This window comes from Cajanus cajan, chromosome 8 (assembly GCF_000230855.2).
Source record: "Cajanus cajan strain Asha chromosome 8, NIPB_CcT2T_4, whole genome shotgun sequence".
Taxonomy (NCBI): Eukaryota; Viridiplantae; Streptophyta; class Magnoliopsida; order Fabales; family Fabaceae; genus Cajanus; species Cajanus cajan.
The window spans coordinates 3,472,446-3,543,387 of record NC_138524.1 but is presented as its reverse complement, the minus strand read 5'-3'; the positions used below and the strand labels follow the sequence as shown (position 1 = coordinate 3,543,387).

Genomic DNA, 70,942 nt, shown 5'->3' with positions numbered 1-70,942 from the left:
TTACCAGTCAGTCAGTAAAGCATACAAAAGCTGGAAGCGGATATATATGGATGCATGATTCAGTCTGAACCAATATTTATTCCACCGTTAATTCTTTTCCTACCTTTTTTGTCGCACATATAGCTTTTCTTTAAAGAAAATCTGCAGAGTTCACGTCTTTGTTTAATTAATATGTTGTTGTTTCTCTTTTTTTTTTTATCCTCTCAGATTCAAAGTGGAACAGGAACATAAAAAGGACTTGGCAGCTAACATATTATGATCAGATCTGAGATGGGAAGGGATCCAGATTCTCAGATGTTGGGGAAAGAAAGTTATGATAACTTAATACATCTCAACCCTTAAATATATAAAAATAAATCAGATTGTGACACGTGTATAACATATATTTTAACTTAAATGTACACGTGTCACAATCTGATCATTTATTACAAATCTAACAGTTGAAATGTATTAAGTTATCCTAATTTTTCTTCCACAAAGTCAGGGGATCCATTTCCGATAGGAAGTTGATATATGAAAATGAGTTAATGATTAATAATTGTTATTGTCTGTCTCAGAAGTCATGGGAAGGAGGAGACATAGGAACTGCCGACCTTCACCAACTAAGTTTAATTTGCCAATGACTTCTACCAACTTCTCTTATTTCTAATTAGTATACATTAACTCCCAATCTAGTACCAAAGCTTTAAGAGGGCCATATATGCTGCACCAAATTAACTAATACTTACCGTGTCTACCCAACCAAGATAATCTAATTAAGAGGTCGGGAAATGGGAGAAGGTGCCTGGATTAAAGTGAGAGGACATATGGATATTAAATTAATTTATCTAAACATAAACCAATATTTCTTTTAAAAATACTGATTTGAATCTTTTTATATATTAAATTTCAAGTTTCAATTGCAAATTCAAAAGAATATAAAATAATTTAACTAAATAAACAGGTTTAAAAGAATATTAACAAGTAGCTGGTCCAAATGTAATTCAACTTAATTAGTTTCCTTAAATAATTAATATTACTGAAAAACATGAAACCTAATGTAGCTAGCAATCATTTCTAAATATAAAAAAATATTTTTTTTTTAATAAAAAAAGAATACTGATCCGAGAGTTTTTCATATATTAAATTTAAAATCGTAATGCGAATTCAAAAGAATATAAATAGTTTAAGTAAATAACGGGTCTAAATAACTGTTGTGAATCGATGAATAACTAAATGGAGTAAACAATGCTAGATTTTTTTAGTGTAGAAAAATAGTATTCTAGTTTATATAGACATGAAACGGAATGTAACTAGGAATTATTTCTAAACAAAAACTAATACTAATTAAAAAATACTTATTTAAGTGTTTTCACATGTTAATTTTAAAATTATAATGCAAACCCAAAATAATATAAACAGTTTAAATAAATAAGTGGGTATAAATAAATGTTGTGAATCGACACATAACTATAAATAAGCAGGTCTAAGAATAAATGATGATATATTTTTTAGTGGACAAAATTTGTATTCTCTTGGCAATAACGGGATGTAGCTAGCAATGTTTTCTAAATGTTTATATAGGCAGAATGTGACTAGGAATCATTAGTAAGCATAAATCATTTTTTTTAAGTACTGAGTGTATAAGTGTTTTCATATATTAAATGTAAAATTTTAATGCAAATTCAAAAACATATAAACAGTTTGACTAAATAAGTGTTGTGAATTGATGCATATAACTAAATAAGCGAGTCTAATAATAAATGACTATAAATTTTTTAGTAATAAATTGTGTTCTTCTCATGTTTATATGGGTAGAATGTACTTATGAATCATTACTAAACATAAATTAATATATTTTTCTTTTATAGAAAAAGTACTTATTCGAGTGTTTTCACATATTAAATTTAAAATTCCAATGCAAAAGAATGTAAACAGATTAACTAAGGGGGTGTATTGGATTAGGATTTTAAAGAACTTTTTTAGTTAAAAAAAATCTTGCGGATTTTAAAAGACTTTGCAGGATTTTCATGACTTTTAAGATTTTGTAGGATTCTATAAGATTTAAAATCAGGATTTTAATAGATTCTGCAAGACTTTTAAATCAGGATTTTAATGGATTCTATGGGATTTTGTGGAGTTTTGACATTTGATAAGATTTAAAAAAAAATGCATACATTCAAATTTCAAAAGAGTCAAAGACAAAAATAATAAAAAATAAATAATGTCTAGATAAATAATAATGATAATTCTCCATAATATCCTATCCTCTTTTTATAGCATCCACTATCAATTGTAACAATTCATCGGAATCCTCCTTGGTCCAAGCTTCATAATTTTCTTTCTCTTTTCCTTTTTCTTTATTATTTCCTCGTGAATCTCCCATTTGAATTACTAAAATAATATATGTTGAAAACTAGTTATATAAATAATTATGGATAAGAGACAAAATCAATAAAATTATATTATATTATTATTTTTAGAAGCATACCAATCATACAAGATCGAATATATCTTGGCTATCTAAATGGATCAAATACCTCGGTCATTATAAAAAAAAAAATATGTAAAAATGGAAATATAGAAACATAAGATAATTTTTTATATAAAAAAGAAATTAGTATATTCGATACTGAGAAAATATTTAGATATATAATTTTTTTTATATAAACGAAAGTATTTAGATATAGAGAATATATATATATATATATATATATATATATATTATTTTAGTTATATATTATATAATAATTTTTAACGATATTTATAAATGTAAATTATTCTAACAAATATTTTAACAATATTTTCTTTTTTAAAAAATAAGCTAATGAAGACATAAATCCTAAACCTTAAAAAATTAGATACTGCAATGTCTTATGTTAATTTTCTTTTTTTAAAATATAAAAAAATCTTAATTTCACAATATAAAAATAAAAAAGAAAAATTCATAGTAAAAAAATAAAATAATTGTTGAGTTATAAAGGATGAGGGATAAAAGTAACAAATTCAAGGGAAGGAGAGAGTTTGCAGTTTTTATGTTGAGAGAGTTCTTTCCCCAACTAAAATCCATTTTCATCTCATTCTACTCACAGAAACCCTAACAAATTCATCTTATATATATATATATATATTGTAGAGAATATGATATCAATTTCATTTTTCACCTTTTTCTTTTCTTGACGTGTGTTATAAAAAAAATTGTCACATAAAATTTGAAATTTCAAGCATATTTTTGTGTTATATAAAAGAACAAATTCAACTGCATAGAATAAATAAAGCAAGTCAATTAAAGAGAATGAACAGAAAAATAGAGCAAGTCAATAATAATATCATTTACATATCAGAGTTTTACAAAATAGGGGAATGGGATGAGAACAGTACTACAATATTATATATGAGCAATGAACAATAATGTAGTATTATTAGTAGAGAAAAAATGGAGAAGACAGGAGCATAGAAAAAAAAATGAAAAACTCACTTAAAAATTCTTGAAACACTTGAAAAATCACTTCAAACAATCCTTCAAAATCCGATGGGTTTGGATAGGATTGTTTTATGAATCTGATATTTATAGATAACACTATAAAGTCCTTCAAAATCCCTCTCACACAAAAATCCTTTAAAATCCTTATATTTTTGAATACCAATGGATTGTTTTTAAGTTGTAAAAAATCTCAAATGAATACCAGTGGATTTTAATGGACTCTTTAAAAAATCTTGAAAATCCAGATTGAATACCACTAGATTGTTTTTAAGTGACATAAAATCTTGATTGAATACCAATTGACTTTTTTACTCAAAAAAAATCTTTTAAAATCTTACGAAATCCTAAACCAATACACCCCCCTAAATATGCGAGTCTAATAAAGTGTCAATCACTAAGTAAGTGGGTCTAAGAATAAATGATGATAAATTTTTTAGTGAAAAAAATGTGTATTTTCAAGTTTATATGGGAATGAAAAGGGATGTAACTAAATAAGTGGTATAAATAAATGTTATGAGTCGACAAATAACTAAATAAGCGGATTTAAGAATAAATGAAGATAAATTTTTTAGCATACAAAATTTGTATTCTCGTGTTTATATGGACATGAAACAAAATGTAACTAGGAATCTTTTATTAAAAAAATAAAATAAAATAATACTAATTTGAGTTTTTTATTTATTAAATTTAAAATTCTAATGCAAATTAAAAAAAAAGTTAAATAAGCAGGTCTAAGTGAATGTTGTGAACCAATGCATAACTAAATAAATAGGTCTATAAAAATAAACGATGACATTTTTTTGAGCGATTTTTTTTTATTCTCGTGTTTATATATATGGATATGAAGCGAATGTAGCCAGGAATCATTTCTGAACACAAACCAGTATTTTTTTAAAAAAGAATATACTGATTTGAGTATCTTCGTATATTAATTAAATTTAAAATTGTAATACAAATGTATAAAAATATAAACAGGTTAACTAAATAAGCAGGTGTAAATAGATTTTGTGAATCAACATAACTAAATAAGCGGATCTAAGAATAAACGAAGATAAATATTTGAGTGGAAAAAACTTGTATTCCCGTGTTTATATGGACATGAAACGCAATGTAGCTTGGAATAAAATTTTACTACATATTAATATATTCAAGATTTATATATATTTTTTGTCTATCAAATTTGAAGTTTTCTTTTTCTCCAAATTTAAATTAAATTATGTTAGTTTTGTAATTTAAAAAAATTTATTTCAATCTATTAGGACTACTTGCAACATCAGTAATAAGTCAGACAAATTGAGTTAATTAAACAATATTAGATTAGTTTGATAGTAATCTTTTTACAAACAAAGATAATAGTTAGTAACAAGGACTTAATAGTAGAAGAGTTTTGTGTTGCATATTCATTCACAAAATTTGGACAAAAGTAGTAGAATAATATATATATATATATATATATATATATATATATATATATATATATCAATAACTAAAAAATTAATTTTAAACTTAAGAAATCAAAATTGAATTTATGATATATTTAAAGACTTAAAAATATATTTAAATTTATATTCAACAATAATTTTTAATTATGGTTAATGTATCCCGTTATCCACACACTCAACCAATGATAGATGCATGTAGAAGAGAGTGGGGGCATCTAGGCCTGAGCATCGGTCGGCCACGGTCGGTCTCGGACCAAAATTCTTAAAATCATCCGAAACCGATTAAGAAAAATCAGGAGCCATTTTCGACCGACGAAGAACTCGGATTTTAGCGGGTTCAATCCGTGCGGGTTACGGGTTCATCGGATGGATTCATCGGTTTGAGAAGCTTCCTCTAGCATCTCGTGCCGCCATCCTTCGTCACTCTTTGCCGGTCTCTATTACTGCTTCATTTGGGGGAAATCATGGAGTTTCAGATCTCCACATCACCACTTTCATCAACCAGAACAGAGAGCTTCTTAGTGGCGGTAGCCATGGCAGGAATAAGTTGAAGAAAAGAGGATGTTTACGGAGTGAAAAAGAAGAAGAAAGAAGACATTGTGAAGAAGAAGAAAGAAGCAGAAGAAAGAAGACGGAGTGAAGAAGAAGAAGAAAGAAGACGAAGTAAAAGAGACGGAGAAAATAAACGGTGTTGAGGAACGGTCGGATTCGGGTGCATCGGATGAGAAAATTCTAACACCGAATCCGACCGTTAAAACCCGTTTGAACCCGAAATTTGCTTCAGAAAAAATCCGAAATACCTGAGAATTAATCCGCTTCACCCGATCTGATCGTCGGTTTGGCCGGTTTCGGATCGGCCGGAAGTTTTTGCCCAGGCCTAGGGGCATCTACTATTTTACACACATATTTTTTTATTCAAAAAATAATATATTTAAAAAATAAAAGTTATAGTATAATAAAATAAATATATATTTAAATTATCACATGTATAAAATATAAATTTTAAAAATTTGTTCATTGATATTTATTAAACTTGTAAAAGAGATTAATTTTCATATGTGATAAAAAAAATACTCATTAATAACAAATTAATTTTTTCAAAAAGTTTAATTTTTGATAAAATAAAATTTGCAACATATATATTTACCTTTTGTGCTTTTTATTTATGTATACATTGATTAAAAAAATCAAAATAGTAAAGGTTATAAGATTATATATGTTGATTAAAAAAAATCAAAATGAGAAAGATTGAAAGATTTATATTTTATTTAGAATTTTTATTATAAAATATGTTTTTGAAATAAATTATCATCTAAAATATTATATTAGATATTAAAAACATGTTTATATTATAAATAAATTAAACTTGATTTTTATACAATTTAACATATTTATTTTTATGTTTTTATTAGTATTAAATTATTATAAAGTATATTTTTAGGATTGTAGTTCTAATCAAACATTTAAAAAATATCTATGATAGATAAATAAGTCATATTTAGGACATGTATTTAAAAAAAAAAAGTTAAGTTCAAAGCTATTAAATTATTATATAACATAGTTTGACCTAACTATTATTTTCATCCTTAATCGTAATCATAGATATAAAAGCTTGTAAAAAATAATTATGATATATATTTATACTTTTAAAAGTTATATGTAAAAATTTTAATACAATAAATATATAAGTAATTATTATCCCCACTATCTAAATTCAACCCCAAATTATTATGTAATACATTAATTCCTTTTTTTTTTTTGGGGTCAGATGAACACCAATTCATCCATGTAGTGATGTAGAACTTCCAATTCAAAATTCAAATGTTGTGGTGGCACCTTGGTACTGTACACTGGGTTTGAGTTTACGTGATTGCAAAAGCCTTCTAATCTCAGACTTATAAGATTGAGGCCCACTAACATGAGCTTAAAGCAAAAAAGTAAGGTTCATGATATATACACCTCCTTTTTTCTATAAGTACACCTAAAAAAAATTAAAATTTTAAAATATTTTTAATTTTTAATTTTTAATTTTTAATTTTTTAATTTTACATTCATAATATTTAATTTAGTATTTTTTTTCACACATCTTTTCTCCTTTTTTCAATTTTTATATGTACTCCCTTATCTTTCCTTCACCCTACCTATTTTGGTAGCATGTAAAAACTAAAAGTGCAAATGTGTGAAAAAGAAGAAGAAAGTAGCAAATTGAAAATTAAAGGTGTAAAAATAGAAAATTAAAAAAAAAACTAAAATATTTTATAATTTTTAAAAAAATATAAAGGAGGTATACTTAAAAAAAAAAAAAAAAAAAAAAAAAGTGTATGTATCCTGAGCCAAAAAGTAATGTTAGTTACATATCGTGTACCCAAACAATTGCTCTTTGGGCCTTGAGTTTCTTATTCAATATCATACTGTTAGATCCAACATAAAAGTGAAAGGCTATCAAGCAGCAAAACGAAAAGACTCTTCTAACCGTACTTCTACAATAATCAATTCTGACGCATTATTTGCATCCTTGTGACTATATTTTTGTTAAACAAAAACTTCATGTATTTGTCAAAGATTAAAACTTTAAGACGACTCTATAATTGTAACATATATGGTCTCTAATAATGACAAGTCAAGGGATAATGTGTTTTTTCTTTTTATAAAAGTAAATGCATGTGTGATGTGTCTACATTATGCCCCACTCAGTCCTCACCTCATGTCCATCACGTCATAGACAAAATTTTGATACCATTATTTAATAAACAACTGTCCTGAACTTATTGCACTTTTACATATCACATAATCTAGTCATATGTTCACACTTTGTGATTTCTTTTTTAAGATACGCTATGGAATATTTTAAATCTATAGTAATATATAATATACATTGAGCAAAATAAATTAATAAATTGTTTAGTGGTTTACTTAAGTGGTCTCAGCGAATCTATTTTTTGACGTTTAGTTTGCTAGTTTGTTTTTGTTTCTGATCAAAAGATTCCAATAAAGCAATGTATTGGTATTTTTATTTTTTTATAATTACGTTATTCAATAAATTATATATATATATATATATAAAGGTCGGTGAGGAACAAATATTAAAATACTGCTACGCATATGAAGCATTTATTAAGTTTCCCAGAGTTAAGTGTGAATAAAATAAAATATATCAAACAAATGGGGACAGTGACTAACTGCAAATGTGAGATGCACAGGAAAGAAAAAGAAAATTTTAAAATAAGGAGCATTTTTAAATAGACTAACCTGTACAGAATGAAACATTAAGAAAATAATTTTATGTATATGCCTAATGCCTTCAATTAACTCCGTTAATCACGTAGATTACCTTTTCTTTTCTTTTCTTTTCCCTTGACATGTGTTTTTGTTCTATTGTTTTTTTCCTCTCACATCATTTATCTTCTGCCACCAAACAAAGCAAATATTTTAAACAGAACTTCCTTTATTTCTCTCGCTTTTTGTAGCAAATTCATCTTATCGACAAGAAAAATATTAATAATAAATATTCAACATTTTTAACACACTTTTCTGTAATTAATAAAAAATTTACGAGTTAGGAAGTTATTTAACTACTATATGTATGTATTTGTCAATTTGGTCAATCTTAATTCTAATTAATAATAAAGATTGTATTAAAATCCTTAAAATTAATGCATTTTTAACATTTATTATTTGTCTAGAATAGCAAAAAAACAGAAAGTGCGTGTTAGGATGCATTGAGAATTATCCTATTAATCTACTTAGAAACGTAATTTAAAAATATATCTAAAGACACTCTTATGTGTTTTTTCCTAGTTGAACACAGCATACTTATAGTTATAAGTATAAGGATGTAGTGTAAAATAAAAGTGGATAAGATTTTGTCTTGTTTAATTTTGTGGAAACATATATATTTTGTTAATTAGTAATTGTGACAAGTGTTACATGAAAAGGATGGAATGGTTAGCCATACTTGTGATTGTGAGCCAGTGCATTGCCACCCCATACAGTGTTAGCTGTCTGTCGAATTAAGTGGTGGACACGTGGCAAGAAGACAAAAGCAACCGACGTGATTTAGTTTTTTATTTGGATCATGTGTTTGTAGCGACAAGAGTTGGTGTTGGCTATAAATAATAGATAATAGATAATAGATATGAAGGGAGGTAACGTAGTAGAATATCCAAGGTTGAAAGAGAAAGAGAAAGAGAAATGGGTGCCCTAGATCACATCTCAGAGCTGTTTGACTGCTCCAACACGAGCTCCAAGCTGAAGAAGAAGAGAAAGCAGTTCCAGACGGTGGAGGTGAAAGTGAAGATGGACTGCGAAGGGTGCGAGAGAAAGGTGAAGAAAGCGGTGGAGGGGATGAAGGGGGTCAGCCAAGTGGAGGTGGATCGCAAAGCCAGCAAGGTAACTGTCTCCGGCTACGTTGAACCCTCCAAGGTCGTCTCACGCATCGCTCACCGCACCGCCAAGAGGGCCGAGCTATGGCCTTACGTCCCCTACGACGTCGTCGCCCACCCCTACGCCCCCGGCGTCTACGACAAGAAAGCTCCCTCTGGTTACGTTCGAAACGCTGAGGTCGACCCTCGCGTCTCCAACCTCGCACGTGCCAGCTCCGCTGAGGTCAGATACACCACCGCCTTCAGCGACGAAAACCCCGCCGCATGTGTCCTTATGTGATCCTCATCTCCTCATCACCTCATCATCATCCTCCATCTTATGTATATTAAAGTCCTGTTTAGATTCTCAATGCTTCTACTTTTATCAATCAATATAATTTCATAATTACTAGTACTGTGTTTTTCTCCACTGCTAGCAACTTTTATGAGAGAGAAAAAAAAAAAAAAAATCTGATAAACCAGGATGAATATTAATTGGATACTAAAAGTTAGGTGCACAAGAGTTCAAACAATGAATAATATGAAGGTGGAAAGTTCTTATCAATTAACCTCATCATGATTAAGGCTGAATGATTACATGGCCGATAGTGTGTTTGAAAAAGACATTTAACCTCTCTTATCTTATATGCCAGTTACGAGTGGGTTAATTTCTACGTCTGTTAAAAACAATATTGCGTTATTAAAACTGGATTAAAATAAGAGTTAATCACTTTTATTTTTATATAAATAATTAATTATATATTTTAATTATGTTATATTATTTATAAAAATAAATATATTTACATTGACATGACATAATTATTAAAAATTGAATAATTGATTGTCAGTACAGTATATATTAATATAGGTAATTAACTCTTAAAAAGGTAATTAACTCTTAAAATAAACCATTTCCATATAGTAAGTGAACGGTTGACTTAATATGAACTAAATTGCTTAATCTACATTTTATTTAAGAATTTGAACTTGAGAATTCTTCATTTATATTTGGTTTACAATTGACTGATATTTAAGTTTTATCTAGATTAACTGATATTTATGTGAACGGTTGACTTAACTCTTATAGTGAACTTTTAAGTTTTATCTAGATTAACTGATATTTAGTTTACAATTGAAAAACTACTTTTTAACTGAACACCATTATTAAACTAGTTTGCAAAATTAGTAGCATTATTAAACTATAGTTTGCAAAATTAGTAGCGTTGAGTAAAATCAATTATAAAATTAGTTTATTAATGTCAAATTACATATAAAAAAATGTTTATATGCCATATATATTTTTATGATCTTTTATCAAATATTTATCAAACACACTTTCATTAAATATGTATATCTAAACTAGTACGTAAAATAATTACTAAAATATTTATTGAAATGATATATATGTATTAAACAGACTCTCAATTTAATAATTATCTTTAAGAATCGCAATATTTAGGGTAAGATAAGCTTTTTCCTGATGAAAAAAATTATATTATATATGTTTCTCCAAAGTCATCCTGAAATCATTATTGTAAGAGTAAGGAATAGTCCAGAATCCATCAATCTAGAGTGTAGTAGTCGTTTTTCTATACTGTTGTTTGCTTTTGCTTTTTATTCCCTTCGTGAAAAGACCCTCTCCCCCACTCTCATGATTCAAGAACGAGAAAAGTAAATTACATTCCAGATCCAACTTCAGCAAATTTTAACAACTGTAAGTAATAATCATCTTCCAATAATCCTCCCTCGGAATTTATTATTTGCTATTCTAAGTATAATTTTGTTAGGAAAACATTCGATGTGCTCTCGATCGTTATCTTAACACGTGTCTGTTCTGAATCAATTTACTTAACATAATTGATTACTTTCCATGATAATCATGTTGTGTTGGCAAAAAATTCAATGAAATCAATAATGAAAATGATTTGAAGATAAAATATAAAAACTAAAAAGATACGGTGCAAATATGTCGTTATGTCTTTTCTTGTTAATTGAATTATATGTTAATCAAATAAATATTCCGTTAAAATAAAATTAGTTTCGTTTATACTTTTCTCGAAGTTTTAATTATTCACCTAAAAATAAAAATAATAAAATAATTTATCCAAAAATTCTAACGAAGCTCTACATTTATGTATTAGCTAGATATGGTTTGTATATTGAAAAAATGAATTTAAGAACTTAATAGGTTCATTAGGTGACGGCCCAACGCAGCCCAGCCCAGTCAGAGGCGAAGCCCAGCCCGGGAGTACAGTTGCAGTATTAAAAGCGCGTTTCCCTCGGACAGAACAGAGGGATTGGCGCGCGAGGGTTTGAAGTTTTGGCGCAGAAAAAATGGCGGAAGAGTACGAAGAGGGTGAAGTTGAGGTGGAGGAAGAGTTCTCCGTTTGGAAGAAGAACACTCCTCTGTTGTACGATCTCTTCATTTCTCACCCTCTTCAATGGCCTTCTCTCACCGTACAATGGGTTCCTTCCTCTACCCAACCCCACTCTCACCCTTCCTTCAATCTCCACAAACTCCTCCTCGCCACTCACACTGCCCAAGGCGAACCCAACTTCCTCATGCTCGTCCACGCTTCACTCCCCGCGGACACGTCCAAACCCATCGTATTCGACGACCCTGACAACCCCGTTCTTCCCAAGGTTTGCGTTTCTCTAACCCCCATTTTTGCTTCTCTTTCCTTGTGCATGCCAACTGTTCGATGAAAGTCCTCAGTGTTTTCACTTGTTGGTGGTCTAATATTGTCTGGTGTTAAGGTTGACTTAAATTCCAAGATGCTATCATAGTTTATCCCAGCTATTATTGAATGTTGTTGGGTTTGTCATGTCACTTCCTGTTATGCCATCATAAGACCATTCATGAGGAGGAATTATTAGGTAGTTTTAGATTAGATGATCCCTAACTAGTCTCTACATAACATGTAATCAAAGTGTTATTAAGATTTTTCTTATAACTTGAAAAACTTAAATACATATTATATATTGATTTGTTAGGATTATGGACACTTATTAGTTTTAGACTATTTAATAATTTATCTCTCTTAAGGGAGTGTGTTGAATATCTCATATCCACTAATAATAAATTCAATATAGTGTATATAAGTGAGAGACAATCATAGTTTTATAAATCAATTTTATAAGGTTAAATTAAATTTATAATTTATTTCTTGGTATTGTTTGTTATTTTTTGTAGGTGGAGATTTCCCAAAGGGTTCCTGTTGACGGGGAGGTAAATCGAGCACGTTGCATGCCGCAGAACCCTAGCACTGTTGCTGCTAAGACGTGTAATTCTGAGGTTTATGTGTTTGATTTTACGAAGCAATATGGGAGCGAGTGTGACCCTGATTTGAGGTTGAGGGGCCACGATAAAGAGGGTTATGGTTTGTCTTGGAGCCCTTTTAAGAACGGGTATCTTTTAAGTGGATCGCATGATCATAAGGTTTGCTTGTGGGACGTGCATGCTGCATCTAAAGAGAATGTGCTTGACGCGCTTCATGTTTATGAGGTAATGTTGGGAATTTGGGAAATAGTGCCGGTTGATAATTTTTAATACTTGGTGTGTTGTGTTGGTCTTTTTGCTTGCTTGGTTGCTTCTTTGATGATTGAATTGGGCTTTGGGTTGTCTTGTCAGGGTCATGAGAGTGTGGTTGAAGATGTGTCCTGGAATTTGAAGGATGAAAATATGTTTGGGTCTGTTGGAGATGACTGTAAACTGGTCATTTGGGATCTGCGGACATGCAAACCCCAGCACTCGGTTAAATCACATGAAAAAGAGGTAACGTTGTTGCTTCGTAATCCTTGCAGGGTCTCTTGTATATCAAGTATGCAAAACAGATCTACTACATATCTTATTATGAAATGGCTGAAGGATCAACATTGAGTGATCTTTGTATTCGTCTGTGAGAAGTTGCTTTACTGTATATGCACACTCTGTTTTTGCACTGACAATTCTATATTGTCTCTGCTTTCTTATTGAATCAGGTAAACTTTATTTCGTTCAATCCATATAATGAATGGATTTTGGCTACAGCATCTTCAGATACAATCGTTGGTCTCTTTGATACACGGAAGCTGGCAGAGCCACTACATGTTTTAAGTAGTCATACGTACGTCATTTTTTTGTCATACTGTGTGTTTTCCTTAATACTACTACTGTTACCACAAATTAACAATGGCTTGGTCCATTGGTCAAATAATTATTCCTGTTGATACTTTTCCAATTTTTCAATGTGATGACTGATTAGTCATTAGCTTTGAAATTTTCATTATTTTTTTGGTACTCACTGAATTGGTTTGTTTGTAATGTGTATAGAGATGAAGTATTCCAGGTAGAGTGGGATCCTAATCATGAAACTGTGTTGGCATCTTCTGGGGCTGACAGACGGCTGATGGTTTGGGATCTTAACAGGTATGTGCAGACTGCAGACTCCTCCGGAATACTTTGTTTATTTTCCTTCCCCGACATTTGTTGCGATTAGTTGATCTAGTACTGTAGGTAGCGTTATGCTCAAGGTTATTACATCGATCATAATATAAAATATATATAGACAAATTGTTGAATGTATGATTTATAACAATATCAATGATATGATATTGTTTGTATTGAAACAGCCTAATGAGTGAATAACAAATAAAACAATAGAATAATCAATAAATAAATGTTTAGAAACATTCCTTTAATTTTTCCTTATTTAACAATATAGGTTTATATTACCTTTTTGTTTTCCTTTATGAAAATTGGTGTAAAGTAAAAAATTAAAAATTAAAAAAATAACAAATGTGTGGTTCATATTAATGAGTATGAAATCGCAGCAATTAATCATGTATTGTATTAAGATTTAAAGTCATTTAAAATTATGATTGTGCCTGTTTATTTGCACAATGAATAAATAATAATTATCGACATAATGAGTTGAAGTGTGGCCTTAACGCGTTACGTTGATGTCTCAGGATTGGTGATGAGCAGATAGAGGGAGATGGTGACGGTGGGCCTCCCGAACTACTCTTCTCTCACGGGGGTCACAAAGGAAAAATATCAGATTTTTCATGGAACAAAAACCTGCCATGGGTTATCACAAGTGTAGCTGAGGACAATTCTTTCCATATATGGCAAATGGCAGAGAGCATTTACAATGATGGAGATGACGATGACATATGGACAGCCAATGATTAACTAACCAGACACAGCCTCAAAGGCGACCATTGCTCTCTTGTTTTAATGGAATCTTTCACCACTTCGTTTTTATTACCATCGCCTTTTGGTTTCATGTTATTGTATTGCTGGAACAGTAATGGCAGCGTAGTATCCTTTGTCATTCATGAATTCTCTTTTATATGCATATCTATCTCTGAAGAGTGTAAAAAAATGCGAGTAAATTGCAATATAAGATGTAATAGTAATAATCATTAATTAAAAGTTAATAGTTTAAATTTTAGTGTAATAACATACATTAATTGAAAATTAACAGTTAAGAATTTAATGAGTTTTAGATTTATTATGCATTTGATTTTGTACAATTCTAAACTGATGATTTTCTAATCATAACTGCAACATACAAGTATACATATCATGTGGGTGTAGTGAGTTTTTTTATATTATTTTTTTATATTTTAATTTTCTATAAACAACGTACAATTTAGTTTTGCAGAACTAAAACAATGAAGCTTTTTTGATTAGTCTAGAACAATGAAGTTTAAGGGGCAGCGGGGGGGACAAATAATTTTTTAGTCTTATTATATTATTTTTTATATTTTATTTAACTTTTTAAGGTATGAATATCTGCTTGGTTTATATACTACACGAAAGTTGGACGAAAAGTTGTTTTCCAAATGGTTTTTATCTCACACTGTAATGTTGAGGGAGCAAGTCTGGTATGATTGATAGATTTTAAATCTAGCTTCTACATGCGAAATTTCTTATACATTTTCTTCATTTAGTTTTTTATACATGATATTATATTCTTTTCTGTCTTTATATGAAAAACATTTTAATTTAGTTCCAATACATGGCTAAATATAATTTGAACGGAGAAAAAAGGTACAATGTAACGATGAGAAATAAGCAATCTATAGTAATTCTGTAAGTCTAAGGTTTTGACTCATAAAAAGTAGAATTAAAGATGGGGTTTCACTATCTTCAAAAAATAAAAAAAGATAAATCAATGGCTGTATCACAAAAAAAATCAGTCCATCGCCTCTCCTTTTGATGCTTCAAAATGAGTAAAACTAAAACAACTTTAAGTAACTCTTAAACACTGTTATAAAAACCTCCGTTCACTTCAAGTCATTGCCACTTTGTTCCACGTCAATAGGTTATTCTTTGTAGCCTATCGAATCATCATAATCAAGTCAAATTACATTTTTTTTTTCTCCGTCAGTACATCAATCAACTATCTTTAAGGAACATGTAAAACTTCTTCAAACTTTATTGACCGTGATCTCTACCAAGATTGCATCTTTATTTTTGAGTCACCTGCATTATGAAACTCAGCGTTACGCCTTTATTCTTTCGCAACCACCACATTAGAACTAACAACTACAACTACATTCTGTCACAAAGTTGTTATACTTGAGCACCCCCAACAATTTCCTATTACCAAACTTTCAAGCTACGCAAAACCTGTGAAACTCATCATCTCTGTTTTTCTCCCATCGTAAGAGGACGAATCAATATTGGGAGTGTGTTATATGGTTAGGGTGACAGCATTTGAATAGCAATTTTTCAATGGATTTAGTTTTTGTTTGCTACTGCGTCCTTGATCCACGTGTAGTGCATTTTCAACTCAACAATAAGAAATGGATGCATAAACAAGCCTGTACTGCTACTGATTAGCGCCCAAGGTGAACCAGACGGAATACCAAACATGCGCTTCTCAAGTGTTATGCTTGATTGCAACTTATAATCCTAGCAATAAATAAAGGACATTTTGCAATAATTTGATTTGAAGTATTTGAAAGTGGTTGTTTAATTGTAGACCAGTGTCTCTCTTATGAATAAACATTTCCTTCTAATAAAAAAATGAAGAAATGCCTTGTGACATAAAAAGTTTAGGCATTTTCAAATTTATTCCTTAATTAAATAGGTCATATTTTATACTTGAAAAAAAAATTATGTCTACCTTTATGTGCATGATTTTTTTAGTTCAGACCATATACACTGGGTAGCCAACTAATGGAAAATTTTCAATTGCACCTTAGCGAAGCGAGGTAAGTGATTACAAATTTTGTTTTCACAGTGGCAGTCGAAGTATAAGATACAATCACGTAAAGTTTTATTAATCATTCCATGTCCGAAAAACCTTCTTATTACCGAAATCTATCGAAGACTTGTTCTCTAAGTGCAGACAGGCTGATATGCTTCCCATCATCGTATCACTCTAAAGGTAGCAGGGTTCCATTGGTAATTGAAACAGCTACTTGTGTTCTCAAATACAAAACAAGCCACTTGTCTGTCAAATACAAAACAAGCCACTTGTCTGTCTTAACACGTAGAAGACATGCCCATATGCAAAAATCTTCCGTTAGAGGACAACTGTTCCTTCTGGATATAAATTAGTCAACCCTTGCCCAGCAAAAATGCTAAAGACAGAAGTAAACCTCTCATATTATTCAGATAAACAAAAAAAATAAAAACAAAAACAAAGCCAGCAACCATACAGACCAATTTTATCGTCTCACTCACACAAGATTTTATATTACACAAAATGACATTGGTGTCTCACCTGTCCACATCACTAAGTACTGAAAGATGAAACACACCCCATCATCCCTATGTTCTGTAATCCATCAATGAAAACCTTGTGAATTTAGAAAACATGAATCACCACTTAAAATCCTCTTATTAAACTTAGCAGAGTTAAGATTGACTGAGCATAGAAACATTTATGATGTCATTTTAACAAGTCCCATGCATAATTAAAAAAACCAGGAAACTTAATTGCATAGAGAAGCACCAAATCTGTCTCAGCCATTAGCTATGCTGGCTACAGATCAACTACTTGATCTCGTTTAAATAAAACATTTATCTACGACTAATCTTCCATAGTAGAATAGCCATTTGAACCACCATAATGCAGCAGAGGGTCAAAATGAGAAAATTATTTTTCAAAAATGACTTGGTAGGTAGCTGATGCTGCATCTGGTACGAGATATTGGAAGGAGAAATTACCATAGCAATGATGAAAGCCATCATTTCATTAATTCTTCAACCAGCAGTTGCTGCACGAGATCCCCCTAAAAAAGGTACATCCATTAGAACATTTTAAAGGATAGGGACTAGGGAGCAAGAATATTCAACTTCCATGCCTTAAAGTCATCACACTGGACTCAATCCTAATAGCTTTGAAAACAGGGATAAAATAGACTATATAATAAAAAATTGAAAAAGAAAATAGTTTTCAACCTTCTTGGTAAAAGAGTTCGAAATAATGTTCAGCACAATAATTTGTATGTTGAATCTTTAAAATTCGGTTGCTTCAATCTTCTGCGAGGAAATCTAGTCATTACATGGCACCATTTGTTAACTCATACAGACACAAACTACCTCGGATCATTTCTATAAGAGACAAATGTAGCATAAAATACACTATAATTTGTTTCTAATAGAAAAGACCAGAATAAGTGTTTAACATCTAGCCATCTTACAAGAACTCTGCAACGCTAGTAATAGTAACAAACACAATCTGTCATTCTCACTGAAGCTAAATATAATCCTGCATAAAATCTAGCAATCAGATTTCATCCCTAGAATATAAGGAAAATTATGAATTATAGCAAACGAACACAATACCAAATAAAATTTATTATTAAAAAAAAAAAAAAACGTGTTTCTGGGTGGCCATCTGAGTTCAGAACTCCCAACAATTCATGATCCAAACAGTTATAAATGCCAGAGCCCAGAGCTCAAATTGCAATGCAAATTCTTCTCCCTCTATCAAATCTCAATGCTTCCTATACTGAACATTCACAAAGCTAAACTAGATAACAAGACGAGCAAATAGCACAGCTCCCAAAAAGTGACCAAAGATGATACCATTACTAGCATGAGCCAGCAATCAAAATGTACCTAAGCCGAGTATAAACACAAAACAAGCAAAAAACAAACATGTCACCCTAGAATGAGACAGTGTATGATGTATATCGTCATTAAGTCCCACCTTTTCTTTTACTTGATCCATTAGACCCGGCCTGTTGTCCAACCCCACAAGCACGAAGGTCCTTGAGCCCCAAATTCTGGCCAGCAAGACACTGCAGGTTCTCAAACTCACAACCACCAAAACCTTCCACATTCAACGACTCACTCTCCCCAATCTTCCCATCCCCACCAGGGCGAAGGCAATACACCCTGTCATCACACTGCACGTTACAAGGGTTCATGACATAAGAACCAGGCACGTTAGCCATTGGAGGGTTAGCATTGGGCGATTTCTGATAAGGAAAAGACCCAATCTCCCCTTCAATCCTCCCCCTTATGTCGACAAGCAAACACTTCAACCTCGCAATTTCAGCCTCCAGAGCAGCCTGCCCCTGCAGCTTCTTCATCAAATGCTGGTTCAGAGCCCTCAGTTTCACAACCTCGTCCTCCAGCGACGCCGCACGTGCCTTCTTCTTCTCTCTGTACTTGCGAACCGCTTCCTTGTTCCCCAAAGGTCGCTTCTTTGACGACTTCTTCTCCGCGGACTCGGCGGTGTCGTCGGTGGCGACGAGGTCCTCCGCCGGAGCGGGCACAATCTTGGTGTGGACGTGGTAGCACGTGTGGGTGTGCGAGAAATCGGGGCCGGGAGGGTTGCACGTGTGGGTGTGCGTGCAGGCGTGCGTGTCCTTGAGAAGCTCGTCGAAGAAGCTGTCCATTGAACCGCTGCTCGGAATCTCGCCCATGTTCGGACTCGAAAACACTTCCTGGTTCGAAAAGTCAAGCTCGCCGTCGTCCATTGAGAAAACCCCCAAATCGAAAAACCTAATCCAAAATGCGCGAATTGAAATTATGGAAACCCTAATTAGAAAAGATCATTTGCGAAACGAAAAACATAAGACGCACGTACCAGGAAGAAGCGATAGGTTGAGACTTGAGAGATCCCACCGATTATTTTTTCTTTGTCGGTTCTCACTCGCTCTCTCTTTCAACTTTCAATCGCTTCAAATTTATACGTATTCTCGTCGTCTGAGTGTACCTGTGATCGTGAATTTTGAAATAATAATTCACGTAGGGCCCATACCTTCTTTTCTTTTTCTTTTTCTTTTTTTTTTTTTATGATTAGGGCCCATATCTTCTCCTTATTCTGGGTCAACACTTATGCATTATTGGCAGATTAATATCACAATAATTATTACTAGTAATATTTTCTTAAATCAGTTTCTTCCCTTAAAAGATACTTACTAATAGTAAGCTTTTTGACATTTTCATAGTTTCATAACTATTATTGTTGTTCCTGTCGTGTGTTGCAAAAAATAATTTTAAGTATCGTCGTCGCACTTAAGATTTACATAAAGAGGGCAAATCGAATCTTATTAAAGCATCATTTTGTTATGCTCCTTTTTCTGTTTAGCTTCTTCTTTCTATTAGATTAATGTCAACGGCGACCAGTTCTAAACTTGGAGGCTACAATTTTCTTCCACTAAAATATTTCATTATTTCTTTAATTTAACTGTCTTAAATTTTTTATCTACTATCTAGTGCGCGACGATATCAATTATTGAATTAAAATTTTTAATATATAAATTAAGTTTATAAATTTTTTAAAATTTTGAAAATACTTTATATTTTATCTCATTAATTTAAATTGATAGATAAATATAAAAATATTTTATACGCTAAATTGAAATAATGAGATGAAGTATCAATTAAATTTTAAAAAAAAATTCAGACTTAAATTATGTATTAAGAATTTTTAATTTAACGATTAATGGAAACCTTTGAGTTTATGACTGTTTTATTAATTATATGAAATTTTATTGTTTTGACATTAGTATTGTTGAGGACTGTGGGTTAAGGAGATATTGAAAATCAGTTAGTCTCTAAATATTTGAACCAGAGATAAGTCAAGACAACTTAGAAAAGTATTATAAAAAAAAAAGAATTCTTAGATTTTGAGCCTTATAACCCAAGTTTTCAAAATTTTAAAGAGAAGTTCTCTAAGAACCTAAAATCTCCTCTTTTTCTTATTCTTCTTAAAACTCCTTTTTTTTCTACTTCTTGTAGCTAAGCCAAGCTGTTGTGTTGTGAATTTGAAAGCTTGTGTTGTTATGGATTGCATGTTGAATTGTGATGTTTCAAGTTCATGTAGTTGTTGAATCCTTAATTCCGAGTGAAAAGGAAATGATGAGTTGTTAGTCTTTGGTTCTTGATGGTGTTTTGTGAGGATTTAGTGATTCTTGGTAATCTATGGTTGCATGTTATTTTTGATGATGAAATCGTGTTGTATATGTTGTATAAATGTTGTTTAGTGTAATACATGTTGTTGGGATTGCTTATTTTAGGTGGATTCACGAAATTGGGTTCTACATAAGTGTGAAAATTGATATCGCGCCACGTGTGACTCCAAATAAGAGTTCTCTCTATTTTACTCACATTAGATGCAAAATTGGTGGCGTCGGATGTGAAGAGAGAGAATTGTTTTTGGTTAGAATATTGTTGGGCATGAGTTGAATGGCATCAAACTTGATGAGAAAGACTCGTTTTTGTCTGGATTCATGTGGGGTGATAGTCTATGTGGCATCGAGCATAGGTTGAATGGCGCCGAATGTGATAAGAGAGACTTGTTTCTGTTTTGATTCACGTAAGGTGATAGTATATGTGACGTCGAGCATGAGTAAGCTAAAGACCTTCTGTCTAATTAGGGTCGTCATGGGTTGTACCACATTAGACGCGAGAGAGCAAGAAATTCTCTACCTCAACCATGCTGGATGCGAGTAGCTTGACGTTAAGCGTGAGTGAAATAAGGAACCATTTGTCTGAATGGTACCGAACATCTTCTAAGTGGTACCGAGCGCAAGTTGCATGATCAAAGTTATTGTTTTAAGTGATTTAAATAGTTGAATGATGAATAAAATAGATAATTAAAATTAATTTTTAATTATAAGAGATAATTTTTTATTGATTAAATATTATTTTAATAATATAAGAATTGATTTTGAGAACATAAAATAATTTTTTTATATATTTTAGAATAGACTTTATAACTATCACATAAAAAAATTTATGTATGTCCTAAAACAACTTATTTTTATAATTATTTACTTAAAAAATTGAAACATGGTCAAATTTTAAAGCTGCAAATTTGAATGTTCTCCTTTTGAATTATTTATAACATTAATAAAGATAATACAATTTTGTTTATAATCCTTTTATCTTTGATTTATTATAACTCAGAGAAAAAAGACAATTCATATTTAAATAATAATAATTATATTTTATGCTTCTCAACTTTTATTTTCTTACGAAATTTGATAATTTTTTTCATAATTTATTTTCTCATATATTTAGATTTCAGCAATTTATATTTTGTCGGTAATTATTTTTTAAAATACTAACAAAGATATATTATAGTAATACTAATGGATTAACATGTTTATTATAAGGTTTAATTATGGAAATTGATCGTTATTAAATTATAGAACACACATATAATTGGACACATTTTTAAGTGTGATTAAATAATGATAAATTAAAAAAAAAAGAACAAAAAAAAAGTAATTAAACTTACTATAAATGAATACTTAAAAGCTTAGACATATTAGAAGTTTTGAGAATTTATGTTGATTTGGGTTGTGAAGGCCCGTTAAGCCGAAAGCCTATTGAACCCAGCTGCATCGCACCCACAAAAGTCCAATCACGAATCCTATTACTTTTTAAAATTACTATTATAGTATTATTATACCAACTTTTTTCTTTTTAAGAATATAAAACACTCAAAACAGCATCTTTTCTTTGATCTTTTTGGGAACTTATATTTTACTTTTCTTCTTTTTACTTGTACTTTTTAATTTTGGCCATAGCTTATATATTACTTCGTTTCATAAAATGCTCCGAATGGTATCCGTGTATCGAAACGGAGAAAGTTTTGCAATAGTAATCAAAATGTTTTTATATAGTTTAAATTCATAATAAGTAAATATTTTAAATATATAAATTCTATTATAACTAAAAGTAATAATAAATAAATATTTTAGACATGTAATTATATTTTAGATTTATGATAATAATTTATATAATGATATAAGATTACTTATAGTTTTAAAATTTAAATGAAGGAGGTGATGTTTGAGTCAAAGATAGAGAAACTCTTCAAATTCACTGCGGTTACTAATGTATTTTGAAATATTAACCAGATTCTATTAATAATGATATTTGAGTACTTGTCTTACCTTTATTCACTTTTTAAAAAAGTTAAATCATATGTAAATCTATAAGATTTTTTTTATTCGGCTTTTTAAAACTGAACAAAAATAAAGTAATCTCTCAACTGTTAATAAAAAAATTAACGATTAATAGTTTAATACATACATAATTTATTTTATATAAATATGCTTAATTGCACATAAATGTTATCTTATTTATATATAAAATTCTTATATTAATTTTTAACTATCTTATAAGAGTATTAAATAAAAATAAATATATTTAATATATTATAATAATACAAACAATATTTTTGTGGTCTTTCACGTTTATTTTTAGAAGAAAATTTTATTCTTGTTTATTTTTTATTTTAAAAGCTCAAGACAATTAATTATTATTTTTTTAAAATTATTTTATTCACCAAGGTACTAGATAAAAAAAAGGTACATGATAAATGCTTAAATTATTGTAAAAAAAATTTATCTATATTTTTTTTAGTGAACAATAAATAACAAATAGAACATGTTAAATTTATTATAATACCTTTTAATATTAGTTTTATAATAAATTATTATCTTAATAAAAATTGATAGTTATTAAAATTGTGACCATCACATAATATTAATAATGATAATAATAATGATATATAATAATAATGATAGTGATAGATAAAGATTAGGATTTAGTGATGATACAATAACAATAATGACATAAGTGTTTTTATATTTAAAACAAAAATTATTTCATAATTTATGTCATAATATTCATCAAATCAAACCGACTAAGATAGTAGTTTCTGCTTAAATGTGTATGCGAATTTGGAAGTTTCCGCGTCTTCATTTGGAGTATAGACCATAGAATAATCATAATCGCGGTTTAAATATAATTTTTGTGGATTATAGTCGGTTTGGGTCAACGTATATATAATAAGTAGGCAAAGTAATAGTGGCATATTTCAATAATTTCCTATGATGCATGCATAAAACCAAAATTTAGTACATTGTTGATTATTCCCAGGATAAATTCATTCTAAATCTACAAACCACCTCATCAAGGGGTGCAGCTCCTTTGTTTTTCAATGCAACTGTACACGCACAAAAAATGACAAATAGGTGTTAGAAACTTAGAATTGAAGGTAACTAATTAAAACTTGAGGACCTGCTCCATCGTCTTTTCAAGTGTTCACTATAGCTGTGGTCTGTGCTACTATGTGAGGTACTGTCATCGTCAACACCAAGCAATGCAAGACTCAGATGTAACTCAGCACTTGAATTTGGATAGACTTCGTCATCAATGTTTTCTTGATTTTCTGAATCCTCCTGATCATCCTCACTGGAGTTGAGGAAATATTCAACTTTCTCGTCTCCTTTTAGGATCATCAGTATCTGTAGATATGCAAATAATAAACTTTAATTTAGGAGCTAAAAGTTTTTAAAATAAATATGGAAATGTGAGTTGTATTGAGAATATGACAGCTTAGGTGTCATTTGTGTTGGGAAACAAAGCTCCACGTTGATAAAACAAGATGATAAACCTAAGTACTCAAAATTTCTATTGATACAAATTTTTTAAGTCTATTTAGATACAAACTTATAAGTATTTTAGAGAGTTTCTTTATAGAAAATAATTATTTATTTTCAATAAAGAAACTCTCAAAAGAATTTCTAATTTACATCTAAATAAATTCTTAAATGATAATCAAAAGCACATATATGAAAGTTTAAGTTCAAAATAGATAATGTATAAATTTTTTATACACAAAATATTACACTTCTCTTAGAAAACATATCTCTAGAGAACAAATACAAAAATAAACCATCAATTTGGTATTACCTGTTTCAGTTTAGGACGAAGCCGAGCAGATCGTGTGATGCATAAGGATGCTGCCAGAACCATTCTTTGCAATTGGGCCTCATTAGCTTTCCCTTCTAAATTTGGGTCCAATAAGCCTTTAATATCCCCTCTGTCTATTATTGGTTTTGCCTGAAAATGAAAACATTGTTTATAAATCCTAGATTTAAAAGCTATAATGTATCAAAAAAGGATTTATAGTTTGACCAATGCTATTTTCATAACATTATCTTATACTATTTGTTCAGAGTTCATATTTTTTTCTGTCTCTCCATCACTCTATTCATCTTATCTTGCACTTTTCCTTCTCTTCTAGTGTTGAAGGTGCTTGAGAATAAAATTATTCTTATGTCATTAACAGAAGCCAAAAATCATTCTAGTAAACGGGGTTAGGTCTTACCCACACAACCAAACTCTCCTGTCCTATGCAAGCGGATGAGCTGATTGGTTCCCTTCCTGATATTAGTTCAAGTAGCACTACACCGAAGGCATAGACATCTATCTTGTCACTGACCTTTCCATACATGAAGTACTCAGGAGCAAGATAGCCAAATGTTCCAACTACATCTTGTATCAAAAAGGATGAATTTGTTGGTCCCCATATTGCAAGTCCGAAATCAGACAACTTCATCAAAAGGACAATCATGATTCATGAGTGACATAAAGAATTTCACACATAATAATGCTACTTCATTTGAATTCTAACAGTATCAATTTATTAAATGTTCTTTTCAATACGAAAGTCTCAAAACTTTTGATTACTTGTGGTTCAAGCCCTTGGGAGAGAAGAATGTTGGAAGACTTGACATCTCTATGTATAACTGGCTTCAAAGCTTCCCTGTGTAGGTAATCAAGCGCTTCAGCGATCCTAACAGCTATATTAAATCTCACTTCCCATGACAAGATGGATCCATCCTTGTTCTTTCCTATGTCCATTTTCAAATTCACATCAGCACCATTTCCATCTTCCAACAATTGAAATAATGGATGAAAAGCAAAAGCAAAAATCCACTGAATACCATGCATATTTTCTTCTAAGCTGCCTCTGGGGAAATAATCATAAACAGAGATTAAAGTATTGTTCTCCATGCAAATCCCAAGTAGAGGGGCGATGCTTTTGTGCTTCAATGAGGATATTATTTCCATCTCAAGGGCAAAATCTCTCCAGGCTTCTTTTGATGACTGCAATACTTTAACTGCAATTGGCTTTTCACCAGGGAGGACTCCTTTGTACACACGATTGCTCCCTCCTTTTCCAACCAAGTTTTCTATAATGGAATACAAAGTTATATTATATTTATTTACAAACTAAAGAAAATCATAAGTCAATGTATGACCAGTGTCCAACCTGAAGAGAATTGGTTAGTGCAAGACTTTAGAACCTCAAGGCTGAACCACTTGCAATTGAGTGAATTTATGTTTAACATATCCTCTAGGTCAGTTGGTAGCTCAACGGATGAAAGTGAAGAATTTTTAGAGCTCTCATCGTCAATATATCTGATGCCCCTTTGGAATGGATTTTCCTGGATGGAAGGAGAAGGAGGACTTTTATGTGGTGAACGGTCTGGTAAGGTCATTACCCATTGTACCACTGACATGTCCCTTGGATGAAGGGTTTGTGAGACTCCTGAATTAGTTCTGCGGAGTAAAGGCCACCCAAGTTTCTGCTCTGCAGAATCACCTGCAGACATGGATATTGACCTTGACTCACACTTTTCTGATCCGTTAAACGCTTCTTCCTTCAATTCTAAGGAATTTTTGCGTGTTGGTTTCTCAATCTCCACGGTGGAGTCACCAAATGCAGACTGGATTACTCTGTTACTCAACTTTTCTTCAATGCTTGTTAAACTTGGTCTTGGATCCAGTATAAGACTACCTGCCGCCACAAAAGGAAACAAGCCTTATTCTATTTCACTTTTGTGACTCGCTGACTTATGATACAATTTTTCTAGGAGATAAAGACATAGTTTCCTCTATAAAACAAGAACATAGATATGAACCTGGTTGTTGTTTATTGGTGCACCTCCTGAAGACAATTCTTGAGTCATGGATGGCTAGAACATTGGTGGTGGGTGGTAGTCGCTTGGCGCAATATTTAGCTGTGGCACCTCGACCCCTGCAATTCAAATCTGTTTTAGTCTTTTAAAACAATCAGAAAAGGAAAATTAAGTAAAAGTACACATCAGATAAGCTAAAACCACAACAAAACCGGTGAAATACAAGCTCTACATACCCTACCACTAGAGCCAGGGCAGCATGGTTTTTTGCTTCTCTAACAAGAATGTTTCGGATGGAGCTTCCTGTGAAGATTTGACCTGTCAGACCTACCTGAAATCCAGTCAATAAAATAAAATCTGTCACATTTACCAACCCCTTGAATGAAAGTGAAAATAAATAAGAGAGAGAAATATTTATGTACCTTGTTGACACCACACAGGCCTTCATAAACTTCTAAATAACCATCTATCATGGCCTTGTTTTTTGAAACATAATCTGTATTAAAAAAAATCTTTCAACAACACGTTGAAGGAAAAAAATAGATATACTAGCATGGTTTGAAAATTTGAAGTTGATTACCTGAACTTTTAACAACATGAAATGCTATAACACAATCCCCAGGTTCCGCAACTTTGACAAGAGCCCAGTTGAGTAGCTGTCTGCTACGACCATCAATTCTAATCCCCACCAAAACAAATCTCTTGTCAACTGTCATTGCCTTTTGCCCTTTTACCAAACACCTCTCACCACCTTGTTGAGTAAACTATCTCAATCTCTTCAAAACAGAGTTACTCCTATTACTATCATGCTTGGAACTTGAACCTAATGCCCCAGCACTTGGCACACCACCATATGCATATACTATAGTGGAATATTAAATAGAACAACCTATTAAGAAGAAAAAAAATGTTTATGGCCAAGGAAGACGGGAGAGAAAAAAAAAACATTAAAAATGACATGACCAATTGCATGAAAGAAAACCCGTGGAGGCCTTGAATAAATATAATATATAATATGGTGGTAGGAAACGATCATGGCATTAAAAAAATGTTGAATAAAACAAAGGAAGGCAAAGGAATATGCACCTAAATGTTGTAAGGAGGCAGATGTGTTTTTGAGTGAAATAAAACAGCATGAGCGAGCGTACCTAGTTGAAGTAAAAATCGAAAGAAGAAAAATGGTAAAATAAAAGAACACACAGGGAATGGATATGGAGGGGTAGAATATGTTGAATTTAGAAAGGGTGTGTGTTCTTGAATGGAAAGAGAAACATAGTAAAAGATGTGAAGGCCTTGGGGTGAAGAAAAGAAGTGGCGCGAAAAGTACGGATAGAAAGTAGTGAGTGATATAATAGGCACCTGAAAATTTTTAGTCCTAAGAGGGCGTTTTCGCGGCAAGCCCTTGTTATACGGTCTTCTAACTTGTTACACGGCTCCACGAATATTGCGCCTTACTCTCACTCTTTTTCTTCTTCTAATCACTAATAATATTATAACAACAATTTTTATATTTCCTTTCTCATTTTTCCCCCTTTTCTAGATATAAATCAAATAAATAACAACTACTCATTAATTCTAATAATTATTTGTTTATAAGAATAACATTCCACTTATTTTCTGATGATCATTTCATGGGGAATTCCGATGAGTTAAGGTGATTATCAGTGCTAACACGACATACTAGCTAGTTATAAACTTGAGCACATATTTTACGAACATTTCTTAATAATTATTAATTTATAAATTTCGAAATAATTAATATCCCCCAAATGGGATAAACACAGCAAAAAAATATTCCGTAGCCATAATATTGTGCTCATAATCATAAATCTTAATATCTATTTGTCTGCTTCGCTTTCTTGAGAATCTTAAGAGAATGATTAGTTAGCCGCTTCATATAAACATGCTGATTTGCACGGCTTAATTATCATCATGCGATTTTTATTTTTAATTTTTTAATTGAATAATTTTATTTTTTTTAAATAATTTTTCTCATTTAATTTTTACTTGTGTAATTTAAATTCTTCGAGTATTTAAATTGTACGAGTTTAGTTTTCTAAATAATATAATTATATAATTTTTTTACTTATTCAAGTTATGCATATTATAATTTTTATTAATGTATGAGATGATATATATTTATTTTTATTAAAATAAATAATATATATAACTTAAATAAATTAAAATTATATAATTGTGATATTTTAGTAACCAAAATCAAAAAAGTATTGTACTTGATAAATTAAAATTATTTAATTAAAAATTTAAAAATTAAAATTGCACAATTACTATAGAATTAAAATTGCTTAAAACTTGAGAGAATGAAGTCACACAACTAAGATACTAAAGAGATAAAAACGTATTTAAAAAACTTAAAATTAAAAGCTATAAACACTTCATCATAATAATTATTATTTTACAATAATGTGAAATATATTTTTGTGTTTAACACATGTTTGCCGCCATCAAGTAGTTGATCCACCAACTAATGATAATCTCATATTCTTCTTAAACAAGTAGTCAAGAATGATAATCTCATATTTTTCCTAAACAAGTAGTCAAGAATTTGAATCTTAAATATTTTGTGCATGTAAAAAACTGGTTGAGATGGGGAATATTTCAAACGGATAAACATAAGTAAATAATATGTTATTAAAAAATGTATGATTTTAGTGTTTTAAGTATAAAATTCTATGATTTTAATTTTTTTAAGTATTATAATTATATAATTTTTAATTTATTTAAGTTTTATATAGTATAAATTTTATTGATCTATTAGATGATATATATTTATTACTACTAACATTAATAATATATGTGATACTTATGTTGTTATATATTTTGAGGTATTTTAAAATTTAATTAATTTATAAAAAAATTAAATTTAAATTTAAAATGATTATTTTATTAATTACTGTTATTCAAATCTAATTAATATCATTTTCAATGAGATATAATAATTTGTTCTAATTTTAATGATTAAATATTTTAAAATTAATTAGTTTTAATTATCATGATTAATTATAGTCATATTGGTTAGTATCCTCTATTGAGAGTTAGTAGAAGTCAAATATACATTATTTCCTTCTCTATTTTTTCTTTTTTGATTAAAAATTTGCTAGTTCTGTATCTCAGTCTAATATTAGAAAATCTTGGAGACTTGCGTGAAAGTTTTCTCAAGATTACGATTAGTTTATATTCTCAACATAACATGAGTAATTAAAATCATACAATTGCACTACTTGAGAAATTAAATTTGTTTAGTTAAAAATTAAGAGATCACAATTATACAATTACAATACTAGAGAAATTAAAATTATTCAATTAAAATTTGAGAGACTAAAACACATAATTACAATACTTAAAAGACTAAAATTTGTCAAGAAAAATGAGAATCACATTGTAATGAAATGATTTGTTATACATACTAATTAAAAATCAATTAAATAAATAGTTTAATTTTGTAACGTGGTTAAAAAAAAAAGGCTGATTTAGTAGCCCGGAACGAGCCGTTCCCAATCTGGAACGGGCCGTTCCAAGCTATTAAATTAAACTGAAATTCATGGTTGGGAACGGGCCGTTCCGGAGGGAGAACGGGCCGTTTCGGATGAGTCCCGGAACGGACCGTTCTGTTTTCAGAACGGGCCGTTCTGGGCGTGGATTTTGTGCGTGAATTGGGAGTTTGGAACGGGCCGTTCTAAACTCGGTACGGGCCGTTCTGGGGCAATCCGAAAATCTATAAATAGGGGTTAGGGGCCTTCAGGAAAATGTGAGTTTTTAGAGAGAAGTTTTAGAGAGAAGGTCTCTGGGTCAGTGAGCTCTTTTCTCTCCCAAATTTCTCTGTTTGACTCCTTTTCTCCTCTAGACCACTAATGCCTTCTGACTTTTCTTGAAATTCAGATTAGAAAGCTTGCTTTGGGATGATTGAAGTTTCAAGTTGAGCTTTGAAAGGGGATTCTATTTCGTCACAGTTGTTGGCTAGAATGTTTGTTGTGTAGGTTGCATGTGAGTTTAGAAACTCAATAGGTGCGTGAATGTTGAGAATCCATAGATGGATTGAAGAAAATCTCATCTTTTGGGGTTTTGAGAAAAAGGAGGATTTTGATGATTTTGATGTATAGGTTGGATGCATGTGAGATTTGAGTTATTTTGAGTTGTATGGAGCCTATGTATTGTGTTTTGTGTTTGCATGTGGCTGGATTTGTTGGTTTGGATGAGAGTTTCTGAACTCTCTGACTGGGATTAGGTTAGGCGCAGGTTGAGTGCGCCAGGCATGGAAGAGCTTAGGGCTCTCAGGTTGGATGTTGGGCCAGACGTGATTTGGTTGCGTCAAGCGTGGATACTCTTAAGAGTCTCTGTTTCAAGGACACCGAACGTGAGTTGAACGCGCTGGGCGTGGATGAGTTTTAGGACTCTCAAGTTGGGATTAGGCTGGGCGAGCTCAGGCTACGCCGAGCGTAAATATGTTTAAAGTTAAAATGTTAGATCATATATGTGTGATATATGATGTATGGTACGGTGTGATTCATATGTATGCTTTGTGATGATACGTATGAATGTTTGAATATGAGTATGCTTATTGATCATAATGGTGGGTAGACCATGTATGATGTATGATGCATTATTGCATGTGATGTCTTATGACATGTGTATGACTGTTGATCATGATGGTGGGCAGACCATATATGATGTATGATGCATTATTGCATGTGATGCCTTATGGCATGAGTCTAGCCTAGGACTTGAGGAGAGGAAAAATATTTTCGAACTGAAAGAGCTCACATAGAGTCTCTTGAGAGTGGTGCTTGGATAGGCCGCTAATATATGAGAGTGGTGCTCTGGGAGGCCACTGGATTTGGGAGAGTGGTGCTCAGATAGGCCACTGGGTTGGGTGAGTCTCCTCTAAGTCCTTAGCTAGTGTTGGAGCGGGGTATGAGGTCGAGGATTATTCCCTTAACCAAGTACTCGGGAAGGTGCGTGGATCCTTGCGGATAGTCGGTGGGCGAACTCCACAATTGACTTGGTTAATGCATGCCAAGGTCGTGGTAAGCCCGTACCCAGCTGTGCTATACCTGACGGTGGATCTGGACTTCCAATTGTGTAAGTGACATCATCCGAGTAAACCCGAGTGAGGATTATATATCCTGTTTAGCTGTGACCGAGCGAGCGCATTGGGCGTGAAAATGGTTGGGGTGGTTTCGGTAGGATGGAATGTCACTTATACAGCTCTATTATTGTGGAGATCTCCTAGGTGTATGCGTGACGACGCATTAGATGATTGATATGCATTGATATCTGTCATGAGATGCATTTATTGCATGATTATTAATATGATGAAGTGTGGTGTTTGACTTCGTGATTGGTGCATTGTATGTTATGCATGAGTAGTATTGGATAGAGTGTATGGTGAGACTCTATGAATATGATTAATGGTTGGATGATTGTGTAGTATAGATTATAGTTCTATACTTGTATGATTGATTTGTGAATTCTAGCTTACCCTTCTACTTCCATGTGGTGGAACTGCGATGATCATACTTGGTATGGGAGTAGGTCAGGGCTAGCTTGGAGTTGAGGTGTCCGCTGCGAGACGAGGAGTTTTGATCCTCGTGTTGGAGTTATCATTTTGGGTAACGGTTTTGTCTGTACTTGACCGACACTAGGGAATATTATTTTTGGGATAACTGTACATATATGGAGTTTTATTTTATAACCAAAAAATTTAGATAATTTATTTTTATTTGTACATGTATGTATGAGTTATTCAGCTTAATATTTCTCTTAGTTCACTAGCAGTAGTGCGATTCCACTAAGTGTAGAGACCATGGCGGGTCGTTACAAATTTCAATATACATATTATTGGTTAAAGATTTTTACGCAATCAACTAATTAAAAATTATTTTAAATATACTTTTCAAGTGATTATTATTAAAAAGATCAATATTTTTTTTAATCATATAACAATCTATAATTAAATAAAAAAGTGTAAAAAAAAAACTTGATTAAAAACATACCTCCCGTAACATAATTATAAGATTTACATAAGATGGATCTATCTGTTTGTCATTATCTTCATGATCTGATCACAAATGTATTTTAATCCAATTAAAACCATGCAAAGTTTGAAAATTTTTAGACGTCAGAATTCTAGGAGTGCACGTCTTTGATTGAAAATTTGTAGAGTGTTAACTTTTCATGTGAATTTTTGAACAGAACCAAAGTGGTGATATCATATGTTTCACCGCACTATGTTTTGTTTAGCAGAATAGCAGCCCTCGCTGAGCAACATGAACATGAATGAAACAGTGGAAGAGATGCTGACAAATGAAAATGTTACGTGGTTTAATTTAATTTAATTTATTCGTTGCTTAACTAGATGAAATTGAATTGACAATGAAATCAAAGTTGAACACGTTAAAATTCCAATTCTTGAATAGGCCCCACAAATTCAAAGTCTAAAGCGCAACCTTTGAACTTTGAAGCCCAATAGGCAATAGATGCCATGTTTCTTGTCAGGCCTTGTTGTTCTTTGGTGACAAATGGGACTCATAAATCTTCTGCCTTATCTCATATATATATTAGGTACAACAGAAATTGGTGTGGTTTGGTTTGGTTGTTGTAATTAGAGTTTCACTTTTTTTTTTCTGTCGGTTTGTGTGTGGTTTTTAAATTGTCATCTCCGTCTCATAAGAACCCAAAAGAAATATATTATTATGTATTTTTTCATTTTATTTTCCTTTTCCTTTTTATCAAGTATATAGGTACATTGTTAAGAAAATCTAACTCAAATGATTAAGTAGTGTGCGTAAACTATTGTAAACTCTTTGATACTTTTCTACATTGAACTTATCAAACAAATGGTAAAGTATAAATAAAAAATAAAAAATATTATTACAGAATATTGTATAATAATTAATTTAACAAATAAAATTATTCTATCATAAATAATGTATCATAAATTATTGTATATGATAATTTTTTTAATATTTGTATTAATTCTCTTAAAAACATACAAAAATTAATTTTAATATTTTTTTAAAATTATTAATAATATAAAAAAAATTTACACTACTAAGGAACTTAAATAAAGTTCAAATTGCTTGAAACAACTTTTTTGTTGGAGCAATTCAACAACATAGTAATGAAAGTTATTTAAAAAAATAATTCAGTTCATTCAACAAACAACTATTTATTATCATTAAAAAAAATAATATTTTAGATCTAGTGGTGATCACCAAATAATTATTATATAACCAAGTCAATATAAATAAATAAATAAATATATATATATATATAATGAGTTTTTGAAATTCCTTAAAATTTATTCTATTATAACAAAATTGAGTATAAATTGTTTAGCATAGTATAACAAAGACCACCAATTATGTTAGATGTATTAAGTTACTCATATAAATTGCTTTCATTAGAATATAGAAAAAAGAGCAACGCATATTCAGAAATTTACATTTACCTTTCAGTCCTAAAAACATGGTTAATTGTTTAATTATTTTTATTTTATAAGTGATTAAAATAAATAAATATGATTTGTATATAATTACTAATATATAGGTGGTTAATAATTTCATGGTATTATTTAAATATATAATAGTAATTAACTTTTATTCACAAGTGATTAATAGTTCACAAGGTTATTAACATGTGACTAATTACATATATAAACATGATTAACTTTGTCAAATAAATAATTAAGTATAAAGAAATATGATTATATGTAATTATTAATAGTTAGAAGATTATTGAAATATTTAATAATAATTACTTTTAGATCATAAATGCCATAATGTTATTATAATATTAAATAATAATTAATCATTCCTTTGGAATAGTTAATATTAATCACATCAATAAATATTTATAACTATATTTATTTATTTTAATAATTTATAATAAAAAAATAACTATAATTTTATATGTGATTAAGCGGTGCTGAGTGGAAGCCGGGTGAAGAATTTGCTTATGTACGAAGTGTGTGTGTGTAACTCATTATTCTATTTTTGAAAAGATGCATCACCATGACCAACCCAAGTAATTCGTGGACCAAAAATATTTCAAAGAATAAGAAATATCCTCCCTCCTCCTTTTTTTTAAAAATAAAATAAAATCCTGATTTTTTTTTATATTTCATTTTCTACATGTTTTTTCAATGTGCCTTCTCCCTGTCATTAGATTATTTTATACAGTACAGTAGTGCACTAATTCAATACTCTACACATACCTAACAATATAAATCAACATATTTTCTATTTAACGGTGTATTTGAATAAGTTTTGAAAGAAACATATTTTTATTATATATTTTTATAGTTACTTTTCTAAATACACGAAAAATAATAATAATAATTTATAATGTCTTTTTTCTAAATATTTAATTTTACATATATTAATTTAAAATACTTTTTAAATAAAAATATAAATTAACGTGAGTATATCATGTGAAACTAACATTAATTTTAAAAAGCAGGAAAAAGTATTCAACTCTTTTTTTCTTTTTTCTTTTTCCTTCTTGTTATAGACATGTACTTTGGACTTTTTTATATTATTTATCTTTATGAATTTATAGAATAGAAAAGGTATATCCTTTATGAAAAGATATTTTAAACTTTAATTTTATTTCGATTAATTTTAAATTTTATTTCATTTACAAGTAGACACCTTAAATTTAAATTCCACCCAATTGATTTTTAAACTTTATTCTACTTTAATATTTTCCCCTTAATTTGAAAGTTAGAATTATATTACTAACGGAAAAAACATCAGAATCTTTTATTTACTTTAAAATTTATTCATTAATTGTTTATTTATGTTATAATTCATTTACCCAAGTATTAAAACATAATAAATTTATGAATTAAGAAAAAAATACAATAAATGTCTTTAATTGATTTTTCAATTCTAAATTTTATCATGCTTAAATGTTTGAAAATTTTGTTACAATTCAAAATAAATAAAATTGAGATTTTTTTCTCTGTTAATAGTTTATCTTAACTTTATAAAAGGACTATTTGCAATAGAGGTAAATTTTGATAATGAATTAATATAAAATTAAAATTTAAGGGAACATTTATTTACAGAATGATATTGTATTTTTCAGAATCATATTTTCATGATATTATAATCGGAAATGCTATCAGGGGACAAATGCACTCAAAGCATTAATTTAGAGAAAATTAAAGTTCCACGTGTCTATTTATAAAATGAGTATACTTTAATGATTAGCTTAAGATGAAATTGAAGTTTAAGTGTCAATTTGCAACAAATAAAATAAAAATTAGGGAAGTTGAATAAAAATGAAAAATGAATAAATAATTAAGGAAGTTGAAGCCTCACAATCGTAGGGGTTCCCTGAAGGGTTTTGCTACTGTCACATATGAGAAAGGTGGTGTGGCCTACTCAACTGCATCTTTGGAACCAAGTAAGAGAATTATTTGCTCCAAGAATATTGATGGTGTAAGCCCTGTTGTTTATATGTAATAACGCCAACCAAATTCTGTCATTAAGACACTCCATGTCCATGTTGTTTTGCGTGCTTGACATGGCATCACTAATGTCTAATTTTGAATTTCATTTTCGTGGTAATAATGTCTGCTCGTAAAGTTGCATATTGCAATTATTAAAATGAGACATGACTACATGAGGTATAAATATCTATCAGAATATTAATCGCATTCTGCAATAAATGCAACCTTTATACTTTTATATAATGAAGAAACCTACCAATGTGATCTGGGACCGTACGTGCCTAAACAAACTACTGTACTCACTATTTGCTAAATTTGGTAGTGACAGAAAAACATACCTTGTTTCAAGTAAGACGCATCATTTTAAGAATAATAACACAAGACTGTTATAATACTAGCAGTGTCAGTGTAGTTTGACAGTTGCTGGTTACATATCCGCAAAGTAATTTACTTGTAAAGCATGGCTCTTATGATACTTGCTCACTATGCTCATTTTTTTATCGACTTGCGGATTAAAGGTTTCATTATCTCATTGTGAAATGTATAAAAACCAGTGACTATTTCACCTCCCCTTCTCTAAACAAACACCAAGCTTCAAATACGTACCAATCACAAATTCGTGATTTCTGTCCGACAGAAGTTCAAGTCTAGTCTTGAAGATATAATTCAGAACGTGTTTCTTTTTATTTTTGACCGTAGATCATATGATTCAATTTACTTTAGGGCTTAGTTTTGCCGGAACAAGCTTGAGTGGTGTAGTTTTAGATCACAAATAACATGATACTGTGCTGATTGGGTATTATTTATTGAAGCTTGAATTAAGTATAGGGGTCAATATCCAGATCAAAATCTTACCACGGAAAACAAATGGAATTTGTGAAAAACAATTGCAAGGATGTAGTGCATGAAAACCTTGTTTCTTGACCTAAGGAAGTAGACAATAATTTAGCCTTCTTGGTTACATTTTTTTTTTAATGGGAACACAAGAAAAGCTTCAAATGGGAGTAGAATTTATTCATATAGAGCACGCTCCAATCACAAGGGTAAAGCCTTTGAGAACAATTCTCATATGTATGCAAGTTGTTTAACAATGCCCAAACTTCATGGTCATATCTATATATTAATATATAATACTATAAAAGAGAAGGATTTTGAAGAGCAAAAAGACAACTCCAAAACGTATTAGCCCATGGCATACTTCTGGGTCCAGCTTCTAGCAGTGAACTCGTACTTGACTTTATCGGTCTTGCACATATGAGCAATTTCAGGCACCAAAGGGTCATCAGGATTTGGATCCGTTAGCAGAGAACAGATGGAGAGAAGCACCTGCATGAGTTTTAACAATCAGTCAATATATATAAAACAGAAACAAGCTAATGATGACATCAATGAGGAAAGGTCCATAACATGACCTTGGATATGGTGAGAGCAGGACTCCACTGTTCTTTGAGTATGTCCAGGCAAATATTGCCATTACTGTTGATGTTGGGATGGAACACCTTGGTCCTGAATGCAACCTATATAATAGTTTTTAATGCTATCGATCAATTAGATTCAGCGCTTTACTATAAATATTAAATAGCAGTTACTAAAATTCAAAATTGAAGACAAACACGATTTTGTTGGGTGGTGCTACTTTTGTAGTATGTGTGTGAGTATTGCTCTAGAAAAACAGATGTTCCACCTTGAAATATGGCAAAGGAAGAGACTCTATGCTTATCCATAGTTATTTGTAAATGAAAGATTGGCTGAAATAAAGAAAATGGGAGTCAGAATGTGGTAAAAGTTTTTGGTGTATACCTTGGGAGGTTTGAAGGGATAATCAGGAGGGAAATGGATGGTGACAAGGAAAACACCGCCAGCATAGGGACTGTCATTTGGACCAATGATGGTTGCTTGCCAATGGAACATGTCCTCACCCACAGGGCCTGAAAACAAGAATGTTACACTACACTGCAGTATGGTTACAGCTAATAACCCAATTCAACCTCCTTACCTGCACTGCATGAAGTTGGTGGATCTCTCTGTAAGTCCTTGAGCTCTTTCAGTATTCTCTTGGATGCCATTCACGTGATTTTAGACTCGTAGAAGAGAAAATCAGGATGATTAGAAAGCCAAAAATGATTAGAACACTACGAGAAACAAAGCAGGTTGCAGGCTATTTAATGGTTGGAGAAGGACATTGAACAGATTCAAGTGTTCCATTTACCAACGGAAGTGGGCACAGTATATATTCCTTATGAAAAAGAAGATAAGATTAACTTTTAGATATGGAAGGAATGAAAAAAAGGTGTTTGCCATATTACAAGTATTTAGCCGATTTCAATGGTGGTATAATTAACAATTGCCTGCTGTCCATCTAATCATCGATGAAAAAACCACAGGATTCCTCATTAGGATATTATTTCGAAGTTAAATGTTGAATCTACCAAGAATTAATTATATAGTTAAGTTTACTATTTGTAATTTAAGCAAGTCCAACACCTCTTTGACTTTTGCAGTCCTTATCTTTCTTCGTTTTGGCCTTCAGGTACCACTTCCCCAGTGAAATACATCGATGCCAAAACAAGATACCGCGTTATTGGACGCCCAACCACAGCCAACCCACGTCCAAAAAGAAGAAATTAGATCCACACTTTGATTGACGACTCTCACACTCCACACGTTGAGTATCTGATAAAGTTGTGAGGTATGAAAGATGAATTTGGTCTTGTTTTGATAATCCTTCAAAAATAGTGTATATTCCCGTGCTGACACTAAGTTGTTGACAGCTACAAAATATTCTTTTCGTTACATAACAGTTGAGATTCCATTTTAGAATTCGGTTTTACAAGCCTCAGGCTGCAATTGTCACAAGATTTTATGCAAAGTTAAACCAAGTCAACCTGACTTTGGTTTACAGTTACAGGTTAGAAACTTCTAACACCATAATCACCTGAATAAATAAACGGAAGAATTAAACCTTAATCAAACCAAACTATATCCAAGCTGTTAAGCAGCTAACATAATTAATTACATATACTTAGTTCACATCCAAAGCCACATATGCAAGCACTTCCTAGATTAGATTACAACATGAATAGAAGAACCCGTGTCCACTGCTGGATATGGCTATTCAATAATCAATACAACAGGTAAACAGCCAAGAGAAACGCAAGTGTTGTGTGCACGCCAAACATATTGAAATCATCACTTTACAGATCCTACAGCCAGAGAGAATTAGACAAATAGCTTGATGCTTATGAGCGAACCTTGATGTGGTCAGTTGGACATGGTGATTCCTTCATCTAGGTAGGAAATAGTATAAGATATAGAATGGCGCAAGACTACAGTCAAGTCATCCTCCACGAACTACTATATTAAGAACTGAAGATCACAAAATGGAACAGGCCTTTTGCCCCTTTCTCTTCTTTTTCTTCTGCTTTGGGGGCTGGAGAACTACCTTGATGGCCGCGTCAAAAACAGCCTTCACATTCTGTATTCAAAGGCCACATCAATAAGGTCATGAATTCCTTCAAGTTTCAGAACTTTTAAAGATTGAAAGAACATATATGGACCTGTTGTGTTTTTGAACTGCATTCAATGTATACTGGAGCACTGATAAGCTTTCTCAGTTCCTCACCCTTCAGAAAAGACAGTAAATCAGATCACTGACCAATCAAGTAAGCTCATGTTCATATCGTGAACAAATAAAGGCTAAACCAAAAACTAGGAAAAGAAAAAGAAAAAAAACAAAGCAAAAGCAATAATTGCATGTAAAAAGGAAGTACTGGCAAATAGCAAGAACCTGTGCTGTGGTGATAGGCACTGCACCAGGATGGTCTTGAAAGAACTGCTTATCATCCCGAAGATCTACAAGACATAGATTTGATTCTCATAAAATGCCTAAGCAAACTAATCATGGCAGCTTTATAATGGAACTGTCAAAAAGATACTATTAAGCGAACTATCTATAGGAAGAAACACATTCCAAAAGAAACCCATTGATAACTACCAACCGAAAAAATTTCAGAACATAAGCTCTACTTCAGCTATAGATAAATTGAAATTCTGATAAATCGTGAAGCCAAGGGCTTGTGTACTAACTATTTGCACTCTTCTTTCATCTTACACTCCCTAATACACTTCAAAAGTCCAGACTTCTCAAGCTTTTGTCAGTAACCACTCATACAGCACTGAGAACAACCACTACATCGCTTTTTTAGTTTTACAGGAGGTAAACATTAAACACCAAGTCTCTTCAAGAAAACTTTGTACCAATTATTGGTTAGAGTCACGGCTGAGGTTTGGAATTTAGGAAGGAACATCATTCTTGCAATTACCAAATTACAACCCATTAAGCAACTGCAATGGCGTCATATCATAGAAAATAGGTGAAGGCAAGCAATTAGAGATTGGGTTTATTAAACAAGTAACTTCCCCAACTATAAAACAATGAGGAATACACATGAGTATGATAAAAAGGCAAACATTATCATCATTGGATGAACAAACTTCACAACTTCATGGGACTACTATTATGCTGAGTGTTATTTACCACATAAGGAGCACGTTAACAGTGTAAAGAAAGTTAGAGAAGGTAATGAAGGAACAAGAATCTAACCAAGTTTTGTTCCAACAAGAATAATTGGAACACCAGGGGCATAATGCCTCAACTCAGGAATCCACTGGAAAAGTAAAGGAAAAAAAATCAGTCCAAGAAGAGGGACAAAACAAAAAAGTAAAATAAAAATACCAAGCTTACTTTTTTGGCAACATTTTCATAGCTGGCCCTGCTTATGAGAGAGAAAGCAAGCAGGAATACGTCTGCTCCACGATAGCTCAAGGGTCTTAATCTATTGTAATCTTCTTGGCCTGTCCCATAAGTTGAAAACATCAAAACAATGACAAGACACTCCCAAAACACAAGAAGGATGAAAGATAACCAGAAAACTATAGTTACCAGCAGTATCCCACAACCCAAGATTCACAGTGCTTCCATCCACAACTACATTTGCACTGAAATTGTCAAAGACAGTCGGCACATAGTCCTGTTGCCAGCGGATCACAAAGAAACACAAGAATAAGATGTCACAAATACTTCATTCCGGAATCATCCCCATTTCTGAGTCAATTTTAACCCAAATCCTAAGATAGCCATTTCAGCAGAAGACAGCATCTAAGAAACGAAACCAAGAGCGAGGATTCAAGCACAGCATTTTGTTTTCCCTCTTTTTCAGCCAAGTAATAAGAAATAAGCCCAATTCAAGGGTCTCTAAGAACCCTAGGAAGAAGAAAAGACACATAAAAAGTGAAGGTGTGTTAGAGAAGAAAGAAAAGAAGCACTAACGGTAGGGAAAGTGTTGCTAGTGTAGGAGATGAGCATGCAAGTCTTGCCGACGGCACCGTCACCGACTGTGACACACTTGATGAACCTGGAGGCACTCATAGCTGCTGGAGGATAAACCCTAATGATTCATGTGTTGATTGGGATGTGCATGTACAAGTTGAAGAAGAAATTAGAAAAGAAAGAGACTATGGAAAGGGCAAAAAAATTGAATTTCTTGTACTGTGGTTGGGCCTGCATCTTCTACTTGCCACCTATTCTTACAATTTCACCCACCAACTCCCCTTCATCATAATGTAAATGGATTTATCATTCAAACACCCCACAAATAAAAACATTATTCTAAATTTTACAAATTTATTTCTTTTTTGTTTTCTAAATGTCTAAATAAATATTATTAGAAATATAAATACAAATAGTAATAATAATTAATGATATATTAAAAATTAAAATAACACTTATCGTATCATGTTACTTATTTTTTCTTTCTACACAACGTGTATTATGAGATGGAATAAAGGATCATTTTTTGACATCCATTTATTTATTTATTTTTTATAATCATATTATCTATTTATCAAAAGTGTATCTAAGTTTGTCTTATCATAAAATAAAGATTTTGTTTTGCAAAAGGCTGCTATTGTGATACATTTAATGTCAGCCATGTTGCATTATTCTATCTTCAATCTTTACCTAGAGCTGGCTGTATAATGAAATGAGAAATAATAATAAACAATTTTTTTATGTCAGTATGACTTTAAGATTTAGCTATTTTAATCTGTGCAAGATACAAAGATTATTAGATGCGACACACTTGTTAAGAATATCTCGTTAGAAGAGGGTAAAAAAATTATTGCTACATAATAGAACTAAATACCTAGGAATAGCATGTGAAGTATTTATTAAGGAAAATGTTGTATCCTCCGAAAATTGAGGCAGAAAAATTGTTCAAATAATTAAAAATTTATTTTTTAACAAATTTATTATAAATAATTATTTTATAATAAATTTATTCAAAAATAATAATTTTTTAATATTTGGAACGTTTTTCAGAGGGTGTAAGGTGTGTTTGTTTTATCATCAGCACACTTTTCAATGCCCGTTCAACTGAATCTATGAGCTTGTAACTTTGGATTAAACGTATGTTTGAGACTTCTCAACTATAAAACAAACATGCTCTTAACAATATTCTGTGTTTAGAGTTTAGGGTTTAGTGCGAATGAAAAAAATGTTAATTTTTTTATTACCCCTCTCTCTCTCTTATCCTAAGGACTAAGACTTATTCAGCTAGCTACATGAAATTCAAAACTTAGACTATTGCTACAACAATTCATTCATGCACATGAATTTTACAAACATGAAAAATACATTAATATAAATAGGGTGGATAAATATTTCAATAAAAATCATAAACCCATTTTTTAATAACAAGTGTGCGACAAATTGTCGATAACAATATATATAGTTTAGTATTGAAAAAAAAAATAAGTCTCACATCGAATAAAAATTAGGCAATTCAAGAATATATAAGTGAAAAATAACTCTCATTTTAGAAGCCAATTTTGTAGAATTGAGTTAAGCTCAAATTTACTATTCTAAAATGGTATCAAAGTCATCTAGATCCATTATAAATTAGTTACCCACCATTGATACATGCACAAAAAACGTGAGGGGGTTATATTGAGAAAAAAAAATTAATTCTTGTTAATCCTAGATCATTAAAAAGGGTTACCCACCATTTAAAAAAAATTTCACATAATTTTGACATAGAAAATCTCTTTTTTTAATTTGAACGCATGCTATTGTTGTCCACTACACAAAATAACATAGCATGCTACCATAAAAGAAAAGTGCTAAAACAATTAATGATGCCACAAAATTATTATCATCAAATTTAAATCCAGATAGAAATTGAAGTTATCTAGCAAACAAATTGCTCTCAATTTTCTTTCTACAGCTATTTATATTGTTGACCATCATTTTCATCTCCACTTGAGTTATCCCTTCAATTTAATGCTTAATTACGTTATAAGATATGTTGATATAAGAAAGGTTGTGATTATGAGTCTCAAATGTATAGAAGATTTCATATTGAAAAGGGAGAAAGATGATAAGGATGGATAATGCATTTTCATTAAACCCACATGGGAGATGGTGACAAGTATGAGAATGATGTGAAAAAAATGTCATAACTCTCAATTATGAAACAAATCACAGTTGCAAAGAGAATGGACCACGCTTTAATTTTATTTCATTAGGAAGCGAGATTTCATAATTGGGTATAAACACCTTTTAAAATATTATTTATTATATTTATAATTAAACCGAAGCAATTTAGTGACAATGATGTATTGATATTATCACTCCAACAACTTGTTAAATTTTAATTCATTTTTCTCTATTATTCTTGATAAATATGCTTAAATTTTAACTAATGTTATATTAACAAATGATATAATCAAATTAAAATATATAAATGCTTACAAGTCAATTTGATGAAGTTAAATGAAATTTATCAATATTTTTACAATGATTTTATAATCTATTATAATTATTAAATTGCATCGCATTCGTTATTAAAGTTATGCAATAATTAGATTCTTAAGAATGAGTTCCATGTGTAAAGGTTTTTGATTCACAAGTAGGGGTGGGCAAAATGAACTGAACTGAACTGAACTTATAAAAACTATACTGAACTTAAAAATAGTTCTTATGAACTGAACTAAACTAAATATTAGTTCAGACTAACTGAACTGAACTATTTTTTTGTGTCATTGAACTGAACTGAACTATACTATAAAAACTTGAACTGAACTGCAGTTTAAACTGCACTGAACTGTTATGATATTTTGAATTGAACAATTTTGACTCATTGATCTATCAAAATAAGACACATTTGCCAATATTACTTTATTTTCCATTTTATTTAAATTTTTCAAAAAATATATATATATAATTAAGTCAAACAAACTCATTGAATTTTAAGCCTAAAAATAAGTAGTCCAACATAGCTCAATTGATCCGTTAGATTCGACAAAATTGATACAATTTTTTTTGGATCACTTTTTTTATTTTAAGTTTTGGTTATTAGACTATCGAGTTAATCCATTAAGACATAACATGTTAGACACATTTAATTTTTATCCTTTTATAAAAATAGTTCAATTTTTATAATTCAGTTCAGTTTTATAGTTCAATACAGTTAACTATCCAACAGTTCACTTCAGTTTAGTTTTTTTTTTAAACAGTTCAGTTCAATTTTTTTACAAACAGTTTAGTTTTTTATAATACAGTACAGTTCAGTTCAGTTTAGTTTTTTTTGCCCACCCCTATTCACAAGCATTAAGTATATGAATTCCGTTTCCAACAAAATTGGTTGAAATGAATGGTTGTTGAGTGTAGCTAGTGGTACCCCCCACCTAATGAGATTAGTTGGAAGATCACAAATCAACAATTACGACATCTTAAGAAACTAGTGGAACATGGGGAGAGGTAGTTTCAGGTTCATCTGCCACCAATTAAGCAAAGGGACCATCACCACTCTTCAAAGATTGAGCCCAACCAACAAGTGATTTAAAGTCAACCAATTATATATATATATGCGATTATGCGTGCATGTGTGTTAGACACGGCACCTATCTCTTGGATATTTTTTAATACTCAATTTACCTAAAAATAGTAATTTATCACTATCTAATCTACACCTAAACCTACGTGAATCAACCTTCCACGACCTGATTTTAAACAACCACCAAGATAGGTCATATTCAACTTTTGGTTCATATTTCAAAGTAGGCTACTTTTTCAAAGAATTATAAGTTTATAACAACAGAGAATTGTATTTTTTTTTTTACTTTTTCTAATAGGACATGGCCTCTCCTTTACAGATGCTCCTTAGAGATAGTTGATAGAACCTATTTTAATAAAATGCAGCTCTACAACATGTACACAGTCTACAGACAAAATAGGCACCGAATAAAATTAATAAAATAAGTGTGTGAAGTTTAATATATGATATTAAACATTATGAAAAATATTCTAAATGTAGGTAAGGAAAAATTAAAGGATCCAATAATAAAAACATATCCACTTTTGAAACAAGAATTATACTATTTTTCTCTTAATATATACAGGAGAGTCTCAACAGTTTCAGCCAATAAAGAATGGTTTACGATATATCTTGGATCTTTAACAAATATATGATAGAAGTACATTTTTCTCTCAAATTACAAAATAAAGTTGTCTCTCATAGTACTCTACCTATTATCTGAGGGTTTTTTTTTTATTTTTTTTATTTTTACTTCTTTGAGTAGATATTCATCACCCAGGGTATCTCTATTTTTTTTAACGATTACAAACATTTTTTCCCCTCAAATTTAAAAGATTTAGGAGGTCTATTGGATTAGACTTTTAATAAATTTTAAAAGATTTTTTATTATAAAAATGTCTTATGATATTTAATTGAAAAAAATTAATATAAAAAAATTATGTAATATTTAATAAAGATAATAAATTTTTTTTAAAAGTATGTCAAAATCTAGTAATATTTAATTAAGACAATTAAGATTTTTTAAGAGTCAATCAAGATTTTATGGTATTTAATTAAAGCTTTTTTTATTTAACAAAGTCCATTAATACTATTAAAAAAATTATAGAGATTTTAATAGATTATTTTAAGTACTAAATTTTGTGAGACTTTTTATATTTTACATGTAATTCAATCATTAAATAATCTTACCAAAATCTTTGAGATTTCACATAACTTTTTCCTTTTATTTATACTCTTTCTTTCTTTTTTCTCTCACTTAAATCTTTTCTCTTGCCTCTTTTTCTTCTTTCTCTTCTTTTCTTCTTTATATCATTTTCTCCTTTTCTTTTTATTCATTTATCTCATTTGTCTTTTTCTTCTTCTTCTCCTTCTTCCTTTTTTTTTATTTCTATTTATTTTTATCTTATATTCTTTTTTCTCTCTCATTTTCTCTCGTCTTTCGTGTTTCTCTTTCTTATTTATCTCTTTTTCTTTATTTTTTTATTTATCTTTCTCATTTATTTGTTATTCTTCTTCTCCTATCTCTTTTTTATCTATCGTATAATTTATCAATATTTATTTTTTAAATTATTAAATATTTAAATGATTGTTGTATTGTTAAATATTATCTAGAGTTAATTTTTTTTAATCATTAAAATTTAACTACTTATTTTTAATAAAGTTTAATATTAAAATATAAAATTTTGAAACATATATTAAAAAGACTTTACAAGTCATGGTAATGACCCTCAAAATGAAAATAAAAATTTCTATTTATGTCATATATCCTTAAAAAAATGTGATTGAAAGAATGAAAATAAAGTTTTCAATTCAATATCATAGTATTTTTTAATTATGCTTCGTAATTTTTAAGTCAAGATCTCTATTTTTATTTAAAACACAAGCTAAACTTGTATTAATATGTAGCACTACATAACTTTTTTTATAAAAAAATATTGTTCTAATGAATTCTCAATCAAATTAACTGATGAATCTTTATTTTCAGTACTACCAATTAATAAAAATCATAATTTTAAACATATTATTTATACTCAAGTGCATGAAAGAGGATATGTTAATACATTGAAGGTTAGTATAAGTTTAGATATGTGATTAAAATCAATTATTTATCAAAAGATAGAGATAATTATTTTTCAAAAATTTTTAAAAAATTTTTAAAAAAAATTATGTTGATTTTACTTTTCTTTATTATTTATATTATATTTTTTTATTAAATATTGTAGCATTACAAATTCATGTTTCATGTGAAATCCTTTAACATCTCTTTATATAAATTCATCAAAATTTATTAAAATTTAAATTATAAAATTTTGATTAAAATCTAAATTTTAATTTTTTTTAAAAGAATTCAAAAAATATGACATTCCTACATATTTTTTTTAAAATCTATTAAAATTTATAAAAAAGAATTTCATGCTAAAATTTTCTTTCGAAATCCTAATCCAATACAACTCATAATTATCCGTTAACAGAATTCCTTAAATGTTAGTAAATGCGTTACTTCATTAATTATAAAGAAATTAATTATAACAAAAATTTAGGGAGAAATAATGATCGTAGCAAAAAGTACAAGTATCTTACCGGCTTTTTTTTTTCTTTCTTTATGTCATTCTTTCGGAACCTAATAAATGTTGGAATAAATGACAAACAAAAAGAAATCCAGTTTTTAACTTTTTATATATAAAAAAAAATCTCAGGATAGAAAATATGGGACAGAATAAATTTCTGTATAAACATGTAATATCTATTCAGGCCCGGCCTTGCCCTTGATGGTGGTTTTGAGGTGCAATCCTCCTCGGTCTATGATTAAAAGGGGCTAAAAATTAATAATATATATAATTATGAAAAAATATTTTTTATATTATTTTAAAAAATGAGTCTATCTATTATATTTTTTTTACATTTAAATATAAAATTGTGAGATAATTATAAATTCCTGTCATTTTAATTTTTTTTATGTATTATATTTATAAAAGAAAAAATATTCTTTTGACCTATTTAGAAATTTCAAGTTTAATTTTTGTTCTTTAAAAGTTATTCTATTCTAATATTTCTAATTTGGAGATTCATCACTTTGATTTTTAAAACTATTTATATAACACTTATAATAAACCATACTCCTTTCCATCATTTTCAAAATAATTAAATTAGTAATGTAAAATACACTATAACTTATTTTTTATGATAAGGACTAGAGGTATAGTAGCATAGAAGTAAATTTTTAAAATTATTAACATTATATTATATTTTTAATATAATAAAATATGTTATTTTTAATTAAATAATATATCTATTAATATTATAAATATTTATATATAAGAGATCTTATCAATAAGTCATTAATTTAAGTAATACTAGACTCATTTTCTTTAAATAAATGAACCAAATAATCAATCAAATTGTTCGGAAAAAAAATAATCATTTATAATATTGATTAATTATAAAAAAATATAAGAGTATATTTATGGATTTACCTATAGAATTCATAATATTTGAAGACTGGCCTAAGTAACCATATTAGGCAAAAGGAAAAGTACATAAAAAGAATGGAAAGAGAGATCGGAAACCGTTAGTATTTGTCTTAATTTAAACCATCCGAAATGAATTGACTCCGCATTCAATTCATACAAGAATCTTTCAATTAATTACTCCTTCCGGGCTGAATTATAAATTATAAGAAAATATTATTCATAATTTTTTATAATAATTATATTATTTATATGAAGAATTGACTAAATTTGATGATGATTAATTTTTTGTTAAAGAATATGATTATAAAGTTTTTTTTTTCAGCTATATTCTTTTTCTAAAAAGGTCGGTGTACTCTTTTGGCAATTGTTATTACAAACTTTGTCAGTACATAAGGTACTTGTGAAGCGTGGTATGTTATTCTTCAATGAATCTTATGTCTTATGTAATTATGAAGATGAAGAGGTGAAACACTTATTCTTGCATTGTTCTATTTCGAGCAGTATATGGTATTCGATTTGGTATTGGTTGAGTTTCTCTTCATGTATGTCAAACTGTTTAGAGGATCTCTTATTGAATATGTGTGGTTTTGTCGGTGACAAAAAGAAGTGGAGGTATTTAGTAACTATTTGGGTAGCTGTGGTATGGAATATTTGGTTACATAAAAATAATATTGTCTTTAACAATAGTTTAGTAAATGTTGGGGAAATTATAGATGTTATCAAATATAGGTCATGAAAATGGTTAACAACGGGATTGAAGGAGGGACAACTAATATACATAAATTGGTTAAATGAGTCATTGATATGTATTCAGCAGTTGCCTTAACTTTGTATATAGGTTGGAGTACCCTTTGTACTTTTTTTTTAATATTATGTTTTTTACTTATATAAAAAAAAACTAAACTCAATTTTATTAAAGCCAACAACTTATTGTTAAAAATTATTCATATTAATTTAAAAATTAGTTAGTATTATTTAATTTTACTAATTTCATTATATATATATATATATATATATATATAATATTCTCTTAAATATCCTTCACGCAAACTTAACATCTAAAATATAAAAAAAAAAATCATTAAATAAGACAAATTTAGTTAATATTTTAGTTTACTTGCATAAGTTTCTTTTCTCGTTTGTTTGTATTTTAAGTTCAAAAGAAATAACAAGTAAAATAATATAAAATCATAAATTTAATATTCTGAATTGCAAATTCAAATTTATATTCATTTTTTTTTTCACATTTATATACTTTTTTAGAGAATTTGTTTGAAGGTAAGACCTGGATTTTGACACTGAATGGACACTTCTCGCAATAAGAATTTAAATATCGATTATGTTGTAAGAGAGTAACATCTTTCTTTAACTAGCCTCAAATTTTACTGGTTATTTATATTCATTCATTTTTTAAAGTATGATAAATGTAACTTCTTAACATATATATTTTTAAGTTCAAATTTTTTTAATGTTTTTAAATGATTAAAATTTTGTCGACAAGTTAGTGCAATGGTCAAGTTCTTGGAGCTAACTTTAATTTTCCTCATGTACATACAAATTCAATTCATTTTAAAGTTATTAAAATCTTTTTTGTTTGGTGGATTACCTTCCTCACGACCATGTGCTAGTTATAAGTTATGTAGTTGTGTTTATTAATTTTTCTTTTTCGATTTAGGGTTGTGCAATCATGTCATTAGTATTCTATTCAATAATATCGGGATGTTTCTTTTTTCTACCACTTCTTGATATAAAAATGATTCGACTATGTGCAAGGAGGTACATAGTTACAAATTTATAGATAATTTTATTAAATAAAATGTAAAGTCCACGATATTTTATAATTTTAATATATTTTAATTAATATATATATATAGGAGGATCATTTTATTTTAGGGATAAGTCTACCTAGACTTACTCTGTTCAATAACTTATGTTCCGCATCAAATTTCAACGATCTAACCGTTGAATTTAAAGTTCTTAATGCATAGATCAAATTTGTAAATTTTTAGAAAATTTAAAAATTATTGAATACTTCATTTTATTAATTCAAATTGACGGATAATCATAAAATTATTTTATATATTGTTTTGAATTAATGAAGCGAAGTATCAAATGATTTTCAAATTTTTTAAAAATTTGCATATTTAATCTATAAACTAAGAACTTTAAATTTAACGGTTGGATCGTTAAAATTTGATTAGAATATGAGTTATTGAACAGAATAAATATAAGAGACTTACAGTAAAATGATCCCTCCTCATATATATATATATATATATATATATATATATATATATATATATATATATATATATATATATATATATATATATATATATAAACAGCACACAGCTCAATACCAAATGGCTAGTCCATGTGCAGAGACAAAGGGTTCATTACCTCCAAACTCAAGATTCCATTATATTTTGTTGTTTTGTCTTTATTTCGTAGGTACCAAACACCACAGTAAACACAAGGAAACGACAATGCTCTACTTCCTCTCTCTTTTTTTATTTCTTTCTTCAAGCACATACCCTATTTAAGGATTGTCACTAAGATTTAGGTCACTTACTGCTATCATCTGCTACCATGTGAAAAAATAAGCACGTCCTAAAATATTAGATAAATGTATTAAAAAAAAAAATCTGAGATGCCCACAAAAATAGAACCCTATAGAGGCTAGAGTATATAGAGATGCTCGTGTCTAAAACTGGCTACGGTGAAATGTGTCGAAATGTTCGAAATGTCCTTTACTGGAACCTAAAAGGATTGAAAATATGTATGTAGTAATTTAACAAATAAGTAAACAAACTAAATTCTTCAATCTTTGTAATCATTCACTAATTTTACCAACATTTGGTTAGAGAAAATATTCTTTAAAGTAAATTTGTTTCTTATTTTTTATAAATAATGTTGCAACGAATTACCTTACCTTTGGTATTTTTATTTTTATTTTTTTGATATTCATGATATTTTCTTATGAATCTCTAAACATAAAAAATAAAAGTTTTTTTGATGGAAGCTAAGCAAGGCATCTCACAAATGTTGCTTTATATACTCATAGTAATTGAATATCTATCATATGGTTTAAAAACCCAAATTACGTACTTGTCACTTGCAGCACATCTTGTGAGTAAAAATACATTGTTTTATGCAATTATAATAAGAAGGAAAAAAATATACTCAAAGTAATTAGTTTTAAATTTTTAAAAATATATTATTGTAGAACCTCGTTAAAACATTATAGCTAGGTTTAAGACAGGCTGAAAGCAAAACAACATGATATAAAGACAAAAAAATTGAAACAAGAGTTTGAGGAAGGGATAAGAAGGTACTGAAATAACGTGATGTGTCCCAAAAAGTACGTATACTTATGTAGCTGGTAGCGAAAGAAGGAGAAAGCAAGATGTGCATGCAACACGTAGGCTTAAGCATGACCAATGATTACTAACAGAAATTCAAAACGGGAAACTGAGCTTTGCTCTATAACACCATAAATACACATGTTGTTCCCTTTAGTTTCCGACGTAGCAGTCTCACTGATGGAATTGCGAAACAGTTTATGAGCAACTCTTGCATCTAAGAAGGACCCTCTCCTACCTCTTTCTCTCCTCATTCATTCATTCATTCACCACATACATACACATCAATAACGTTCTCAAACATGTCTATTCTCAAACTTGTTTTCGTTACCATCACTGTTTCATTGGCCATTATTGCTGCCAGCGCCCATGACCAGGGTGAAGACGCGAGTATGGCTTCTACGAGCATCGATGATGCAGAGACAAAAGTTGCCGACAAAAACAGGAAGAAGCCTGTCACTTATGATGGCAGGTCACTCATCATCGATGGACAACGAGAGCTTCTCTTCTCCGGTTCCATCCATTACCCGAGAAGCACCCCCGAGGTACCTTCTTATGACTTATCTATCATCATACAAGAGTAAAGATCATCTCGCTTTTACGTGTATAAAACGTTAAGTAATATCTTTTATACACTTCAAAGTTCAAATTATAGTAGTGGACAGGAAACGAAGAGATCTAAACTCGATATGTAATCAACTTATGTCACTCTCCACATGAAACCTCATTATTGTTGGATCAGAAATTTTAAATCATGGAAACAATACTCACATGATACTTGTGTCTGTGGAGATATATACATTAAGAAATTTTCTTAAAAATCGTGTAGGGATGGAAATCTCTAAGCTAAATCACGTAAAGATTAGTCGGAATTATTGACACATGATAATCTGGCGGTGAAATAAATTTTCATACTTAGCTGGTGGTTAATTAGGCAATCAAAAGTAAAACTTTCCTTAAGACATGTAGTATTCATAATAATAAACTAACTAATCATAGATAAAATAGAGCTCAGCTAAGGGTCTTTTTGTGTGTTTACAGATGTGGTCAGAGATTCTTGAAAGAGCAAAGCGTGGAGGTATAAACGTGGTCCAAACTTACGTGTTTTGGAACGTTCATGAGCCTGTGAAGGGCAAGGTAATTAAATTAATGATCTGGAACCAGAACTACTACTACATGTAAACGTTGATTATTATTCATGGTGGCCTTGCCATGCATCCACGGTTAATGAATGTCCCAACTTGACTATAGTTCTTTTCATCTGCAGTTCGTAATGGAACCGGAGTATGATTACGTAAAGTTCATAAAGCTCATTCATGAGAAAGACATGTATGTAACCCTCAGGGTTGGCCCTTTCATCCAAGCTGAATGGAATCACGGGTATGCCCTTTCATTAATTTTTAAAGAAACAACAAAATACCGTATATTGTTCATGAATGGTTACAATACAATTTTTAACAAATGCAGTAAAATTTATTTAATTTACAAGATCATGTACGAGACTCTAATCTCTGATATGATAATCTGTTTCCTTCAATGTTAATACATCAGTGGACTTCCATATTGGCTAAGAGAGATCCCAGAAATCATATTCCGCTCTAACAATGAACCCTTTAAGGTAACCAATCAATCATATAAAACTCGCCAGCTTCTTGTTTCTGGAAATTAAGACCAACTTAAGATTACTAAAATCATTTCTAATTTGCAGCTGCACATGAAAGATTACGTATCAAATGTTACAAACACGTTGAAAAAGGAGAATCTCTTTGCTCCCCAAGGAGGTCCCATCATCTTGGCGCAGGTGCTGATTTTCCACATGATCCTTCTTCTCCCACGTCTATTTATTTAATTTCTGCATGGTGCTAAATAGAATAAGCAAAGTGCTCACACATGTTGCTTACGTACTACAGATTGAGAATGAGTACAACCATATCCAACGTGCTTTTAGAGAGGAAGGAAGCAATTATGTCCAATGGGCTGCAAAAATGGCAGTGTCACTGGATGTTGGAGTTCCATGGATCATGTGCAAGCAAACAGATGCTCCTGATCCAGTGGTAAGTTTATGAAACTGTTTAGACATGATTTTCCTTCCAGTGAGATTAAAAATGCGTGTTATCTCTGACCTGACAATGCATGCTTCACTTGGCAGATTAATGCATGCAATGGAAGGCACTGTGGTGATACCTTCGCAGGCCCCAACAAAGCTTACAAGCCTGCCCTATGGACTGAAAACTGGACTGCTCAGTAAGTATATATATTCGTTAGTGATCAATTTTTTAGTCTTAAGTCAAATAAATGTATGTATTCATATTCTATCTTAGTAGATTGGTCTTGAAACATCCATTTGGTATTTGAGACATCTGATCTTCAAGTAATATTTCTGATGGACTAATAATTGAATGAATATTTGACAAAATTGGCTGCATGAGTTCCTACTTTGAAAAAAAAATAAAATAATGGTCACTTATATTTGTGAATTTCAGTTGTTATTTTCGGGAAAATAATTGTTGATAATTTGCAAGTACAGGTATAGAGTGTTTGGAGATCCACCATCCCAAAGATCAGCAGAAGACATTGCCTTCTCAGTTGCCCGGTTCTTCTCTAAGAATGGGTCTTTGGTGAACTACTATATGGTAATTAATGACCTTATCATGCATCCAAATCAAAAACTTTTATATGAGACTTGTGGACATTGTGTTTCTCACTCAACTCGATCTGAAACTCTTGTAGTACCACGGTGGAACAAATTTTGGTAGAACAAGCTCTGCCTTCACCACAACCCGGTATTATGATGAAGCCCCTCTCGATGAGTACGGTCTGCAGAGAGAACCAAAATGGAGTCACCTGAGGGATGTGCACAAGGCATTGAACCTATGCAAGAAACCCCTCTTCAATGGTGCGTATTCTGTCACAAAACTGAACCAACATCATGAGGTAAGCATCTGACACAACCTTCTCAAAATTCACATTCTCTTAATAGGGGTTTTATTAGAGAGAAATATGTGTCAAAGACAATTTAAGCCATGCTGGAAGTTTGAATTGCGCAGATTATAGTTTATGAGAAGGCAGACAGTCATTTATGTGCTGCTTTCATCACTAACAACCACACCAAAACACCAACAACCATAAACTTCAGAGGTACGGATTATTACCTGCCACCACGTTCCATCAGCATCCTCCCTGACTGCAAGACTGTGGTCTTCAACACTCAAAATGTAACATTTTTTAACCCTTGCTTTTTACAAGTAGAGAATTCACATGCTTGGCTTTGAAGTTTTTACTCCTTAGTCCTTGTAGCTGACCATTTTGTATTGCATCCTCAATCAGATTGCTTCACAACATAATTCAAGGAACTTCAAGACGCCAAAGGAATCAAATAATTTTAAGTGGGAGGTGTTTTCTGAGTCCATTCCAACCACCAAGAATATTCCAGTCAACGAAAAGATTCCTGCAGAGCTTTATAACTTGCTTAAAGACGCCAGCGACTATGCATGGTATACCACCAGGTGAGTTCATGTTCCTGTGATTGTGAACAACTGAGGATATGGTTATCTTATTCCATGCATTTCACCATTGATATTTCATTCTCTTTATTCCATGCAACGGTATTTTATGCAACTGCTGTCTGAGACTTGTATATTTAATGCAGCGTTGAATTGGGTCCAGAAGACTTGCCAAAGAAGACTGATCTATCCCCCGTTCTTCGTATTCTGAGTCTTGGCCATTCATTACTTGCCTATGTAAATGGAGAATTCGTTGGTAAGCACACAGAAATTTGGCCTTCTAAAAGGAAGTGGATCAAGTCCAATGTACTTGGACTGATTCATGCATGGCAAAATGTTATATTATTCCATTCTCTATGAGAGGTTGGGTGTTAATATTTGGCTAATTTTCTTGATGATTTTAAGGATCTAATCATGGTAGCCACGAAGAAAAATCTTTTGAATTCCAGAAACCTGTAAAATTCAAGGTTGGAGTTAACGACATAGCTATCTTGGCTTGCACTGTGGGACTCCCCGTAAGAGGCTCAATTTTTTTCCTTCTCTAATATTTGCAGCACTTGTTTTTTACAAGGAGGATGATAACATTCTTGTATCCCCTTTAATCTACAGGACAGTGGAGCATACATGGAGCACAGGTTCGCCGGACCCAAGTCTATAACCATCCTTGGTCTGAATTCTGGAAAAATTGATCTGACTAATAATGGTTGGGGTCATAAGGTATTAATTAGCATACTTTTGAGAAAATACCTGAAAAAGGAACATAAATCATGGAATGAAAATAGAATAACCATAGTGATCCCTATGATAGGAGATCCACCAATCACATTAGACTGATTAACAACCAACCTACTTTCAATAACATGTAATTGTTCTTTTCGTAACTAGCCTTAATTTCCCAACAAATTGCCTGTTACAACTTACAACCCTTTAATAACATGGTAGTGACTCATCAATCTACAATGAGCATTACATGGCCGGGTGTCGAATCAGGTACTAGACTATTAAACAGAATTAAGGGACACAATGGAAAGCTCATCCACAAACATTAGTCTAGCAAAAACAATAGTAAAGTTACTGTTGAACTTTTCAGGTTGGTATCCAAGGTGAGGAGCTTGCCGTTTTCAGTGAAAAGGGATCAAAGAAGGTAGAGTGGAAAGAGGCCAAGGGACCTGGAAAGACTGTCTCCTGGTACAAGGTAATGGCTACTGCCTTCACTGGATTATAATAACATTGCAAGTTGTTTTCATTTTCAAGGGGATTCAATCAAACAAACATGTTTGACTTGTTTTATGATTCTGTATTCATTTCACAGACAAATTTTGCAACCCCAGAGGGAACTGATCCTGTTGCCATCGAGATGAGCGGCATGGGGAAGGGAATGATTTGGGTGAATGGTAAAAGCATTGGTCGTCACTGGATGAGCTACCTCTCTCCTCTTGGAAAGCCTACTCAGTCAGAGTAAGTAGAACAAAATGTTTGGCCTTGAAATCCAAAGGAAAACTAACTCATTCTTAATTTGTAACTTGAGTCAGGTATCACATTCCAAGAACTTACCTCAATCCAAAAGACAACTTGCTTGTTATATTTGAGGAAGAGGTGGCAGATCCAGGAAAGATTACCATCCAAACTGTTGACAGAAATACAGTATGCAGTATCATCACAGAGAATCACCCCGCCAATGTCAAGTCATGGGCAACTAAGAAAGGGAAATTCCAACCTGTTTCGGATAATTTGATGCCAACAGCTGAACTCAGATGTCCACACTTAAGAACCATTAAGACTGTGGAGTTTATAAGCTTTGGTGATCCTGCGGGTTTCTGTGGAGCCTTTGAAATGGGAAAATGTGACGCACCTGGTGCCAGGCAAATCGTCGAAAAGGTAGAGCTCATATTTCTTTGCAAAATAAAAGACTAACTTTTTTCTATGACAAATATGAAGAAGCTGAACCTTTTTTCACTGTGCAGACTTGCCTAGGACAACCATCATGCACAGTTCCATTGGACAAGGCAGCCTTCATTCAGGGCAAAGATCCTTGCTCCAATATCATGAAGACACTTGCAATCCAAGTGAAGTGTGAGTGAGTGAGTGAGTGAGCGAGTGAGTGACTCCTACATTATGTAAAACATGATACCTGAAATTGGTGTCTTTACGTAACAAACATCATATTGTTTGTTAGAATATTACAAGAGTTCAATGTTGTTTCTAGAAATTTGTCATCCTTCCTGGTTGATTTCAATAAAGAACTTCAGGCTTGTCAACATAAGAGAGTTCATTGTTTCGTTTATTACCAAAACATAAAAGTTCCAAACTCTTCAAAACTAACAGATCTTTTCAAAGAAAAATACTAATTAACAATTCACCTTAAAGCTCAAGAGTTCATTGTTGCGGTAACATTTTTGCCCAATATTCTTACATTTTCATTTTCATCAAATAGAAATATTTTATCATATAAGATGTCCAAAATCCACAACCCCAAATAATTATTTTTATTTTTTTTATACAATGCAATAATAAGGTTTAGACTTATCAATTATGAATCATCACTTTAGGCTAAGTACTCAAGTCTATAGCTAACTACTAACCACATCTAATGTTTATGTTGATTGTTGTTCTAACTATGTCTATGAACTATGATGAACTTACATCTCGACTATAATTATTTTATTTTATTTTATTTTGTAGTTGTATATTTATCATCTTGGACGAACTTGTTTGTATTAGATATTGAGAGGTGTAACTCAATGGATGAGGAAACATCAAATTAATGTAAAAAAGAAATAATAATATTAAATAATAGACAAAATAAGCAGGAAATTTATTTATTTTTGATTCATCTATCTCATTATATATGTGACTATTATGCTTTGTTGCATGGAAGAATTGGACATAAAATTTGGACATGAATAATACGGCCAATATTCTTCGTTTTCAAGTGGACGAAACTCATGCTCACAAATTTTGTAAATGTTTTCCAATTTGTATACAAGGTCAATGAAAATCATAGTTATAAGTTAAAAGAAAATAATAAAAGCTGAATTTATAAATTAAATAAAAATGAAAAATTAAATTTATAAATAAAATAAATAATAAAATCTAAATTCAAAAATTAATAAAAATAAATAAAAACTAAATTTATAAATTACAGAAAATATTAGGGATGGCAAAACGGGCCAGCCCGGCCCGTTTTGGCCTGGCCCGCCATTGGCCCGCCAAAAACGGGGTGGGGCGGGCCAGCCCGCCAATGTAAAACGGGCTGGAGATGTTGGCCTGCCCCGCCTAAGATCGGGCTGGCGGGATGGCGGGCTGGCGGGCCGGCCCGCTTACAAAAAATAAAAATAAAAAAAAATGGAAAAAAAAATATTTTATGGTCAAATAAAAAAAAATTGCTACAAATAAATAAATATAACCATATGAAATTAAAAATGCATACATATTGTACATAATATATGTTCAACAAAAACAAATTACAAACTTAAAACAAAATCAAATAGAAATTAGTCCATTTACACCAAAATCAAAACCAAATTATAAACTTACAAATTATTTATAAACTAAATTTTTTGATAGTCCACAAAACAAGTTTAAATACAATTAATTAACTTTAAATTTTATTTTAAGAATATTAGAAGCTCTCTTGAAAGAAGTTGTCTCTACTTTTTTTCTTAATCATCTTCATCCTCATCTTCTACATCAAAATAAAATTAACATAAAAATAATTAAATTAAAAAAAAATATATGCGGGCCGGCGGGTTGTGGCGGGCCGGCCCGCTATTTGGCCCGGCGGGCTTGGCAGGGCGGGCTTGACGGGTTGGCGGGTTGAAATAGTTGGCCCGGCCAGCCAATTTTTGACGGGCCAACGGGCCGGCCCGCGGGCCATGGCCCACTTTGCCATCCCTAGAAAATATATTAAAAAAAACTAAACTTATAATCAAAGAAAATAATAACCAAATCTATAAATTAAAGAAAATAATAAAAACTAAGCTTGTAAAATAATATAAATAAATTTATATTGGTTGATTATTTTGGTACATTTAAGTTTTTTTTGGTACATATGATCGGTTCTAACTGGTTTATCAGAACTGGATAATTAATAAGTTATAGGTTCTGTTAATCTTTTGAAATATAATAATATATGATAATGAAATTTAATTGTTTAAATTACTCTATTGTTTCGCTTCTAATCCTATTCCTAAATCCTAATGACTTATTTCTTATAAGTTAATATTAGTTGTTTGAAAGTTTATATTAATGAGTTAATTACAATAAAGTATCAATTTTTTATTTGATAAATCAATGGTATATTTGTTTATTGGCTGGAATTAAATTTAGTATAAAAAAAATTTACACGAACTCATGCACCTTACTTCAATTAAGTGATTTGGACTCCTTAGTTTATAAAATCGACAGTTTACTAGTGGTTTACATCGTTAATAAATACATAAATAATTCTTTAGATATCAAATAATAAATACACTAAATTTTTAACAACACGAAAGTTAAACTAGAAAAACGACCCTCTCCGTTAAGCTTTCTTAGTTTATACTTTATATTCACAGCTTGAGTCCTGACTATAGATTGGGAAACTTGAATAGAAAAATAAACGTTATTGGAGTGCTTGTTTGTCTCTAACAAAACTTCTGCAAAAAGACCCCCTTTATTACCGTGTTGAAACTTGAAAGTACATTCGAAAATACGTAACCACACTATCAGCAGAAATACAAACATTCGGGGAGCAATCATACCAAACAGCATAGAATCATCCAATTTTACCACAATAAAGCTCGTAACATGAAATAAATAAATCGAAAACATAGTATTTGATATTATTTCTATTCCTTTTACCATCTTCCATACATGTATAATAACTAAATGCCAATAAATTGACTTGAAAACAGAATGATAAAAAATTTAGGGAGGGAAATTACTCAACATTCCTATTCTATTTACATGTTATTACAGCTAAAACGAGCTCCGCAAATCCCTTTACACCTTGAAAATGTGGCGATCCGATTCAACTGCCAGTAATTGAAGAATTCATATTAGTTTATTAACAAATGAAAAAGAATGCTGCACAAGCTGCAGCAAAAAAATATATGATTGATCTAGTAATATCAAAAATCAATAGCGAGATTCCACAACAATGGTAAACTCACCAGAACCACGTCACCGCCTTTGATGAGCGTGTTCCAAGCGAGGCCATTATTTGAGAAGCAGGGAGGAAAGTACATGCAACCAAACAATAATTAAGCCTCGAGAGTAAACCCTGATTCATCATATTAACATACAGGGCCGGGTTGGTTTGTTCCAGAAACTCATGATAAATCAAAGGATCCCTGGCCTTCATTGATTGCATAAAGTAGCTTCTTGTACATAATTTCCTGTTTCAAAATGTAAATCAAAGATCAGGCACCAGAAGAAGCTTTGCATGCGTAATTATATAACCAACAACGCTTTGCAATGTTCTACCTTGGTAGAATAAGGAGGAAGCTTCAGGTAATTTGCACAAGTCATCACACTTGGCAAGTCATCGTCAGCCGATTCTGAAGGCCCATTCCCATTCGATGAAACATTAGCTGCACTTGACGAAAGCTGCACCCAGACCATGTAAATGTATTAATTAACGTTGCATTTTGGTTACCGCCCCCCCCCCCCCCAAAAAAACACACACGAAAGGATGTAAACAGGATAACTAAAGGAATGCAATATTCATTTCTTTTAGGTTCACAGGACAAAATAAATCTAGTGCATATCACAATACATCTATTCAGCCAGGCAGCAAATCCATGCACATCGTGTTACTTAAGAAATGTTTAAAAATATCTTCAAAAAAGAGCTGCAGTAACACTGTTAATGACCAAAGTTCAAATAGCAGAGGATCATCCCCCAAAACACAAAAAAACACTTCCAAGTTTTAAGTTTTTAATAATAAATGTGTGTGCAAAAATTATGTGAATACATGAATGAACTAGAACAAAAGTAACGAGATAAAAAATATTTTTCAAATACCTTCCTCACTATAGTTAGTTTTGGATTTAGAACTGCCAGTCCACCAGGTGGCAGCCTAGGTGCACCAGTAACAAATTGACAGAAGGCACGCTGCTGCTCTGGTGTGAATTCTCCCATAATTTCAAGCAACTGAAAATAGTATCATACAGGATGAGCATCAAATATAACAAGCCTAAATATCCAATGAAACAATTTTTCTACTACAAAAAAAAAAGCATACATTAACTATGGCAGGGCTCTTGGCAGTGTAACCATGGTCAAATTTTATATGATCCGCCAGTGTCTCAGTCTGCAGAAACATTAATTTATGACTACATTAGTCACGGTAACAATTCAAATATTGTTAGCAGCAGTAATACATTTGCATAAAAAAGATTACCTTCCACAATTCTCTACGGCCACAAAGCAGGTAATCCAGTTCTTGGGGAGTAAAAATTTGTAAAGATGAGATGTCAAAAACCTGAATTGACAGGCACAAGTATGCAAGTGAAACACGTTCAGTTTAAGGACTCAAATAAATGAACAAATATCCAACAAGTATTCCAAGTTCCAACAATTGTCCAGCAAATATCCTCCACATGGAAGGCTAGCAGCTCATTTCACAAATTTGTCGAATTCTAACATTATATAAATGAATAACCGGCATCAATGAAAAAAAAAATTACATTTATCAGATACAAGATTTGGGTTTTTACTGCACCTCACTTAAGGGTGATACAAGGTTGGTAGAAAACTTGGCTTAAAGTAAAAGGCAAGGATAAACATTTCATAATTTCTTAATTGATAATCCGAGATTCAGGCTATATATGCAGTTAACTGCTCAAGAAATAACCAAAAGTCATAATTTTCAGTAGAAAAAAATGACCCTATGAATCTAAACAAGAATCCAGAAGCTGAAGGATAAAGCTCAATATTATCAAGTTAAACCCCAGCCAGGTTTACTTTTCAATTAAAGGTTTGGGAGAAACAAGAAAAGGAATGAATCATGTGTAAATAAAAGACAGACGACCATGTTATTTCAGAACTTTCTAATCACAGTTGAAAAAGATGCATTACAATATAGCCAAGAGCCTACACAACATCAGCAAACAAGGTGCACACCAAAAGTTACAAGAATTAATTAAGATCAGCATATAACCTGATTGAACCCTGCTCTAAATCCTTCCATTTGACGCATGATTCCAGTCTTAACAGTTGCATCAACCACCATTGATATGTATTCCTCTAGATTATTGATGTCAACCTGAAAGTTTGGCAGCAAGTTCAAAGGAATTTTCATAACAGACTATCAGAACCAAAACTAAAAAGCCAGGAAAATAAACAGACTGAATACATACAATTTTATCTCCAGGTTTCAAGATGTAATCTGGATAACCAGGAAGTGTGAAGTCCAAGCAGATATCTTCAATTGGGGCCCCACGAAAATGCAAATTAGCAATTGTATCAGTATCGCTACCACCAATAGATTCTATATAACGCTTCCGGCAAACAAGGGCATTAAACTCTTGTAAAGTTTTCCCAAGCTCAGCATCAATGAAAAGAATGTCATGCAAATCAAGCTCCTGCAGTATATCAAAGGCTAAATATAAACAGACTAAAATCAACCTTAAGATAAACTATAAACATGAAATCAGACAAGACACCTTAACATCAACATTTCATAACTTACTTGACCAAGAATAAGCTTATAAAGCGCCATTGACAATGGTAAATCCAATAGGCGTCCATCTTGAAGAGCTTTAGCCATTACACGGCCTAATAGCCGGAAATATTCGATCACTTTAGAAAATTGAGTACCCTCAGATGCATCAACATTTGCAGGCCAAGGTCGAGGAAACAACCCAAGAGGAGCTTGAACAAGTTCTCCATCTCCAACAAAAGAGCCTTCACTACTTTTCATTTTCTTTTCATCTCCATCAACTTCCATTTCATATTTCTCTGAAGAACCTGATCTCCACATTTGATGTACAACTTTTTGTAAGTCATGACTGAGAAGTGTGTAGAACTCCAGAGTGGGACCCAGACCAGTGCCAACTTCACCAAAATATTCTACTTCAAGTACAGCTTTTTGACTAGAATACAACTCCATCACTTTAGCAGCAGAATCCAAAATACGATTTCGAGAGACACGAACCTTTTGGCGCTGCAATCTCCCAACCCTGATCTCTCTTTCATTTGTTAATCCATGACCATCAGCACCCTGCTGCTGCTGAAGGCGATACAGTGCACGAGATAGCCCAAAGGCAGTTGAATAGAAGTACTGTCGCCGTGTCTCAAAAGGAAACAAAAAAGGGCATGCCTTAGTTAACTGGTAACACCATGAGGGAAGACTCCCACTGCACAAGGCAAGGGCATCTTGTATTTGCCTAGCTAATTTTGGAGTAAGTTTGCTGCTTATAAATTCCTCTGCAGGAACCCTAGCACTGCTGGTAACACTTAGTTCATCTAAATCCAAAATTTTCCCCTCTGCAAAGTTATCAGTAATCACTTGGGCCCTCAAACGAGATGCAAGTTGGTTCAGGCCCTCTAGCACCCGCAATAATGCCAATATATTGTATGTAGGATTAGATTTCTCCAGTTCACAGGGCAATTCTCCCTGCAAGATACTATCTAATACAGATATCTGATGTAGCTTGCCTTCAGAACTAGAATTCAATGCAGAACCAGATTTGCCAGACTTTGAAGCATTAGAGTTTGAACCTCCAGGGGGAGCCCTATCAGTTTGGTTCTCTGCCCTCTGATAAGTTATAGTATAAATATCACCCCACAACCTACTTCCATCACTGGATACATAGTCACTACTACCAGCAAATCTCTCATCATCATCTTCATCTAGCACAAGCTGTCGTTGAATTGCCTGATATATAGTCAAATGCCTATTAAGCTGCTTCCCACTAGCAGTAAAGATCAACTTTGGAGGATCATTAGAACTACCAAACAAAGGACGCCCTAGTCGATCTCTTCCACCCCTGAAGCCTCTGCTATTGGCAGATCCAAGTCCAGCCATGGCAGCAGCAGCAAATGACATTGCACCTCTTGAGCTTGAAGTATAGCCACTCCTAAAATCAGCAGAGTCTGAACCCCTGACTGTACCAGCCTTGCTGCTAGAACCTGAGGCGGCATTAGTCGGACCATCACTTGTTGCAGGAGCTACAGCACTCTCTTCAGCTAAATCGCCCAATTTCACATCATGTACTTTGTCAGGTGAGCAAACAGGAAGCGAATCATCCCTCAGTACCTGCATGAGAAGAATGAAAACAAGCACAAAATTTGTCAGCATAGATAAGTGAATTTAATTATAATGTTCAATTAGTTAATCCAACTATCAGTTGGGGGTATCCTCGGTTCACTCCAAAACAAAATTATAATGTTCAATCTTGATTAACAACAATGATGGTAGCAACAATTAAATATTTGTAATCAAAACACTAGGATTGAGCTAGTGATAAGAGGAGTGGATAGTTTGCATCTGGTCATGAACTCTAGTTTCATTGCCACCATTGAACCCGGAAAAAAAAAATAGAAGACAAAAATGATAGAAAGACAGAAACATTTCAAATTGAAAAAAATTGTAAACAACATAGAAGGACACCAGTACTGGTAGTAAAAATAACTACACACATAGAGTAACATATCAAAAGCAATGTTAAACATGAGGATAAAGAAATGATGTCAGAAAAACAAAAGACAGTAAAACAGTATCTACTTGAACATACATCTTCTTGGTCATCATCATCTTCATCATCAGAAATATCATCATCTTCAATCACCAATGCCTCGTCAATCTCAACAGGAGATATATCCAAATCTTCATCCTGCATTACATTGGAAAATGTCAATAGAAGGGTAAAAAAAAAAGAAGGAAAAAAAACCTAAGGCTAATATTTTGATACTCCAGGATACTTGGATTAAGTTCATGATTTAGTCAAAAGCAGACCAGGAAAAAAAAAAAAGATGAGCTTTGCACCCAAGTTATGCCCTACACATGGTATATAGCATATGTGTGCATTGTATTTTGTAATAAAAATCCTACTACCAGTTTAACAACCACAATAACAAACCTAGCTACACAACATTTAGCAAACATTTAAAAGATGCCATAAACGAAAGCAATAAAAACCAAAACAAAAATGTATCACCTGGGTAGGAACAATACATAACTGATAACTCCACTAAAAAAAATCCAAATTATTACCCAACGAGAGTAATACAAATTACAAACCTACATATTCATAATTGACAAGTTCAATGTTAGAATAACATAATCATATATGTATATTAATCAATTGACTTTTTAGTGGCACCATACAAAAAAATCCTGACACGTGCACTTTATGATAGAAGGATGAGCATTGTTTCTACAATGCAAGATTATAAGTTCTCATCAGTGCTGGCTCAGCTTCAATTTAGTAACTCAACACTTTTGCAGGGAATTCCAACAGGAGCTTAATTCTAATGTACATAAAGAAACCAATGTTGCAAAAAAAAAAAACAAACAAATAAGCAAAAAAAACAAAAAAAAAAAACTATTCAACACAAAAATCAAAAGAGCACCTAGGCAGTGTTTCTTAAATAAAATAAGAGATGATATCTTAATAAATAATTATAATCAAAAGCCATTCATAAAACTAAATAAATGGCCGAGGTAAAACACTTTAAGGATCTACAGACAACAAAATCCGGCATGTCCAAAGTTACAGATATAGAGAAATTTCATATGTCTTTTCAAGCTTGCTATGCAAAATGTAATGAAGCATCTTTGCATCTTATATTGGCACTATAAAGTATTCTCCTTATATTAGCCATCCAACATAAACTAAACAGTTGGAAGTTATAATTTAACAGAAGAAAGAAATTGTAGCATTGTGAATTCATCTGTAGGATTTCACATTATACCTCGGAAGTAGAGTCACCATTTACAGGATTTATCTGTGCATCTTTATCAAGAGCTGCTCTTCTGCGAGTAGCATTCCTGGTTTGAGGTCCTCTTGCCTCCTCTTGTGCAGGCTTTAATACAGCTTTTCCCTTGCCCTTAGAAGAGCTTGTGCTTTTATCTTGAGCAATTTCTTTTCTGGATGTATCACCTATATTAACAGATGATCTGGATCTAGTAGAATGGCGACGGGTAGTGGAAGGAGAGGATACCCCAGCTCCTGCAGGAGTTGTCCCAGATTCAGAATTTCCAGCAGGTACAGTGGACTTCTGACCAGATTCACTTCGTTGGATACGAGGCCAAAGAAATTCCTCAATGGCTGCTAAACTTGCTAACGGATCAACCAGTACAACATTGGATGAATAATCCCTAAGTGACTTATCACCCTGGGCTCGACAAAGCCGCAACTTGAACGGCTGAGATAATGCACTTAGTCCAGAGGAGAGGCGTGCACTCCCACTGGATGACCTAGATGAATGACTCAGCACAACAGGGAAACGCTCCAAGGAGGACAAAGCATTTTGAAGCTTCTGGACCAAAACAGACATAGGAGTCACGGTCCCATACTCAGTAGAGGAAGGTAGCGCAACAGCTATAAATAACTTAAACCTTGTAAGCGCTTGTTGGCGAAGCTTGGGAAGGTGGGTTTCCGAGGGTCGATCTTTAGAGAAATACCCGCAAGAAAAATAATTCAACAAAGCTGCAACAACACCACTACCAATAAATTCAAAAGTAGATACACCATCTCCTTTGCCAAGCTCCTTTAGCATGTCAGCTATGACCCCTATTAAATATTCTTCCTGACCAAATCCAGAAGTTTTAGATTTCCCCTTTCCATTAGTCCTATGATCATCAGCACCAGCATTTAACTTCATGCAAAGATTTTTCAGATGCAAAAGATCTTCAGTAATACCCACTTCAGCAGCCCCAGGATCTGAAGGAAAGTACTTATCTTTAAAAGCTTTAGCAGCTGTACTAACAGATAACCGAATACTAGTATTTACTGTTGGAATATCCACAGTACTGGGAGGTGAACCAACATTAACCAAAACCGGAGCCTTTGAATCATCCAAAGGATTTCCTTCAGGATTGGAATTCCCACTGCGCCGCCGATAACGCCTAGACCGAGACGATGCTCCAGATATAGAATCATTATCCTTCTCAGCAGAAGATGCCTGTGTAGAGATACTGGTTGAATTCCCGGCTAAAATAAGTTGGTCCACTGCATGCACAACACCTTCTCTAATGAACATCTTGGAGAATGTCCCAGGAAGCTTTTCCATAAGAATTTCAGCAATTTTCAAGGCAGGAACCAAAACGTGTGGATCTTTCCATGCTAGGACACCAGCTAAGAAACTATATGATCAAAGTGACAATGCATAAATTTTCTAAACCCATAAAATCAGTGCAGATATCAAGCAATATCAACCCTATTAAACAGCTAGATACCTTGATACATTTGTCACACTCAACAAAGACTGGATCATCTCTGCTGTGCTGAAATACATCAATTTTCCAATGACAGAAAGACATTTGTGCCGAACAGGACCATTGACACTAGAACCATATATCTATCAAAAGCAAGCAGATACCATCAATTAACTAAAAAAGACAAATAAGGAAGCAAAGGAGCAATTTATTAGAACAATTTTCCACTTAACAAATTTATGAAGCAAAATTTAAGCATTTGATCTCAATGCAACAAATGTCAACCTGTATTAAAACTGGGAGGAGATCCATCGCAAATTGCTTAAGTAGTTCAGGCTGATCATTTAATAGTTTCTCCCGAGCCGATATCTCAGGAACATTTCCATTTGTGTCTTCTTGTTTCCCAGAGCTACCAGCAGGAGACTTTCTTACAATTGGCCCTTTCAAAAACATGTTGGAGATGATAGGGAGAGAAATTGTTCCGTGTGGCAATGGAGGCAGAAGCTCATTTGCCAGGTTTACAATCTCATATATCTATATATATATTATTAGAACAGAGAATTAGAATAATTTCATCTCTTCACATTTGTAAGAAAACTGAATATCAAGGGTCTATGTAATGATGAATTTAAGGTCACAGTCTGTTTAATGAACCATTGTGAGATATTACTACACATAAATGACCAATCCAAAATAAGAGTTATGAAGTTATGCTATACCTGCTCTGGTGGCCTACTTAATGCAGGAGAAACAGAGGCATTAGAAGAAACTCCGGAACCAGATAGAATATCTTTGAGAATACCACTAATTCCGAGAAGTAGCAAAGTTTTAGCTCCAAGAGGGGATCCACTCGCACAAGTTGAAAGGAGTCGGATTAATCCCTGCATATGCCCAAGTCAAGGACCAACAACTACAGGCAAAATGCATCTGTTTTAAAGCAGAAATTGCACTTACGGTATATGTTGGTGTGCTGAGAGAAGCCTGACCACCTCCAGAACTGCTGTTGGAAATGAGGGAGGCAGCTTGTGTTACCAGTCCATGGTTGCACAGTTCATCTAATTTGTCTGGAGATGATGCAAATGCTTCAGCTATTCGAGTCAAACAAACAGATGCATGCTCCAGAACCTACAAATATTGATAATGCATAACGTGAATATGCAGATAAATAATTTTAACAACGGGCTATAGGGGTCAAAATGTTCCTCCTCTCAAACTGAACTTCCTTGAAAGGTAAATTTATGGGCGTAGAAAGGAAAATACAGTTTCAAATTACATGACTAGACTAACAAAAAAACATGACCTTACCTTGGAATCATGGTACTGAAGAAGGTTAGTCAGCAGAGGAACAGCTTCCATCACAAAATCAGCTGCATCTGAAGGAAGCTTCTTGCACATATTTGCAGCGGTAGACAAAGCAACACGCTGAAACAAAGAATTATGTCAGGATAAAATTTTTCACTAAAGGCACCTATGTCCAAATGAATTATGACTGTCCTAGAGGACCAAAACCATAATAATCCACTAAATGAAGATACTTCACCGAATATGTACCTGAACTCCTGTTGAAAAGAAGTCCAAATAAGAAAGGACGGCCATAAGAGCACCTGCTCGTAGGCAGGCAGTGGGGTGCTCTTGAGATATCTTCTTTAGAGCTTGAAGAGACTGTTCAAATCATCAACCACAGTAGTCAAATAATAAGAATGTCATTCCAAAATGCTTGGTCCTTGAAAAAAATGCATAAGCTTATTTTTAATTGTTTTGGAGAAACTAAATGAAAGAGCTTCTACAAATTAGCCTGTGCATAAGCTAATTTCAACTAATGTAGAATAATATTTCATTTTTCCTTCCTACTTTTTCCTCTAGAAGTGTTTATTGAGAAGTTTATCCAATTAGGCCCTAAGGAACATTATATAAAGTTCAAAAAACAATTAAACACCAGCAGAACTCAACATGGAAACGCATCACATTCGTTCTAACTTCACACAATTGACATGAGTTAAGCACCAACCTGTTCAGCCAAATCCATGTACTCTATGGTGAGCAACCTGGCACAGAAGATTGACACTGCACCATAATGCACAACAGCAGCACAAGATGACGGAAGCACATCACATAAATGAGTTAACGCTCTGGCCGCAAGAAGCATTATGTCGGGATTGCTCTCGTGATTCAACAACCCCACAAGCACGGGAACAAAGGCATCAACAGAGAACGTACTAAGCGATTCCTCGGTTCCAATTGAAAGCATTTCACACAGCTGCGTCAATGCTTCAACCTGCCTCCCTTCTTCACTATCAGCCCTCAACCCAAACAGGATCTTCTTCAGCCTCCCACTCTGATGAGAGGAAGACGCAGAACCCATAGCCGAAGACGGAAGCAGATCATCCAAACCTGCACCAAGCTTTCTAAGAAGCCCCTGAAGTGCACTACTCGCGGAAGACAAATTCTGGTGCAAAATTCCAACACCACCCTCGCTGTCGTTATCGTCATCCTCGCCAACGTCCATGTTCAAAGCCAACCCTCGGTCCGAATCCCTATCCCTAATTCTAACATCATGCTCTTTCTCCTTACCCTTATCGGAATTTTCCTTGTTGCGGCGATCACGGCGCGAAGCAGAGGATTCATTTGTAGGGTCCATGGGAGGGAGATTCTTGGGAGGTGCGGGCTCCTTAGGTTTAGATGGACGGGAACGAGTGTTGACGGAAGAAAGAGAGGCGGCGGTGGCGGTGGAAGAAGAAGAGAGACGCGCGCGCTTGCTGGAGCGAGTGGTGGGACCAGAGGAAGATGATGAAGGGGCAGTTGAGGAAGCCTCCGCCCGCTTCCGGCTCCGAGTTTCCATACAAAATCCACCCAACCCGCAATCTGTCAACTCGCTCGCCGCCGAGCGTCAATCACGCGAGAATCCCTAACATGGATCGAATCTTTGTTGAGTCGAACGAATCAATTGGAAACCCTAGATATTGTAGGGGAGGGGATTGCGCGTGTTTGGAAGGAGGCGTTGAGTGAGATTTCTGAATAAACAGAAAGATTTTGAGACATTAAAGATAGGGATTTTCTTTGTTGCCGGAAAACCCTAAGCCAGGGAAAGGGGAAGAAAGAAGGAATAAAGAGACAGAACAAAATGAATCTTTTATATGTAACTTTCTTTGCCTTTTCTATTATTTATTTTTTTTTTTTAATTTGTTCCATGCATTAGTCACTTTCGCTCTTCCCAAACTGAACAACTAGCTACGCTCCTGGGTGGCACTGTTGCACTTGCACTGTGGCCTTTGCTGCTCCATCCACCCCACCCTCGCTCAGAGCAAAAATATCATTTTATGAATATATTCCAATTTTAAAGTTTTTTTTCTTCTAAATATCTTTCACAATTTTTAAAAAGTATGTTAAAATCTAGTCATAAAATATGTTGGTATTAAAGACAGATGAATTTTCTCGG

At 32.0% G+C, this 70,942-nt stretch overlaps 8 protein-coding genes across 21 annotated transcripts; 3 read left to right on the top strand and 5 right to left on the bottom strand.

The window, feature by feature from the left end:
• Positions 1-9,027: 9,027 nt before the first annotated feature.
• LOC109798590 (heavy metal-associated isoprenylated plant protein 26) lies at positions 9,028-9,681 on the top strand. Its single transcript, XM_020358924.3, has one exon. It carries the CDS (start codon positions 9,097-9,099, stop codon positions 9,565-9,567), a length of 471 nt encoding a protein of 156 aa, XP_020214513.1. The 5' UTR covers positions 9,028-9,096; the 3' UTR covers positions 9,568-9,681.
• Positions 9,682-11,500: 1,819 nt separating this feature from the next.
• LOC109798588 (WD-40 repeat-containing protein MSI3) lies at positions 11,501-14,696 on the top strand. The gene is made up of 6 exons (XM_020358918.3): positions 11,501-11,909; positions 12,460-12,771; positions 12,898-13,041; positions 13,248-13,372; positions 13,579-13,674; positions 14,217-14,696. The coding sequence occupies exons 1-6, from the start codon at positions 11,601-11,603 to the stop codon at positions 14,437-14,439; spliced, it is 1,209 nt and encodes a 402-aa protein (XP_020214507.1). The 5' UTR covers positions 11,501-11,600; the 3' UTR covers positions 14,440-14,696.
• Positions 14,697-15,374: 678 nt separating this feature from the next.
• Positions 15,375-19,462, bottom strand: LOC109798589 (basic leucine zipper 23). 13 transcript variants are annotated; one of them, XR_003804124.2, is made up of 5 exons: positions 19,307-19,462; positions 18,422-19,221; positions 17,434-17,498; positions 16,988-17,062; positions 15,375-15,738 (listed from the first exon to the last, which is right to left on the bottom strand). XR_003804124.2 is itself a non-coding variant. In XM_020358923.3 (4 exons), the coding sequence occupies exons 2-3, from the start codon at positions 19,194-19,196 to the stop codon at positions 17,470-17,472; spliced, it is 804 nt and encodes a 267-aa protein (XP_020214512.1). In that variant the 5' UTR covers positions 19,197-19,221; positions 19,307-19,462; the 3' UTR covers positions 15,375-15,738; positions 17,434-17,469. The 13 variants fall into 13 exon arrangements, 7 of the variants coding, with proteins under 7 accessions (XP_020214512.1, XP_020214511.1, XP_029127138.1 ...); XR_003804126.2 differs by having other exon boundaries at positions 16,988-17,041; XR_002239792.3 differs by lacking the exon at positions 15,375-15,738 and adding an exon at positions 16,428-16,844.
• Positions 19,463-23,545: 4,083 nt separating this feature from the next.
• LOC109798587 (kinase with adenine nucleotide alpha hydrolases-like domain-containing protein) lies at positions 23,546-27,810 on the bottom strand. Of its 2 annotated transcripts, none has more exons than XM_020358910.3 (11): positions 27,537-27,810; positions 27,031-27,339; positions 26,873-26,946; positions 26,687-26,781; positions 26,454-26,569; positions 25,802-26,329; positions 25,473-25,721; positions 25,216-25,379; positions 24,854-25,078; positions 24,436-24,585; positions 23,546-23,987 (listed from the first exon to the last, which is right to left on the bottom strand). In XM_020358910.3, the coding sequence occupies exons 2-11, from the start codon at positions 27,164-27,166 to the stop codon at positions 23,742-23,744; spliced, it is 1,983 nt and encodes a 660-aa protein (XP_020214499.1). In that variant the 5' UTR covers positions 27,167-27,339; positions 27,537-27,810; the 3' UTR covers positions 23,546-23,741. The 2 variants fall into 2 exon arrangements, with proteins under 2 accessions (XP_020214499.1, XP_020214503.1); XM_020358914.3 differs by having other exon boundaries at positions 27,599-27,810.
• Positions 27,811-36,918: 9,108 nt separating this feature from the next.
• LOC109798810 (ubiquitin-conjugating enzyme E2 28) lies at positions 36,919-38,721 on the bottom strand. Its single transcript, XM_020359208.3, has 4 exons — positions 37,925-38,721; positions 37,729-37,856; positions 37,341-37,445; positions 36,919-37,254 (listed from the first exon to the last, which is right to left on the bottom strand). Exons 1-4 carry the CDS (start codon positions 37,992-37,994, stop codon positions 37,111-37,113), a joined length of 447 nt encoding a protein of 148 aa, XP_020214797.1. The 5' UTR covers positions 37,995-38,721; the 3' UTR covers positions 36,919-37,110.
• Positions 38,722-38,864: 143 nt separating this feature from the next.
• Positions 38,865-41,538, bottom strand: LOC109798809 (rac-like GTP-binding protein RAC1). Its single transcript, XM_083061804.1, has 7 exons — positions 41,258-41,538; positions 40,871-40,958; positions 40,673-40,782; positions 40,532-40,595; positions 39,716-39,780; positions 39,486-39,551; positions 38,865-39,403 (listed from the first exon to the last, which is right to left on the bottom strand). Exons 1-7 carry the CDS (start codon positions 41,354-41,356, stop codon positions 39,302-39,304), a joined length of 594 nt encoding a protein of 197 aa, XP_082917930.1. The 5' UTR covers positions 41,357-41,538; the 3' UTR covers positions 38,865-39,301.
• Positions 41,539-51,787: 10,249 nt separating this feature from the next.
• On the top strand, positions 51,788-57,402 carry LOC109798968 (beta-galactosidase 13). The gene is made up of 18 exons (XM_020359422.3): positions 51,788-52,181; positions 52,678-52,773; positions 52,904-53,016; positions 53,188-53,254; positions 53,345-53,437; positions 53,547-53,690; positions 53,786-53,880; positions 54,164-54,269; positions 54,367-54,570; positions 54,684-54,851; positions 54,964-55,142; positions 55,286-55,395; positions 55,545-55,654; positions 55,749-55,856; positions 56,230-56,334; positions 56,452-56,597; positions 56,672-57,017; positions 57,104-57,402. Exons 1-18 carry the CDS (start codon positions 51,939-51,941, stop codon positions 57,218-57,220), a joined length of 2,550 nt encoding a protein of 849 aa, XP_020215011.2. The 5' UTR covers positions 51,788-51,938; the 3' UTR covers positions 57,221-57,402.
• A 2,535-nt stretch (positions 57,403-59,937) lies between these two features.
• LOC109798849 (E3 ubiquitin-protein ligase UPL3) lies at positions 59,938-70,641 on the bottom strand. The gene is made up of 18 exons (XM_020359254.3): positions 69,515-70,641; positions 69,058-69,168; positions 68,812-68,928; positions 68,461-68,631; positions 68,226-68,387; positions 67,792-68,040; positions 67,528-67,649; positions 66,042-67,434; positions 64,862-64,960; positions 62,815-64,383; positions 62,483-62,707; positions 62,284-62,388; positions 61,525-61,605; positions 61,366-61,434; positions 61,146-61,274; positions 60,606-60,728; positions 60,293-60,517; positions 59,938-60,154 (listed from the first exon to the last, which is right to left on the bottom strand). The coding sequence occupies exons 1-17, from the start codon at positions 70,343-70,345 to the stop codon at positions 60,452-60,454; spliced, it is 5,622 nt and encodes a 1,873-aa protein (XP_020214843.1). The 5' UTR covers positions 70,346-70,641; the 3' UTR covers positions 59,938-60,154; positions 60,293-60,451.
• Between the last annotated feature and the right edge of the window lie 301 nt (positions 70,642-70,942).

Coding starts and splice junctions, on each gene's coding strand:
- LOC109798587 (XM_020358910.3), bottom strand. CDS start 27,166: ATGACAGTTGACAAGAGATTTGTTTTGGTGGGGATTAGAATTGATGGT. Junction 26,782..26,872: donor GCCTGTGTGGTGTCAACAAG/GTACATAAATAT, acceptor ACTGGATTTCAG/GTAGGTCTGACAGGTCAAAT. Junction 25,079..25,215: donor CCCAAGGGCTTGAACCACAA/GTAATCAAAAGT, acceptor CTTTTGATGAAG/TTGTCTGATTTCGGACTTGC.
- LOC109798588 (XM_020358918.3), top strand. CDS start 11,601: ATGGCGGAAGAGTACGAAGAGGGTGAAGTTGAGGTGGAGGAAGAGTTC. Junction 13,042..13,247: donor TTAAATCACATGAAAAAGAG/GTAACGTTGTTG, acceptor TTATTGAATCAG/GTAAACTTTATTTCGTTCAA. Junction 13,675..14,216: donor ATGGTTTGGGATCTTAACAG/GTATGTGCAGAC, acceptor TTGATGTCTCAG/GATTGGTGATGAGCAGATAG.
- LOC109798810 (XM_020359208.3), bottom strand. CDS start 37,994: ATGGCATCCAAGAGAATACTGAAAGAGCTCAAGGACTTACAGAGAGAT. Junction 37,857..37,924: donor ACCAACTTCATGCAGTGCAG/GTAAGGAGGTTG, acceptor TCTTGTTTTCAG/GCCCTGTGGGTGAGGACATG. Junction 37,446..37,728: donor ATCCCTTCAAACCTCCCAAG/GTATACACCAAA, acceptor ACTATTATATAG/GTTGCATTCAGGACCAAGGT.
- LOC109798589 (XM_020358923.3), bottom strand. CDS start 19,196: ATGGACGACGGCGAGCTTGACTTTTCGAACCAGGAAGTGTTTTCGAGT. Junction 17,499..18,421: donor TGGATCAAGTAAAAGAAAAG/GTGGGACTTAAT, acceptor TACCTTTTTTAG/GGGGATCTCGTGCAGCAACT.
- LOC109798849 (XM_020359254.3), bottom strand. CDS start 70,345: ATGGAAACTCGGAGCCGGAAGCGGGCGGAGGCTTCCTCAACTGCCCCT. Junction 61,275..61,365: donor AGAGCCCTGCCATAGTTAAT/GTATGCTTTTTT, acceptor TACTATTTTCAG/TTGCTTGAAATTATGGGAGA. Junction 60,518..60,605: donor TTCCTCCTTATTCTACCAAG/GTAGAACATTGC, acceptor ATTTTGAAACAG/GAAATTATGTACAAGAAGCT.
- LOC109798968 (XM_020359422.3), top strand. CDS start 51,939: ATGTCTATTCTCAAACTTGTTTTCGTTACCATCACTGTTTCATTGGCC. Junction 55,396..55,544: donor TGTAAATGGAGAATTCGTTG/GTAAGCACACAG, acceptor GATGATTTTAAG/GATCTAATCATGGTAGCCAC. Junction 55,655..55,748: donor CTTGCACTGTGGGACTCCCC/GTAAGAGGCTCA, acceptor TTTAATCTACAG/GACAGTGGAGCATACATGGA.
- LOC109798590 (XM_020358924.3), top strand. CDS start 9,097: ATGGGTGCCCTAGATCACATCTCAGAGCTGTTTGACTGCTCCAACACG.
- LOC109798809 (XM_083061804.1), bottom strand. CDS start 41,356: ATGAGTGCCTCCAGGTTCATCAAGTGTGTCACAGTCGGTGACGGTGCC. Junction 40,596..40,672: donor ATGAAAATGTTGCCAAAAAA/GTAAGCTTGGTA, acceptor TTACTTTTCCAG/TGGATTCCTGAGTTGAGGCA. Junction 39,552..39,715: donor TGCCTATCACCACAGCACAG/GTTCTTGCTATT, acceptor TCTTTTCTGAAG/GGTGAGGAACTGAGAAAGCT.